Source organism: Eublepharis macularius, chromosome 4 (assembly GCF_028583425.1).
Source record: "Eublepharis macularius isolate TG4126 chromosome 4, MPM_Emac_v1.0, whole genome shotgun sequence".
In the NCBI taxonomy this organism is placed as follows: Eukaryota; Metazoa; Chordata; class Lepidosauria; order Squamata; family Eublepharidae; genus Eublepharis; species Eublepharis macularius.
This window is the reverse complement of record NC_072793.1, coordinates 53,614,509-53,686,597: the sequence shown is the minus strand read 5'-3', so window position 1 is coordinate 53,686,597 and position 72,089 is coordinate 53,614,509.

The following is a 72,089-nucleotide window of genomic DNA, read 5'->3' as shown; positions in this document are numbered from 1 at the left end:
TGGGGTTATGGGTGTGGGGCAGGTGGGGGTGGATTTGGGTCTGTGAGGGGCTAATGTGGGGATTTGGGTCTGTGTGTGGCAGCTGGGGGGGAATTGGGTTTGTGTGGGGCTGTAAGGGGTGGACTTTAGGGGCTGAGAGGACCTAATTGGGGAGGCCATGAAATGGCCCCCCCAAGTGGGAGCAGTCTGAGCCTTGGTGGGGGGTGGGAGGAAGGGTGGGAGAAGGGCCCCAGAGGGTTGGGGGGCATTTTGCATGCAAAATGCCACCCCTGGCAAGACAAGCCTCCCCCAGCTGTCAGTGGTAGAGATGAGAGCACCTACTTGGGGAGGCCATGAAATGCCCCCCCCCCCAAGTGGGAGCAGTCTGAGCCTTGGTGGGGGTGGGAGGAGGGGTGGGAGAAGGGCCCCTGAGGGTTGGGGGGCATTTTGCATGCAAAATGCCACCCCTGGCAAGACAAGCCTCCCCCAGTTGTCAGTGGTAGAGATGAGAGCAGAGCACCTACTTGGGGAGGCCATGAAATGCCCCCCCCCAAGTGGGAGCAGGCTGAGCCTTGGTGGGGGGTGGGAGGAAGGGTGGGCCCCTGAGGGTAAGGGGGCATTTTGCATGCAAAATGCCACCCCTGGCAAAGGAAGCCTGCTTCTTCATTTTTCCCCATAGGAAATAATGAAGAAGATGAGCAGCAGCAAGCTAACAATATGCTGCTCCTTCGCTTTCTTATGGGAGGATAGGGGGACCTGCTTTGGGGGGCCATAACATGGCCACCCAAAGTCCAATCGGTCTGAAACTTGGGGGGTTTGTAGAGAGGGGTTAGAGGAAGGTCCCCACCAATTCTGGGCTGATTCGGTGGGAAAATGCCTCCCCCAGACGTCCGGGAAGACGCCGGAGGCATTTTCCCATTGAAAAAGCCTAAAGCCGAAAGCTGAAAGTAAGCCGAAAGCCGAAAGCCGAAACGGCCAGCCGTTTCGGCTTTCGGCTTATATGAAAGAGAATCCTCTTTCGGCTTTCTGCTTTCGGCTTTAGCTGAAAATTTTTGGCTTGCACACCCCTAGTTATTATATTTGGTGTGTGCATATGCACTTTTAAAATGTTGCGGTGACAACACTGAAATGCCTGACATGTCTCAGACATAATGTTTCTAACCATACCCATCTGGCCAACTTATAACCAAGGAAATTTGATTATTTCACAGCTACAGCTATGTAAGAAAAAAAGCTAAATTATCATATTTATGAAATTAAAGCCACTTGGGTAATTGCAGACTAACATAAAATGTAAAAATTTCCAAACTGTTCCCAGGAGAATTTACAGAAGATTTCATCCAGTTTTGTAAGACATCTGTTGTGATTCAACAGCAGCAATCCATAATGTATCAATCTATCTAATTCTCAGCATGGTCTGTGGATCCTAAAATCCAAAGACTGGAGCCAAGAACAGGCAAGACAAATCGTTCTACAAAAATGAAAAAATACTCAGGTTTGAAAAAAAAAACCTAAAATATTAAAAATGCATTGGGGAATTAACCTCCCACCAATAACAGAAGCAGCACCTATAGCTTTAAGAAAAGAATTCTGCCTTAGAGATTTTGTAGGGGTTGCTAGGCACCTACAAGAGTAGACCCAGCCTTCAAGCTTGGTTCCTGCCAGTAAAAGGCAAGGGAAATGGGCAAGGCCCTTTCCAGGCATGTTTTGGGCTTTGAAGGAAGACTTATTGGTACCAGGCCAACTTGATACTACTGTTACCAGGGACCCCTTACCCAGATGTGTGCTGTCTGCTCTAACTCTATCTTGGATAAACTCATTTTGGCAGCCATTTTAAGAGCTAGCAATGCCATACTTTGGAGAAGATGAGGCCAAGACTCTCCTCAGGCTATGCTAATGAGTTGCCAAAACTTTGGGTGGGAGACTGATTCACTGATGGGACATCTGGATGCCTACCCATCACTGCAGGGTCTTGCACCTCTAGAACTATCAATTCAATCTCATCTTCCTGAGTACAAAATCTAATTACTATCAAGCAACCAGCTTGGCCTTGACTGAATGTTTTGGAAGCAAGAGTGGTTGACAAGGAACAATCTTGTCAATAGCTTTGAGGAGCTTCGTGTTATATCACAATGGAGAAATGCCCAAGATGTTTATATCATATAACTTCTATTTCACTTCAAACTACAAATCATTAGTCTTTTTTAAGGAGAGGGGTAGGAAACAAATGAAAAAGTAAAAGTGTAAAAATAGTTTTAATATAATATCTAGGCAGGATCCCAACTACCCTGTTAGTATTCCATTGGTTCATGGGATTGTCAGTTCTTTCCTTAGCAACTGCTCTTGATTACTAAAAAACTCCTTTCTTTCAGAGTTGCACCTGATGAGATGCAAAGGGTTGCTGATGAGATGCAAAGGAAATATTGGACTCTCTCACATGCACTTAACAGAATTGCTTTCCACTCATACATGGCTAGAAACAGGTGTGAGTTGGATCATGGCCAATTTTGTTTGGACTATGTGGGTGAATGTGATATTTGGTAGCATGATTTTATACATGACATTTAAGTCAAGATGGTTGGTATAGGTTATGGCTAGGATCAAGGTTGGATTGATCTTTATGCAAAGTAAATTAGAGTGCAGGATCCAGCTAAATAAAATCTTCAATACAGGGAGATTATTTTTGAAATCAAAAGTTGTTATGACTCGAGTAGTAATATCTGTTTGTGGAACAACTATTGTCAATCTGCACATGTTGCAAAATCCATTTTCTTGCAATAGAAAGTATTCTGAGGGAGAGAAGAAGAACATCCTTAATGCACAGCAAGGGAGAAAGAAACATGTCTAGTGCAGGGAATGGGTATTAGAAACATTCAAATAATTAAACCATTACCACAATACATTTAAAACTACAAAATATATTAACTGTAGAATTGGCAAATAAAATATCTGATAAGAATGCCATGTTTTATATTGAAGGCCATGAAAACATTCTTTTACCCACTATAGTAAACATAGGTCCTGGTTATGATCTTTAAAGCCCTTTGCAACCTGGAACCCACATATTTGAAGGATGTCTCCTTCCATATATCCTTTCCTGTCCTCCAACTATGGTCCTCAGGCAGCCATTTGATGGCTATTCCCCCACTTAGAGTGGCCCGTTTGGCATTGATCAGAGCCTAGGTCTTCTCCATTGTGGCTCCTCACCCTAAAGAGGTAATCCCCCCTCTCCTTGGAGATTTTCAGCTGGCTAAGGCTTTTGTGAATGGGGATGTGAATGGCATGGATCTTTTAAGGGACAAGAAGAAATAGACTTGGGGTTTGTTATTTTATTTTGGGTTTAGCTAGAAATGTTACACACTTTGAAGTATGTGGAAAGGTGGGGTATAAATATATAATAAAATGATAAAAATGTTTGTTAATATTTCTCTGTTTGGTTGTGATGTTAAGTAGTGCCTTTGTCTAGATAAGCTACCTAGAGATTAGCTTGTTCTATTTATGTATTTATGTCCCACTTTTCTGCCCAGTTAGGTCCAAAAGCAGCTTATAACGTTCTTTCCTCCTTCATCTTATTGTCACAATAACCACCTTGTTAGATATGTTAGGTTGAGAAAGGGCTATGGTAGATCCTCAACTTTGCATGAAGAACGTCCCAGGTTCGAACCCTGGCATCTACATTGAAAAAGGACCAGGCAGTAGGTGATATGAAAGACCTCTGCCTGAGCTCCTGGACAGCTGCTGCCAGTCTGAGTACACAGTACTGGCCTTTATGGACCAAGAGTTTGATTCAATCAAGCATTTTCATGTGAGTTCAGTATCATGTGAGTGCCTGTCTCAAGGAGTCTTAGAAAACTTCCATGGCATTGTAGAGGTTTGAATCTAGAATCTAGTCTGAAACCACTACACTGTGGAACCACTCCAAACTGCCATGAATTGTACCACCATTTTCCAGATGGCATTAACCTCTGCCACATGGAGGATTACTTAGGCTGCATTTTAATGTCACAATAAACCAATGTGTATAATTAGTGGAACAGACAGCATGAGTTTCTAATACCTAGACTGAAGTTTTTGGCTGCATTTCAGACAGGTATAGAGTTTAATGGACTTCCCTAAACTGGTCAAACTTCATAGACATAACATTCTTATTATAGCAAAGATAGGAGTATTACATGAATATGAGTTCAGTATCATGAGTAATAACAGAGTAATAAAATAACAATAGAAATAGCAAGTATATTGCTTACTGTTTCATTTGCATGCTCAATTTCTGTAGCAAGTTCTTTTGAAACATAGAAAGCCTCTTTGTAATTTAAACTGTGTTCTTAATGTATATAATGCCTGATATGCTAATATATGTATAGATCCACCCTTTCCATATGCAGAAGCTGTAAGCAAATTCATCAAGAGTTGAACAGAATGTAATGATATGGCCAGTTACCTCCATTGATCAGTGACTTGCCAAGCCCTATGTGATGCTAAAGCAAATGTCAATACCACGCAGCTCAATGCAAGTGCAATTTGCATAATCTCTGCAAAGGAACTCTATGCAGAAGACAACTATCCAATATTAGATGACTTAGTGCTTGACAATTATGATCTCACTATGGTTTGTTGAAAATCTGTGATTGTACATAGGAAAGTTCTTGTTTAGTTTCTCCCTAAAATCCATTTACATAGAATTCAACTGGTTTCACATTAAAAAATATCCAACTCTATCTGAAAAATTTAAAACTTCCTGGTAGGATCAGATGGAAGTAGATTTTTAGCATACATTCAGAGTTTGCACGACCTTCTAGATACTGCCTACATCAAAACTTCTATACAAATTAGTATGTTCAATTCATTTTTTCAGCCCTCTGTCAGATTCTATGGCTTTCCATGCTGGCATTGCCTCACAGGATATTAAATAATACAGTCTTCAGGCAGCCAAAAGAAGAAGCAATTGCTGTTCTTTTTCTGTTTCTCCACCACTGCTGTAATTGGAAGTTATCTGTTTATAATTGCATCTTTAGTGAGAAGTAATTAAAATTCTTATCATTAGCTTTTTCTTTTAATTAGTTTTTTCCTCTGATAAATTGTATTTTGAACAACTAGTGTCTGACTTAATAATATAGCCCAAAACTGAAAGGTAAAGCAAAAATGTTGCTAAATGCAAAGCAGGGGTCTGTTAAAAATATGGTAAGATTTTGAGACAAGAAGAAGAAAAAAGAGATATGATAGAGTGGTAAAAGATAGATTAACTTGCACCTGGTCTACTCATGAAACAGAATAAAGAGGGAATTAGATGGTGGAGCCCAGAGGTGGTAAATAAACTCTACTATGTGATGGAAACCATGTACTTATATTTTTTTTTACTTTTTTTTTTGTAAATGTGCAATGAGGTTTGTGTGTAAAAGAGAAGAGGAATAGTAAAAGAATGACATCCACACTTACCCATTCTAACACTCCAGCCTTCTACTATCTCATTCTGCTGCAAGTGTAGATAACATCTTTTTTACAGCATGTTTCATGTTGCAATAACTGAAGTTATGCTCTCCCAGAAGCATCAGACTGCCAGAGATTTATCAAATGCATGACCTTACTCAACTTTAGAATGAAAATACAAGCAGATGTCAAAGTCAGCCTGTAGAACTTGTACTTGGTAAGAAGCAAAGCCACTATACTGTACTAATCATTATTATATATGTAGGAAATGATCCAGATATATTTGATGTAATAGTTAACTCCCCCATTCAGCATCTTCAGTATTATCACAAAGAATGCTAATATGCTCTTTTTGAATCACCTGATGAAACCACTTGGGACACCAAAAGGTAGTTTATTATATTTTCAAATATTTGTTGCTCCAGATTATGGGACCACCTGCCTGCTGAGGTATGCCAAAGAATCCTTTCATTCGTAAGATGAAGATTCTTAAGATTAAGATTCATAAGAATCCTTAAATTCATTTTAATAGAACTTTCTGTTTAGTCATGATTTTTTGTTTAATATACCTATTTTAGACTACCATCATCTATTCTGAATGGTGTTATTGCATTATTTTTTATTATTATTTCCTGGTATCCAACTTGAGAATTATTCTAGTGGAAAGTAGGTTATAAATGTTCCAAATAAATTAAAATAATAATTTCTATTTCTGAATGCTTTTGTCCTGTGCTTATTGAGCTATGAGTTCTATACATCAGGTTGAACTCACCTTGAGAAGTCCTATACTCTTCTTAAGGTGTATCATGCTTTTTAATCTCTCTAATAAGTAACTATATTTCTTGCAGGTTTCACACAGAGTATCCCAGATGTAGGTTTCATGTTCATCATTCTTGTTTATACATGCATTCATTAGCCCCTCCCTGAACAAAGCAGATTGTACTTCAATGTTTTGGTCTGTTTTGCTGTTTCAAGTGATATATCCTTCTGGCCATCTGGTTAAATAAGCCACAACAGAATGGAAATGAAGCCTGGCCCAAAGCAGTGGCAGCTGAGGCCTCATACCCAGAAGGGCCAGTACTAAACGTCTGTTGTGATTCTGGCCTCATTCTGTGCTTGGCTTTTCTACTGATCTATTATGTTAAAAGAAGACTGAGATGTGACTACTGCCAAATCAGTTGCATATGCAATATGATGTGCTGTATGGAATACAGTTTAGACTGGATTCCATACTCTATTGTACATTTCTTATCTATTAAAATTGTCCTCAGAGCATAAGGAAGTAGTACAAGGAAAGGGGGGAAATCAATAACAAATCTGAATGAGCCAGTTTGCCATAAACGTTCTGCCAGTGTATCCCCATTCCTTTGATTTGGACACAAAGCCATGAATAAAAACTCCATAGAGAAATGAGGGTTGACATTAATTAACTCAGAGGGAAATAGAAGTAGAAGGCTAAACATATGAATCACCTCAATAATATTGCGAAGTGTGTGTGGGAGGAATTATGTTCTGGGATGGGTTAATGGATGGATGAAGATAGAGAATTCTTGTCTATGGGGAAAATGTGCACATAAGGGCTGCTTCCACACACGTTGGATAATCCACTTTCAATACTCTTTAGTGAATGTTTTAAACTGATTTTCCATGTGTGGAACAAAAAATCCACTTCCAAAGGATTGTGAAAGTGCATTGAAAGTACATTATTCAACGTGTGTGGAAATGGCCAAGGTGTTAGCATCAGGGGAGTGTAAGGCAGTGAATTATTTAAACAGCAACATGTGATTGCAATCATCGTTATCTTATTGGTAACTTTATTCTAGATCAAGCCATCAGTACCAAGTACTGCTAAAAAGCTGAACTCAATATAGCTATGACAAACTATTTAAAAATATCTCATGATTGAGTTAAAGGGGCTCACTGGCCTTCCGGTGGGTGACATTGTGACCAGAAGGTGAGGCTGGGGCAGAAGGCAGGCTGCATATCTACATTGGAGACAGTGAATGCTGGGGGTGGAGCAGAGAGGGGTAGAGGTGGGGCTTGGCTCACATCTAGCAGCGCTTGTGGTTCTTGCTGCCATTCTGGGATGGCAGCAGAAGCAGTCTGACCATCCCTCTGCCTCCCTACCTAGATACCTGCTGCAGTTGGAGATGCTTGCCACAACTTGGTGGTAGTCTTGAAGGATTGAGCTGGATCCATTGGGGTGAGTTGTGCTAGCTGGGTGGATAACCCCCTCTTTTCAAGGTCCCCTTATTGGATCTGGGGTAATCTGAAGGGTATGTGTCTGGGGTGGGCATTGCAGGCTTCACCTTGGGTGGCAGGGACTGCTGGGACATATCCAGATGAGTGCTACACCCCTGCTATCCCATGATGCACAACAGGTGGGCTGGGGAATGCATGCCAATGAGCAGCAAGGGGCCATGCTGTATGCTGTGCCAGTGCTCCAGTGGCTGTTATCAATAAAGTTGTGGCCTATTTTCAATCAGGAATGGTGCGTTGAGTATTCTTTGCCCAAGTTCTGGCCTCATGTATACCTTATATAGATGCAAAGATTTATGTTCACTGCTATCTAATATTTTCCTTTCCTTTGTTAACAATAAGTTCATTCAAACTGAGGTCTTGAACCAAACAGTACAATATTTATAAAATCACAGATCATATATCAATAACAAGCAGAGAATAACAAATGAAGAAAATTGTATCAACAATACATAGTTATCCCATTAATATATAACAAAGAAATGTCTCAAAGATATTTACAGTGGATAAAACTGGCAACAGCTCATGTAACTGCAGGGTTAACATCAGACAGCAAAAAGGATACTACTTAGGGCTTAGTAACAAGCTAATATTTACTCAAAATAAGAAGGATCTGAAGATTCCAAAATGTAGACCAATGTTCACAAAAGGACATAATGTAATCAGTGGTCTCAATCATGCCAGAAGCTCAGGGGCAAAGGTGGTCCAAAAATGGTAATCGTGAAAAACGTCTCATCAGTTCAGCTGTGGGCAGAACATTCAATCTACCAAGCCTGAAAGCATGGTGGTTTCCAGTAATAGTGAAATATTTTAAGTATGGGGGAGACTAACAGGGTAAGAAATTCCAAGAGCTAATGTGGAATGTACCCAATGTGTTCAAGACCGAGTACTAGATCTATCAAGTTGTATTACCCTCTTTATAATCTCTCTCAGTACTTCATTATAGTGCATATTTTGGATCATAGTGAGGGAGAGACTGAGGCACTTGAGTTTGCTTTCCTCAAGCTTTACCCTTTTATAGCTGTCTTCCTTCAAAAGATGTAAAATGCCTCCAGGGCTGGCACCAGATTTTCTGGCACCTGAGGCCAGGCGGGGGGAAGCTTCAGGATTGCTCCTGCCTCCTTGTGCGCATGCAGAGCGTGTGCACCTGGACTGTGGGGCAGTAGGCGGCTGGGCGGGAGGGCTGAGAGACTGCTGGTCCAGCCAGGCACGGTGGGTGGCTGGGGAGGCATGTGTGCATCCTCCTTGCCCTCCCACTCCGTTGCTCCATGCACTGCCCTGGATGTCTGCAGCACCTGGCCCGCGGCTGCTGCTCCCGGCTGGGGATGTGTTTTGGTGGCAGCAGCAGCGCGGGAGAGCTGGGAGGCTTCAGTAGCTGTGAGCCAGGCATGGCAGTTGGCTGGGGTGGCGCATGGGCAGCTTCCCATCCCTCCCGGTCAGCCGCCCACACGCTGCCACCACCAGCTCCGCAGAGCATGCTGCCACCCCCGCCCCTGGTGCCCCCTCCGGCGCCTCAGTGCTGGAGGTGATCACCAGGGTTGCCTCAGTGGAGGTGCTGGCCTTGAATACCTCATTGCTTTTTGAAGTCCTACCTCTGTTCTTGGTAATAACTAAGTGTCATCTGCATAAAGTAAAACAAGAACACCATGGTTAGCTAAAACTGGTGTACAGCACCTTGAATTCTGCAGATAGGAAATCACATCAAAAAGATGACAAGTAAGGGGGCTAAAGGACAACTGTGCTACAATAGGGAAAATAAGTCTTTTGTCAGTTGTAGCATTGGTCAACTTAGCCCAAAGACAGGACAAAATCAAAAACTGCTCAGAGATCCATGAATGCTACACAGAGTATGTGAAGAGTATTTCTCAGCTTAATGATATAAAATAAGACAATGATCAAGAGTAGATACCCTTCTTCTGAAACCTACCTGTTCAGGATACAAAACTGATTTTGATTCAACCCAGTGCAAAAGCTGCGAATATAGAGAGGCAGCATACATGTTTCCAAGAGTTGACAACAAACTTATTGGATGATAATTCACAGGGTCAGATTTAGCCCCCTGTTTTATATATAAGAACAATTACTGTATGCCTCCATAATGGAGGTATGATTCCGGAGTTGTTTGACTAAAAACAAGGGCCAACAGTTTTTCTAATATTTTCTTCAAAACTCCTGTATAAAAATGGAGCCCATGGCACCAAAACTGCATCTTAATCAAATTTATTTGCTTTTTTGTTTACCTTCAGAAAAACAGAACAGTTAATACTCTGTTTTCCAGTTCATTATGTGAGGAGACACAGGAAATGCTTTTGTTCTATATTTTTCTACAGTACTGGAAACCCTTGTCACCCTTACCTTGCCAGATATCCCTAAAATATCTGTCAGCTAAAGACAAAGTAATATTTACTTTGTTTTCTTGCTGATTTTTTAAAGGACAAGTGGGAGATGGAAAAGGAATTTATAACATGAAATACAATAGAACTAAAAATAAGGATATAGTAGAACTGAAAGACTGACAAGAGGCAATTTTCTGGACAAATATTATTTGGAGGGGTAGATACTTATTAACATGCAAGTTTCAAAATAAGACATTTATTAAGAGGCAGAGTTTTTTTAAAAAACTGCAAAAAAAAAGATGACAAAACATTAATCAGATTATGCTGAATATGTGCCTTTTCATCAGTAAGATCTACAGGCATTATTAAAATTAAAAGCCACATGAAAATCCAAGAGCGTCATACACTGACATTTATTTGTTGTTCCTTCCATGTTTGGTGCTAACATCTTAAAAAGCATACTTTCAACAGATGCAACATTATAATTAATGTTTTTATTAAGAGCATGCAGTACCAACAATATTTAAGGTGGTCCTGGCAGGGCAGGAAGATGAGATATAAATTTTGAAAATAAATAAATATAATAATATCAATCAAATGTTACACCAAAATATTTGTCATTGTAGTATGCCAGCCATTTATTGAAAGGGGTGAAATGGCAGACAGGAGAGAAGATATAGCCCTTTCACCATCTACTGTTCTGTACCTCCAGATAACCCCTAGAAGCTTCACAGAGTTTCAATATGTTGGGCTTTATAATCTTAAATAAAGAAAAACAGTGTTTCACTTACCGTAACTGTTGTTCATCTAGGTCTTCCGTGCAGGCACACATGGGGACTGCGCAAGCACAGGCCTGCCAATTCCGAGGCTCTTGCCTCTCAGCACACATGCGGGGCTGCTTTCCCACCGAAACGGCCCCTGAAGAGGCAGAGCACCCCTTACATACCCTCAGTCCTCTTTCGCTGCCCTACAGCAAGGTAAGTACCAAGAGATTCAGCAGGGAAGGAGGGAGGGCATGTGTGCCTGCACGGAAAACTTAGATGAACAACGGTTACGGTAAGTGAAACACTGTTTTTCATCTACAGTCTTCCTGTGCAGTCCCACATGGGAAGATTACAAAGCTTAATACCTGGGTGGAGGTGCTGCAGATGCATCACACAAAAATCGAATGCAGAACTGCTGTGCCCACTGCTGTCTCCTTTCTGTCTAGGATATACAGCACGTAGTGCTTCACAAAAGTATCCACTAAGGCCCACGTCACCACTCTGCAGATGTCGTGAAGAGGGACACCTTTAAGAAGAGCCGCTGATGACATCTGGGACCTGGTAGAATGGGCATGTACCTCCAGAGGACAAGGTAGGTTAGCAGTAGCATAACATGTCAATATAGCCTGGACTACCCATCTCGATATAGTCTGACATGTCGCCCTCCTACCCTTTTTATGTCCCGCAAAACAAATGAACAGGTTGGAGTCTAGTCTAAAAAGCTTTATCCTATCTAAATAGAAAAGGATAGCCCTATGGACATCCAGGGAATGGAGGACTTTCTCTGCCTCTGAGGTCTGAACAGGAAAGAAAACAGGTAAGGCTAGTTCCTGTGAAAGGTAAAACCTAGACACGACTTTTGGCAAAAAGTCAATTTTGGTTCTAAGAACAACCTTCTCGGGATGGAGTTTCAAATAAGGGGGCTCACAGGACAACGCCGCTAATTCCCCCACCCTCCTAGCCGAGGTGACAGCCACGAGGAAGGCAACTTTCATGGACAGATAATGTAAGGGGCATGTGGCCAGAGGTTCGAAAGGTCTAGACATTAAATGAGTTAACACCAACAGAAGGGACCACTGAGGAACAAGAGCCCACACTGGGGGAAACAGGTTATTCAACCCCTTCAAAAATAATTTTGCAGAATAATGAGAAAAAACTGACTTTCTGTCTATAGGAAGGTGAAAGGCAGAGATAGCTGCCAGGTAAACTTTAACAGAACTGTTAGCTAACCCCTTCTGCTTGACCTCCCACAAAAACTCCAGTATCTCAGAAAGGGAGGAAAGAAAAGGGTCCAAATCCCTCTGCCGACACCAAGCAGAAAATTTGTCCCACTTAAGTAAGACTGTCGAGTTGACAGATGCCGAGCATTCAGTAACATGTGAGTCACTGCTGAGGAGAAGGCATATCCTGTCTGATCAGACAAGCTGTCAAAGTCTCTCTATGCTGTGGTGAAGGACCCCTTTCCAGGATAGGAAGTCAAGAGCCACTGGGAAACCGACTGATTGACTCTGCATCTGCAAGAGGGTGTGAAACCAAGGTTGCCTCAGCCAGAACAGAGCCACCAGGATAACAGACGCCCTGTCCCTCTGGATTTTGCTGAGGACTCTAGCCAGGAGTGGGAATGGGGGAAAAGCGTAACACAGGGGTCCTGACCACCTGAGTTGAAACACAGCTCCACGAGATTTTAGGCCTACTCTTCCTCTGGAGCAATAAAGTTGAGCCTTGCGATTCTCCTCCGATGCAAAGAGGTCTAGTTCTGGGAACCCCCACTGGAGAAGACTGGGAGCAGATACTTGTCTTGGAGGGACCATTCGTGATTGTCCCTGTGGAGTCTGCTCAGTTGGTCTGCCATGGCATTCTCTACCTCCGGGATATGCACCGCTTGAAGCCATACAGAATGCTCTATGGCCCACTTCCAAAGTTTCAGCACCTCAGTGCATAGAGCAATAGACGCTGTGCCACCCTGTTTGTTTATATAAAACATCGCTGTCGTGTTGTCCGTCAGGATCTGGACGGACTTGTTCTGAACGGCATCTGAAAAAAAGATCAGTGCATATAAAACGTCCCTTAACTCGAGAAGATTAATATGCTCCTTGCGTTCTGACTCGGTCCACACACCATGCGCATAAGACCCTTCACAATGAGTCCCCCAGCCTAATAGAGAGGCATCAGCAGTGACAGACAGGTGAGTCTGCTGATGACCAAATTCTACCCCTCTGAACAGGTTATAATCATCCAACCACTACTCTAAAGAGGTCACCACCCTCCTAAGGACCGAGAGCCTCTTATTTTGGGAATCATGGCCTGGGGGGAAAGCGGAATTAAACCACAGTTGCAGCGGTCTCATAAACAGTCTTGCCAGTGGAATCACTGCAGTCGTGGAGGCCATACAACCTAGAAGAGTCTGGATAAACTGGACAGACTGGAAGCGACACCTCCTAAGTTTCTTAACGAGGGCCTTAATTTTAGATGCACGTTCAGTGGGAAGAAAACCCGCATTCCTGATCCCATCCAAAACTACCCCTATAAATTGGACGGATCGCACAGGGACCAATTTCAATTTCTTTTGATTAACGAAAAGTCCCAAATGGAAACACAGTGCTAGAATGATGGACACCTGTCTAGAAACATCTGCTGCAGAATTGCCAACAAGTAACCAATCATCTAGGTATGGAAATATGCAGCACCCCTGGAGCCTCAAATGGGCCACCACCACTGCCATGCATTTAGTAAACACTCTCGGAGTAGTGGCCAACCCAAAAGGTAAGACTCTGTACTGAAAAACCTGCTGATCATAAGCAAAACATTAATTTTTTTTTATGTTCAGGGAAGATAGAAATATGAAAGTAAGCGTCCTTCAAGTCAAGGACTGCAAACCAGGAGTGTAGAGGTAACAAGGTCAACACCATCTGTAAGGTGACCATTTTAAATTTTCGAACCCGAATTAACTTGTTCAGGCCCCTAAAGTCTAGGATAGGCCTAAGCCCTCTGTCTTTCTTCTCCACCATAAAGAGGTTGGAGTAAAACCCCAACCAAGAGGAATCACGCGAGACCTCCTCAATTGCCCCTTTCTGTAAAAGAGCAGTAAGCTCTGTCAAGATCTCCTTTTGTGGAGGTTCAGAAGGTAAAACAGGGAGTCGTAAATAAGGTAATTCCAAAAATTCTACTTTATAACCAAACTGAACTATAGAAGAAACCCAAACATCAGAACAAACGGAACACCATTCATTCCAGTATGCACTAAGCCTGGCCCCAAACGTGGGGTCAGGGCCCTGTAGTTGTCAGAATTGTTTCTGCATCTGGGGTTGGTCCTTAGCCTGTTGTTGTTGAGAGCCAGGCTTGGGACACTGGCCTTGTCTCCGTCTGGAAAATGCTGACTGTGGGCTCTGGTAGCTCCTGTGAGGTTGGTAAGCATACCCTTGATAGGGTTGGTATCGTTGTTGCTTGCTGCACTGAAAAGACTTATAATACAGTCTGGAAGAATGTTGTGGAGCTTGATAGAGGACCTCACATGAGCATGCAGTGAGACGATCAGTTCTCTTTTTAGAGAGGCACTCATCGGTTTTCTCTGAAAAGAGTGTGGCTCCCTCGAAGGGAAGGTCTTCCACCCTGTTCCTCATCTCTGTCGGGAGAGCTGTCGTACGAAGCCACATGTAATGGTGCAGAACAACTGCCGAGAGGAGTGATCTAGCAGAGGTGTCTGCCATGCATCTGCCAGCGTTAATCTGATTGCAAAATAAAGGAAACTCCACGGGGGTTATAGTCAATATTATATGCAGTACACCATGTGTAACTCACAGAAGGTAATTTAATCACTATTTAACATCAGCAAATGCATAACACATAACAAAAATTACAGTGTTCAAGGTATATTTACACCATTCAATAACACAATGTTCAGAACATTCCAGGTATCCAGAATAGACCTTCAAAATAAATACAATTTAACCAGTGTCCAGTAACGTATCTTCTTACACTCAACAAACAGTATCCTCTTTGCAGTCAATTGAGATGTGATGTCACAATGAAATAACTGCGGGGATAAATTGTCCCCACAAGTTTATTCCAACGCAAGCCGCTCGTCCTGAAAAGGAAGTAAAAGAAATAGAAAGAGACACGCCCAATCTGGGGCCAGCTGAAGCTCAGATTTTGTCAATGCCTCATCAGGAGCGTCAGTCTCCGTAGTGTTCTATTCTTAAAGCGTGCGTTTTAAACATCTGTAAACAAAAATACCTTTATATAACCAAACCTTCTCCTCACATTCAATGACTTCAATGTGGAAATTAGCTTACTCACTCATGCATGCACCTCTTAATATTCCCAATCACGGTAAATCCTTCATTCCCCACTGGTAACGTGCGGCAGCCGTGTATTCTCTGGCGCGCCCTGTGTGAATCAAGCCCAACGCTCTTAAAGACCACCCACTTAGCTCGTACCCTGAACTTTAAAGTAACCGCCGCTTCCAACAGCCAAGCATAAATTAAAGAAAGCAATTTAACACCAACTCATTATTTAACCCTTGAGGTTTCACGGTGCGCAAGCGAGTGATCCAAAATGCCTCCCTGCGCAAAAGAGCTACCTGATCTTTTTGTACTACTTCCAAAACGGCAACCCGAAGAGAGTTGCTCTCATGATCACACTCTATACAGTGCTGCACCAAAGGTGCTTCTAAGACCCTGTTCCTAATCCGTGAAAGATGTTCCAACATCCGTAACTTTATTGATCTACCTGTGCACCCTACATAAAATAATTTGCACGGACTTTCAATCAAATAAACCACCCCTGCAGTGTAGCATGAGGCAAAATGAAAAAAACCTCAATCTCTCTCCTCTAACCCCAAGTTCGTCACCTTCCACCATGAGGTTACATATGGTACACCTGCCACATTTAAAATTACCTCGAGGCAGGTGTGCCTTCTCCTGTCGTCCCTCCAGACGGGCATGAACTAAAGTATCCTTAAGGCTGGTGGTTTTCCTAAAACCACACAGTGGTCGTTGTTCACAGCCCTTAATGTCCTGAACAATGGTCCAGTGTCGGTCCACTATCTTCTTGATGGAGTTGGCAAGTGGTGTATAGTCTAATGCCCACTTGATGCTGTCCACGGTGACCCAGGTTTTACTCTGGAATAACCCTGCTCGATCTACTTTCTTGACATACTGGAACACAGCATCAAGGGTTCTTTGTGGATAATTCCTATCAAGGAAATATCTATACAAGGTCTTTCCATCTCTTAAAAAATCCTGGAGGTTAGAAGAATTCTGTTTAATACGCAGTAGCTGCCCATATGGGATGTTCTCTTTCAGATGTCTAGGATGAAAGGAATGGAAATGCAGATACGAATTACGGTCCGTAGGTTTAGTGAATGTTCTCACCTTAACCTTATTGGAGGGGTCCCTATATGTGACCACGTCCAGAAAATCAATGTGTCCCTTGGCAAATCGCCAGGTGTACTGAACCTTAGGGTCCCTGTCATTTAACCACTTACAAAATGGTTCCACTTGATCCTCTCCACAAAATAGAAAATAAAGGTCGTCAATGTACCTCCTGTAAAAGGTAATACATTCCCTAAAGGGATTTGCCTCACTCATAATAAATGTTTTTTCCCACCGTGCCATGAAAAGATTAGCAATGGACGGTGCAGCTGAGCATCCCATGGCCACACCGCTTCTTTGGAAATAAAATTGTTCCTGAAATTTAAAATAATTTTTCTCTAATACTAAATCCAACATCTGTAGTAGAAGCGGTATAGATAGGGAGCAACTGTCCATATCCCTGAGAGAATCCTCGACCACCTCTCTCGCGACCTCATGTGGAATGATTGTATATAGTGAATTCACATCCATTGTTAAAAAAACAACGTCCTGCTCTAAATGAAAACCCTCTATCTGCCTAATAAAATCCTTAGTGTCACATAGTAAAGCGTCAATCTTCCGAACTGATGGTTGCAAAATCACATCCAAAAGAATGGCCAAAGGTTCTAACACTGAACCGCAGCCTGACACGATTGGCCTGCCAGGTGGAGGAAAAACCTGTTTATGCACCTTGGGCAGTACATAAAATAACGGGATTCTGGGAGCTTTTACCTGCAATGCATGATAAAGATTATCCTCTAACTCTCCCATCTCTCGCGCCTCATCCAGCACTATTTTGATGAGGCTCTGTATAGGGTTAGTAGGGTCTGATGGAATTTTAAGATAACTCAAGGGGTCCTGTAGCTGTCTATGGACCTCATTAATATACATCTCCTTATCCAGGACCACTACACTGCCCCCCTTATCTGCTGGTTTAATAACCAAGGTAGGGTCAGTACGTAAGTTCCTTAGGGCTTGTCTTTCCTCATGATTTAAATTATGCCACACTTGAATAGGTCTACTCTCTAGTGCTGTTACATCTCTTACAACAAAAAATTCAAAAGTGTCTATCCGATGGTCAGACACAGCAGGAATGAAGGTCGATGTGCCCTTAAGACATGAAGGCACTGGAAAGGCAACACTGCTAACTGTTAATGGCGATGACGCAAAAAACAACTTCAACTTGATCTGGCGAACTAATTTGAAAATATCTACGCGAGTTTGCAAGGGTTTATACGGAGGAGTGGGAACAAAACCCAAACCCTTGTTGAGTACCGACAACTCGCCTGTGGCTCCCTCGAAGGGAAGGTCTTCCACCCTGTTCCTCATCTCTGTCAGGAGAGCTGTTGTACGAAGCCACATGTAATGGCGCAGAACAACTGCCGAGAGGAGTGATCTAGCAGAGGTGTCCGCCATGCATCTGCCAGCGTTAATCTGATTGCAAAATAAAGGAAACTCCACGGGGGTTATAGTCAATATTATATGCAGTACACCGTGTGTAACTCACGAAGTATAAAGCTTTCTACCCATGGCATGGATTTTCCTGCTGTCCTTGTCTGCAGGGGTAGACATAGATCCTTGTCTGGGCTGCGCTTGCATCTCCTCCGTCACCAACGAGGACGGAGGTGGATGGGCTGTAAGAAATGGATGAGCATCATCTTTCGTGCGGTAAAGGCTCTCCACCTTCCTGGTGGTGGCTGGAGCTGATGTGGGTCTCGCATTCAACTATTTCCAGAGGTCAATGAAGCCTTCAATCAAAGGGAAGGCAACAGAGGGTGTAGATCCCAAATAAATGTGTTGTAGGATCTTATCCGTAAATATGGACTCTGTAGACGTGACTTCCAAGTCCAGTGCCTTGGTCATGCGCTGGAGGAGCTCATTATATGCCCTGAAATCATTGGTGGGCAACGCCTCCTCCGAAGGGCCAATTTCCTTCTCAGGCGAATCAGATAAAGGGGATTCGCTATATCTAGCCCGGTTCTGATGGAAGTCGATCTCAGATGGGTGTGGTGTTCATCTTAATTCATCATAGGAGTCAGCCCGAGGAGAAGGAGATAGAGACCCTTCTGTATGGGCGATCCGAGAAGTAAGAGCCTTCTCCCTCATAATATGGAATGGCCGGGTCATCACTGACCTGGCGTTCCCTTGAATGGCTCCAATAGGAGTACGGGCTATAACAGTGTCCAGATCTGCTCCGATGGCTCTTTGCGGACTGTATCAAGCCTGATTCATAGGACGCTGATCGTGGCCTACCTGATGGAGTGGGGAGCTTATCGATCAGGATCACATCCTCCTCCTGGGTCACCCTCGAGGGGAGAGCCTTAGAAGAACAGTCGGTGAAGTCCTTCCGTCTCTTTTCTGGAGGATCAGAACCAACCGTCTCCGTCGGAACCAATGGGGGAGCCGAAATCAGGCTCTCCAATACAGCTTTATCACGCTTAGCTGAATGTTCATGCTTTTTCTTCTTCATTTCCAGCTTGGTTGCCGAGTTAGAAGTCAAAGGTGGATCCGAAGCCTTTGGATCCGAAGAAGTCACGTCCTGGGACGACGGCGGTGTTGCTTTCAGAACCAAGGGTGTCCGACTCCGAGAGGCGGCACATTCCAGAGAAGCAGGAGCGATGGACGAAGTCGAAGGAGATTGACTCCGAGCGACACTTGGAACCAAAGGAGCTGGTTCAAACGAACCCCGCGCCAACGCCATCCTTCCAGGTCTCGACTCCGTGTGTCTCTGGGACGGCTGGGAATGCAGAGTCATGGATCCTGCAGACTCAGGAGCAGGCCAAGAGAGACAGCCGGACGAGGCAGATGGTGGTGCCTTTGCTGGGGGATCCGTCACAGCCATCGCGCGCTGCCAGAGGGAGGCATGCAAACGATCCACCCTCTCTGCTCTGGCCTTGGAGGTAAAAGTGCGGCAATGTTTGCACGCTTGGGTATCGTGAGTCTCTCCAAGGCAGTACAAACAATTTGAATGGCCGTCTGACCTTGCCATTTTACGATTGCAGGTCTCATATCGCTTAAACAACGCTGTTTACGACATTGCATCTCAAAGAGAAGAGCTATAAACCTCAACCATCGGTGGTGAAAGAGAAACTGAGGGTATGTAAGGGGCTCTCCGCCTCTTCAGGGGCCATTTCACAGGGAAAGCAGCCATGCATGCACGCTGAGAGGCGAAAGCGCCCCCTATGGATATTGAGCTATGAAAATCTCCAGAATCGGCAGACCTGCGCGGTGCGCAGTTCCCATGTGGGACTGCACAGGAAGACTGTAGATGAACTAATCTTATCTGCTTTCCAGTCAAGTAAAGCTGATCTCATCAGCTCCCAGAAGTGAAGCAGGGTTGGCCTTGGTTAGTAGTTGGATGGGAGACCTGCAACGAAGACCAGGGTTGCAGAGACAGGCAATGGCAAACCACCTCTGATAGTCTCTCACCATGAAAACCCCACCAGGGGTTGCCATGATTCAATTCTCACTTGAGGGCACCACACACACACAAAGCTCTTGAAAATGATAGTTACTCTTTTTTAATTGTGCAGAGCTTGTATGATGTTATGGCGCCTGATTTTGTAGAAACATATAAGGGAGATCAGAATAAGCACTGATTGTCTAATGGTGGAATCCTTCCTGTGCAGTGTTGCTCCAGTTTAAGGATTGATCTTAATAGCCTTAAAGTGGAGTAAGTCTGCATACGATTGCAATTGTGTCTGTTATGAAACCACCATGTGGGTCATGTGACTGAGGCAGAAAACTTACACAGTGCAGTAGGAATTGCGGATCTCATTGCTAAGTGTAGATACTAAAATTTTGTCAACAGTGCAAGTTTATCGCTTAAAGAAGACTCTTGCCACTCATATATCATTACAGAAAACATTTTATAATTAGATAATATGGGTCAAACCAAACTAGGCTATTGGTTAACCAAGTGATTATCTTAAACATAATATTCTGGGCATGATTAGTCACTGCATTCAGTCCTTGAATACTAACCTGTCTCTAGAATGATGATCAGTGAATTATTTTTAGAAACATTTACATTTCTTAGGACCATATCATAAGTGTGCCCAATATTCTTCCCATTATTTGATTTTGCTTTGGGCTTACTTTCATGAAACATAGATGCTGATGCTCTAAAGCTACTAAAAACAGAGATAAATAATTGAAGTGCATTTGCATGCCAGTGATTACTTGTTGACTATATGGGGTCCAGTTGCTTCAGTCCCCAGACCATTTGACATTAATACAGAGATTCTATTCATTATCTGGTTTTCAAGTTAATTGGAATAAATTGGAGCTTATTCATATCAGGAAAGTATAAGAAAAAAGGTCTTTTTGAATACATGGATTTCAGCCTGAAGACCTTGGTATAGCAATAACAGATTTTGATAAAACAGTTTAGATGGATAGATGGATAGATGTGTGTATGAAAATAATTACATTTAAATAGATGGTAGTCGTAGATTTTTCATTGCTGAAAAATAGACCTATTATGGCAATATTCATTTGTATTCAACATATACAAGGGGGGGAGTACCTACCAGGACTTGTGGCATGAGCATTTCATTTTCTCCTTATAAACTATTTCCTCTTTCCTTTCCCTGAAATCTACCATAGCTCCGCCCCTTTCCAACTTCCTTCCCTACCACCCATACACCATCCAACTTACTTTAATCTACCCATCCCAAACCTTCAACTTTCCCTCCTTTCCTTCTCCTGACAGACTCTTCCTGAGAAAACTCAGCTGTGCTCAGTTGCAGTGCTTGCCACCAAGATGGGCCCAGTTGCTTTGTGGAAAACCCACAAGGACTTGTGAGAGCCATCACATTTTCCTCTCTATCCCCCTTTCCACACATTTTCCTCTTTTCCTCTTCCTGGCAGCCCCCATATCCTCACCTTTCCCTGCTTCCTTCTTTCCTTCCAACTCACCAACCCACCTACCTTTTAAATGCCCCCTGTCTTCAGGTATGTTTATTCACTTCATTTATGCCTCACCTTTCTCCATATTAGGAAACACCATATATAGTATAGGGTACACCACACCTTTTTCCATAATAGGATCCCAAAGCATTGTTCTCCTGTCCTCCATTTTATCCTCTCTGCAACAACCCCGAGGTAAATTAGGCTGAGACTAGCTGAAAGTAGAGATTGGCACAAACAGCAATACAAACAAACAAAAAAGCATGAACAGCCCAATCTGCTGTTTGCAAACAAGCTGTTCATGAGGCCCCATTCTAAATGAACACGTGGTTGTTGCAAGCCTCGTTCATTGCTGTTCGTCAAGCCAGACAGTCTGGCACCTGCAATCAATTCCCTTGGCAACTTAGGCAGGGATTGTCTGAACTCCGTCTGAACTCCTGCTGTTGCCCTGGAAACCCCAATCTAAGCCCAATTTAGCTTGATAGGCAGGTCTTCCTTTCAAGTGTGGAGCTCCAAATTTGTTACAAGGGACTAAAGAGCAGGGGGGAGGGGGGCTCCCAGCTCTGGCTTAATTTGCAGACAGTGCAGAGGGATAGAGTTGCTGTTGCCATTTTGATAGAGTGCATTGGAGCTTGAATTATCTTTGTGTGTGGTGGGATAGGGATCTATCCCTTCAAGTTCCAGGGCTGCAGCCAGGCTCTAGGCCAAGCTATTATTTATTATTGGTACCTTTCCTGGTGCCTGCTCAGGTCAGGTTTCTGGGAGTGGTGCAGTAGGGATCTTGACTTGGATGATGGCTGGAGGAGAGCCTGCTGGCTCCCACAAACAGCCAACCACGAACATGTTCATGAACAGGGCCATGTTTGTGGTTCTTCATGAGTCCCTGTTCATGGATGGCAACGAACAACGAACATCATGTTTGGGTTTTTTTTTTTCTGTTCATGCCCATCTCTACCTGAAAGTCACCTACAAGTTTCCATGGTATAGTAGGGATTTAAACCTGGTCTCACAGGTCCATATTTTCCCCTCCCCCATTATTTATTTATTTATTTATTTATTTATTTATATTATTGTTATATATAGTCCACCTTTCTCACTGAGACACAAGGTGGATAACATAGTGTAAGCCCATATGGTCAAAAGCAAGAATATTCACAAAACAAATACAATTAGGTATGAATGGAAGAAATTTCAAAATAAGCATATAATTCAAGTACAGGAACAGAGATGAAACACTGCTGAAACAAAACATAAATAATTTTATGTAATGTGTTTAAGAAGTGGAAACTACCCAGTAAGATCATTTCTTCATCCACAGACAGTACTTAGAACTGTTTCCTGATCTTTACCAAAGCATGTCTCTGAACGATTTCCTATACAGTCCTATTGCCTCAAAGCCCCTATAGCTTCTCACCTTTTCACATTCCTTTTCCCCTTCTCAACCATCAATCAGCCTTCCTTTATCTGCCCCCGTATCTCCAGCTTTTCCTCCTTCCCTCCCTCCCTCCCTCCCTCCCTCTACCAATGAAAACCAAGATGTGCAAAGCTGGCTGAGCTGGGCCCAATTGTGAGGTGGGGTATCTGCAAGGACTAATGCAGTATCTTACTTTCGCTTCAGAGTGCTCTCCAGCTTGGGTGCCAGCCCGCTGCTGCCTTGCCACCGCTGTCCTGCTACTACTTTGCCAATTTCTCACCATAGTATCTATACCTGCTGACACCTGCCTTTTGGGCTACATTGTTGTGTGTGTGTGTGTGTGTGTGTAGTGCATTTGAAGAAAAACCCAGTGAATCAATGGTTTAGAGGAAGGGGGACTAATAGTCAATATGTTTTTTGGTTCAGCACAAAAGCAGCTGTCCTAGATCCTTGTTTCTCTGACCCTCTCTAATGACAAAAAGATGCATTTCAACTTGACTCCTTCTCCAAGCATTCTTCAGGGTCTCAAAATCAAAAAGAGTCCAGTAGCACCTTTAAGACTAACCAATTTTATTATAGCATAAGCTTTCGAGAATCAAGTTCTCTTCGTCAGATGCATGGTACAGAAACTGGTCAAATATAGAAGAGGAGGGGGGAGGAGGGGAGGAGAGAGAAGATGCAATTAGGGGGGGAGAGGGAGGATGCAACCAAAACATTCCTTTGCTAGTAAATGTAAACATCTCCTTTTGGTGGGGGGATCAGTTGGCTTCAATGGAGTTTGCCATGTTAGTCTGTAGCAGCAATACAGTTTGACTATCCAATTCCAATGCAGTATAAGCCTTCGATAACCACAGCTCTCCCCGTCAGATGCATCTGACAAAGAGAACTGTGGTCCCCGAAAGCCCGCGCCATGTGCCACTGGGCTCCCCCAGACCCCACCTCTGTAAAGGAAATCTGTTACCTGTGATAATGTGATAACCATTCATAGTCCCTATTCAGTCCCAGCTTGACAGAGTCAAATTTGCATATGAATTCCAATTCAGCAGCCTCCCGTTGGATTTTGTTTTTGAAAGGTTTCTGTTGAACTACAGCGACCTTTAAGTCTTTGATGGAATGTCCTGGTAGATTGAAGTGTTCTCCCCCCTCCCCTCCCCTCCCCCCCCCTCCTCTTCTATATTTGACCAGTTTCTGTACCATGCATCTGACGAAGAGAACTTGATTCTTGAAAGCTTATGCTACAATAAAATTGGTTAGTCTTAAAGGTGCTACTGGACTCTTTTTGATTTTGCTACCACAGACTACCACGGCTAACTCCTCTGCATCTTCAGGGTCTGTAATCAAGATCAGTTTTGCCCATCATGGTGCCTCAGGGTTTCCCATCATGGTACCCATCAGTACTTCTTCTGGTGCCTACGAAGATTTACAGAAACTGGGTGGAGCCATTGTAAGGCAGGAGTTGTTACTGGCTGCTCTCATTCAAATGAAAGTGTTTTCCATGCCATTCAAAGAACAGGAGAACTGGTAAATTTGGTAACCACCCAGATTTTCATTAGTCTTTGGCTTCATTGCCCCTTGTTCCACCTCCCCACCCTGCAGGCTTTCCATCATTTTTTAAAATTCCCCAATCTCTCTCCTACTCAGGCTTTCCTTTCTTTTTATTTTCTCTTTTCCCTCCCTCACCCCTTTTGATTTCCTTCATTTCTTTTTATTTCAGTTTTGTGATTCTTTGGCAGAATGAGAATGAAAATATTGAGTTTGGAGATGCCTCTTGCAACAGCTATTTTGAGTTTGGTGCAACTTCCTGTGGCAGCCATTTTAGGGTGTTGTTCACTACCTCCTCTCAAAATCTTTAAAATGCCTTTGGGCTCATATAGGTTGCTGACCCTGAGTAAGATATAAAGAGGATATTATCATTTTAAATTGCTTTAAGATTATGCAGTGTTTTTCTTTTATAGCTATTAGATGGTTGGAAGCTTTTGTAGACCAATATAGTTGCCCACCAGTACAGATATTATCCTTGAACATCACAGCTTCCTAACAAGGCATTCCAACCATTGATCAAGTTCTATTCATTCCTGTAGTTATTTAAATAATAGTGATTTGGTTCTCCTGGGTTTTCTGTAAATCAAAGGCTGAACACGCATTATCTCAGACCATTCCTTCATCTCAGATTTCTTAGTCAAACGAACAGCCTCCTAGGTCCACACTCTTGGCAATTTCAGGTGCAGTGTCTCAAATGCTTCCTTGTTAATTCCATTGACTTTTGATTGATTTTTTTCCCTTACACTTCTTATTCAAGAGCCCTTTCCCTTTAGATCCTGCTTAGCTGAACTTTGTAACCTCCACGATGGTAAAATTTTGGTAACCAGCAGACCTTTTCACCTGATTCAAATCTGTTTCCTCCTTTTCACTCTGTCAGGCTAAGAAGTTCTCATATCCTTCATACAACTATTAACACTGCTAGTCTTAATCTATGTATGTCTTCCTATTCATATTAAAGTGTGATCTGTGACCATAACCTCTCTAGGCAATTAGTGTGTGTGTTTGTATGTAATTAGATATATTTGCAGTAAAAATATTTTATTTATGTGCTGCATAACAAATGAGACTCAAGTGCTGTTAAATTCTAAAGAGTGCAAATAAATTGCCTGATAGACTTTAAAAAAAAAATCTTTAGCACTTACAGGACTTTTTCAGAGAATCGAAGAATCATTGGAACAGACCTACAAGTTGTTTGACAAGTAAAAGGAGTTCTTTTTAAAAAAAACTTTTTAAAGTTGCAAAACCTCCTTCTGCAGAATGCTGTTGAGGCTAGTCAATCTTAATTAATTCATTGCATTGAATGTAACAGTGAAATTTATGAAAGGAACATTATTTCCCCTCTATGCTAGAGGCAGGCACAGACTAGGAAAAAAAACCACAGACCACAAACTTTTCACAGACCCGCCCCTGTTCGCGGACCGGCTCATCAGTCCATGGTCTGTCACTTCCAGGGGCCCTACGATGCCCCTTTTCTCACTCAGAGTTGGCAACTCACAGGGAGTTTTCAGTAGACTCCTCCAGCCACTCTTCAAGTCTTGTGAAGATTAGATTTTGGATGTCTGAGTTATAGACACCCAAAGCAGCTGCCCCCAGGAAAATTCCATTAGATATAATGGGAGCTGCAAATGCCAATTGACTTGCATTGGCTCCATTGAGATACACTGCAGCACCAAAAAGTTGCAATGGAAAAGTGGAATGGAGTTAGAGAATCTTTCTCTGAGAACGGAAAGTGCTCTGCAGTGGCACTGTTCTCTGTTATTTCTGCACAAGCTTAGATGTATTGCTCTGCTCTGGGCCTAGGGTTGCCAGCCTCCAGGTGGTGGGTAGAGATCTCCCTGATCTCCAGGCCACAGACACGAATTCATCTGGAGAAAATGGCTGCTTTGGAGGGAGAGATATATGGCACTATACCCTGTTGAGGTTCCTCCCCTCCCCAAACCCTGCCTTCTTCAAGCTCCACCCCCAAATTCTCCAGGAATTTCCCAAGCTGGAGCTGGCAATCTTATCTGGTGCTGAAATGAAGGCCCCCTCAGTGGAATGACAGTCCCTGGGAGCAGCTAAACTGCTCTGGGGCTGGAATGACAGCCACCAGAGTAGAATGACAGTCTCTAGGAACAGATCAAAGGGAGTGGGTAAAAGTCATATCCAGATGAGTTTAATCGGATTGTCATGAATTCATATGATTTTTATGTTGAAAAAAAAAGGCCATCATATTATAATTCATGTTCTACTCTACAGATAGCATTGAAACAAACACTCACTGATCAGTGGCACCACCACGATGCAAAAACATGCTTCAAAAAGCACAGATCCTCATGGATCCTCTCGATTTTTACATGGGGCCACCCAAAATCCACCACACAATCTCATATCATGTTTATTGCCACAAATTGCACCCCAAAAACCATGCACTCGCCACTTCACTGCACCACCACAGCACAAAAACATGCTTCAAAACCATGGTCTAGTGGCAAGGAATTCCCAAAGGCAGGGGGGTTCAGATTCTCCTGGAGTGAACCTAGCTATGTACAATGAGTCCCTCTGCTGGAAAGCAGCCAGAGGGTGGCAGGCACTGGTGGACTAGGGGACTGGGGTAGTCCAGAGCCCTGGCCCACCCAGGCACCTTCCCAGACAGGACAAGAGCTCTAAATAATAATGATACTGTTAATAAGTATAATATATAAAAGTATTCTGTGAGTCCTCACAGGTTTAGCCCCTGAACCTGGCTGTGGAACAGAAGCAGCCAGAATCTCAAGTAAAACTTCAAATACCTCCCTCTGTGACTGAAAACTCCACCCTGCAGCTTCTCCTTGTCTTACTGCCTGCTGGAAACTGAAACCACTTGCCTGAGAGGTGAAGGGGAGTTTATTTCTTCTGTTCTCATACAGAGGAACTGGAGCTCTCAGTTTGACAGCCAGAGAAGGTCTGTGGACATCCCCTCCATTACCTAGGGAACTGATTGTTTGCCAACAGGCAGTCTGGATTCATGGACCACTGGACCACCCAACAAGTCATCATGTCCATGAAAAACATGTGTCCCACGACCCACCTGTTCATGAATGCTGAACTGGGCCAGGCCGTGTCAAATTTTTGTTCGTTTTTTGGTCTGTGCCCGCTTCTACTCTGTACCATTAGCTAAAAGGACCAAGAAAGGTGGGGGAGAGGGAGAACATCATAAAATGCTTGTGCAAAATTGTCAGAGTTTTGAAACTCTCTAAAGGTGGGTCAGGTAAGCTCAGAAATCACACTTTCCCTCTTTACTAGTACTAGAATGTCCTTCTATTTCCTCAGAATTCTCTGGAATCTTTCAACCAAAATATACAAGATACTGTGGGGAGGGGTTGAGAGAAAACATTTTAAACTACAATCTACCTGCTAATTTTTTCTGTTCATAAAATTAATATGAGTTAAAATGAATACATTTTGCAACTAAGCACATCACACTTATATTTAGGGGTTGTTGGGGTTTTTTTTTGGTTTTTCTACTTGTCTTAAAATGCACACACATATACCCTCTATTACTTAGATCTCCCTTGGCCAACATTTCTGGATGTGGTTCCAAAGCAGTACAAGAGAGTTCCATTTTAAAAAACAGCCCAAAAGTTCTGTACTCAGTAAATGATTGAATGCCATATAAATAAGTATTTAATTTATTATTCACTCACTTTCTTGATTTATTTGTGGAAAATCAGGACAAAAGCCTATTATTGATCAGCTCCTGATTTCGAGTTTCTATCTACCAATTCCTTTTATCACCCTATAAGTGATTTACTTATCTAATCTGGCAAATAAGAATAAAAAATATACTTTTTTTTTTACACTAGCCAGCACTAACAGGAGTGGTAATCCTTGGACTGGGGTGACCTGATTTCAGACACTGATAAGAATGGTAGCGAGCAACTTGCCATTCAAGCACACTGCAAATCTAAGCAAAGTTAAACATTTCTTAATCCACTGAAGTTAATGGATTTAGAAGGGTGTAATTCTGTGCAGGATTGTACCATTACTCTTCCTCTGATCAAGTTGGATTGATTAAATTAACGCTGAGTGCATTGCGCTGATATCTGTAATAGTTCCGTTGCTATTTACAGTGAGCACTGACCAACTCTTTGACTGCCTTCTCTAACCGTTGATATGGCCCTCTCTCACAACTGTTCCCAGATGGTGGTGGCAGTTCACCAACACTCCCATTGTCTCCTCTTGCTTCCTTCTGGTACTGGTGCTTGATATCTTTGTGTACAGAGCCATGAGAGCAAATGCATCTCTAAACAAAAACATAGAAAGCAAAAAACAGAGAGTGGAACAGGCAAGGTTGATGCCTTTCATCACTGAGAAGGTTAAGCCAATTGAGGGTGGAATGTAGAGAGTGGAGTGCTAGTATATTTTAATTGGACATTATATCAGGTACTGAATACATTGTTATTCATGCAAGTCCTTGGGATATACAAGGCTAGGAATCTGAATAGATTTTTAAGCCAGTGGTAGTATAAAGTGTAAAACTGATTTCCAAACAAATAATTGTACGTAAACTATATGGAAAAAGTAAACACACGTACACACACACATGCGCATGTGTGATGTGTTTACATTCAAGAGTTCTCCTATCCTTGAGCATGAAGTGCATTCTGCAAATTATTTTCTAAAGAGTTCATATACAGCTCCAGATAAGAAGTATTTAGTTTCTGTATCTGAGCAGCTCTTGCCAGCTTTTGCACAATTCCTGTAAACAGTGGCTTTGCTGCCCTCTTTGTAGACAATGGGACTAAAATAAGTCACATGTATCTAGAGAGGCTGAGGCCACAGTATAAAAATGGGATCATAGGGGATTCTGACTTACAGTTGGAAATGTTCCCTGTAAGTAGAATGAAAACACAATATAAAAAGTTGTTGGAGCTTCAATAACAAAAGCAACTGAACCAGATACAATGGGCAAGCACTGTGGGCAGTACTTTAACCTTTTTCACCCCATATTATCATGTTAACCTTGAACTGACATTTTCTTTTAGCTTTCTATGGAAATAGAAAGCTAAAAACAAAACCATCATAAAAGGGTATAAAGGAAATGAGGTTTCATTGCTTTGAATGAAATTATATTCTACCATAAAACAGTATGCAGGAAAGTACTGAGGAAGAAAAAATATATTTTTGTAGTTTTATAGTTTAAAAACGTTTCCAAAGGAAGGCTCAAAAAGTAAGGACTAGACATGGGCACGAACCGCATTACGAACCAAATAACCCCATGAACCGCCCATTCTCCCAGTCGCGATCCGGCGGTTCATGAGCGTCCATGGCCAATGAACCAGCGTTCGTTAGAGGTGCAGTTCGGTGCATTCTTCCATGGTTCATAAAGCCAGACAGTCAGGCACCATCAATCAATTCCCTTGGAAACGGAGCTAGGGGAATGCCTGAACTCCATCTGCACTCCTTCTATTGCCCTGGAAACCTGAATGGAAGCCCAGCTTACCTTAATTGGCAGGTCTTCCTACCAACCACGGAGCTGCAAAGTGGTTACAATCTGGGAGAAGACACCCAGGGGAGGGAGGGGGAGGGGGTGTTCTGTAGCCATGAGCACTCCAATCTCATACCTGCAAAGCCTGATAGGCAGCTCTGACGGCCAACCACAAACCTCCTGCATTGCTCAATGGGACCTCAGCTTATAAAAAGCACTGGGATCCCAGGCAGGGTTTCACTTACAGCGAGCAGTGGAGTGTGACAGAGCTGTTGCTTGCTACTTGCTAGCCTTTGGGGAGAGAGACAGAGTTTAATTGAGCTTGGATTTTGTACACTGAACCAACGGCAACCAGTAGTTCTAATTGTATCAAGTGGGAGTTCCCTGGGGGCCTTGGATTGCAGAGGGTATAACTCCCAAGATCCCTATTGCAATCTTGACCAAACTTGAGTAATGGCTGGAGGAGAGCTTGTTAAACACTCCCTGGAGATATAGGCTCTCCAAGTCCGACAGGGGCTGTTCTGACGCCCACAAACCTCGAACTGGTTCGGCAATGGGAAAAGTTCGCTGCGGTTTGCTGGTTCGGGTTCATCATCGGCACTGAACCACGAACCATAGGTTTGTTAATTTTTTTTGGTTCGTGCCCATGTCTAGTAAGGACACAATTTAGCTATAAAATTCCAAAGATATTATCTTATCAAGGAATAAAATAAAGTACAAATCAGATTAGTGCTATAATGCCACTTTCTTGTTCAAAAGTTTATAAAAAGTGTTTCTTTGTTTTGCCCTAATGATAGACATATGAATTCCCTTCACCCCACCCCCAGGCTTGCCTTGTTATTGTAGCATATGATTTTGCTTACATGTTTGTCTGTTCACTTTTGTTTATCTTTATTCATTGCTGAAATGCACGTAAGTCCATAAATTGTGGAGGCCAAAGAGCACAAACTGATCCCGGAGCCTGCTTCCTACCTCCCCCATGACAACAACTCAAATATTCATTCATTCATTCTCATTCTCTTTCTCTCTCTCACACACACACACACATACACACACACACACTTCCTCATTCACATTAAATAGAACAAAATACCTCAAAACATACCAAGCTTTCCCCAAAGTATGTGGTAGCAACCCCCATCACCCGGGAAATATTTACGAATCTGCTTGGATGGGGAGGGTGGAAGTTAAAGAATCACTAGAATGAACTGAAGCTACATCCAGACAAGACAGATATGATAACATTTAGAGAGGGATATTATTTCTTCAGAGAGTAATTATTCAGAAAGGGGCATTCACATCCCCTCTGCAAGAACAGTTTCATGGCACAGCACAGGAATTCTCCAGGATCCAGCTTTGTTCCTGGATTTACAAGTAGTGGCAACATCCATGAATACCTTTTTAAAAGGTAAATATCTTAAGTCAATTGTGATGTGGTGCATCGCTAGCCTGCCAGGCCATCCTAGCCCACCAGACCATCCAAGGACTCATGCTCAGATGGCTGAGGGTGCTTGCTATCCCTGTCTATACTGTAACAATTGGCACTATTCTTGCCCAAACTAGTTACGGCCTAACCAATCAAAAGGCCATACCTAATTAGAGAATACCAACACTACACAAAAAGTGTGGTTCAGGTGAAAAAGGTTTCTTTCACAGACAATTTGAAAGAGGTCGCATTCCTACACTTCCACATTGTCTACAAGGCGTGTGGGTGGGCCAACTTGCAGCAAAAGCCTATTGCAGACAGAGAAGCAGAGCACAAACACTTCAGCAGAACCCTTCTGATTGGCTTCTCAACAGAAGGCAGCACAATGAGAGCCAACAGTCTTTTGTCTTATTTAAAATTGTAACTGGCACAAAGCATTACCTCAGCCCTAAAGGCTGCAAACTAATTTCTAGCGGTTTCTATATGATGTCCAACCATTTGTTTCACTTTTCTGAGCTATTCTCCTTGGCCTTGGTCATTAGGGAGTTTCCTTTTACTTACTGTTTAGAGATTTGTTGGGATTTCTTTTTCTTCTGGGATGAAGTAATCAAAACATAAGAGGAGATTCACATTCAATACTCTAAAAACTAGAGCTATTATGTTCAAGATTCACCCTCTTTCTAAAGGAAAAGCTAGAACAATGGCCAAGAATTATAGGCAGATATATATGTGGATCATTGGACTAGGCGACATATTGTTTATCTATCTGTCCCTTTAGCGATATATTGTAATTAGCAACAGAAATTATTAAAAATATTTTAATACAAGGTCTAGAGGAGAGCACAATTGTATGTATTTTTTAAAGTAAATGTTCTAATGTTAAAAGACTCACAGTTAATTAGAAAAGGCAGCTGTTTAGAGATAGATATATCTCTATTTACATAGTTGATCTGTAACTTGATGGGTTGTTAAAATGGTAGCCTATAAATGCTTGATAAACTACATTTGCTTCATGCCTTTGCCAATGGCCGTTACAGCTGGGTGCTGTTGTTCGCTGCCCTGGAAGGAGAAAGGGGCACCCTCCTCCTTCCCGGGCATAAGTTTAAGAGGGCAGAGCTTGACACATGAGAGTGTGCTCCACCCATTGGTGTCCCATTCACTGCCTTGTGCTCGGCCCACCCTCTGCACCCTGTAGACTGAGGCAAAGCCCACAAGTGTCTTTCTCTTGCAGGTACATCGTGACCCATCTGAGAGATGACCGACCAAGCATGTCTGCTTCCTCCCCCACCCCGTAATCCTCTGTGAGTGATATTCGGATCCAGCCCAGGAAGCAGTATCTCACAGCAGTCTGCATCTCAGCCTTGCCCCTGGGAGTGAGAAGGAGGGCTGCACAAAATGCCCTGGCTCCCTTTCCAGCCAAGGGACATTGGCACTTTTTCCAGTTTAATAAAACGAATTGAAAAACAACAAACTTCTGTTTGCATGCCTGACTGAAATTGTCATTAGCCTCTCCCTCAACACCCTGTCACACATTTCCACTGTCACATTTTCACTCACACATCACCACAAATGTATCAAGCAGACCCCATTCAGCCCCCCCGCCCCCCCGTGTAACATCAGGCAGAGGGGTGGGAATTGAACTGTGGCCCATGAATGTCTGCGGGGAGGGGGGAGGCACTGAGGACTTTCATTCTCTGATAGGCTGAGCAGTTGGCATCTGATAAGCCAGGAAGGTGGGGTGCAGATGCTGCCAGGGGGGGGGGTTGTGTTTGTGGAAGCAGGGATGGGCTTGTCATGGGGAGGGTCTGTCAGTTCACTCTGGGGGGGGCATCTCCCCAGTACTGGGACATGGCTATCAAGGTCCGGCCACCGCTCTCGCTTTGTAGAGATGCAGTGATGTGTTCACAATGCACAGCAGCAAGTCTAAGTGCACCTCATTCCCCTTGTTTCCAAATGGCCTCCCAGCCTCCCACGTGGTTCCCAATGGGTGTTCCTGTCACTCATTGCTGGCCCCACCTCCCCCCACCTGCTTCTCCGGAACCTGGGGACTAATTAGGGTTGCCAGTCTCCAGGTGGTAACTGGAGATCTCCCAAAATTACAACTGCTCCCCTGGCAACATCAGGCAGAGGGGTGGGAATTGAACTGTGGCCCATGAATGTCTGCGGGGAGGGGGGAGGCACTGAGGACTTTCATTCTCTGATAGGCTGAGCAGTTGGCATCTGATAAGCCAGGAAGATGGGGTGCAGATGCTGCCGGGGGGGGGTTGTGTTTGTGGAAGCAGGGATGGGCTTGTCATGGGGAGGGTCTGTCAGTTCACTCTGGGGGGGGCATCTCCCCAGTACTGGGACATGGCTATCAAGGTCCGGCCACCGCTCTCGCTTTGTAGAGATGCAGTGATGTGTTCACAATGCACAGCAGCAAGTCTAAGTGCACCTCATTCCCCTTGTTTCCAAATGGCCTCCCAGCCTCCCACGTGGTTCCCAATGGGTGTTCCTGTCACTCATTGCTGGCCCCACCTCCCTCCACCTGCTTCTCCGGAACCTGGGGACTAATTAGGGTTGCCAGTCTCCAGGTGGTAACTGGAGATCTCCCAAAATTACAACTGCTCCCCTGGCAACAGAGATCAGCTCCCTACTGTCTGGCCCTACTTTTCAGTGGCGGAAAAAACCCTTTTTCTTTTGGTGGTGGCAGTGGCAGCGGGTATGTGCAGGTGCACCAAGCTGCAGCCACCGGCCTGGCCCTCATCGGAAATGGGGGCTGCATGGGTGAGGGGGGGTGTTCGATCTGGACCTTCACTGTCATTTCTGCCCCCCCCCTCTCTGGCAGGGATGCCTGCCTTCTGATGGGAGCCTATTGGTGGCGGCGGGGATTGTAGCCTCCCCATTGGCTGTGCTGCTGCTTTTCCCTCACCTGGATGTGAGGGGAGGGGTGTGGCCATTGGCTGGTGTGAGTGGGGTTGTCAAGGGAACGGTGGGCGAGACCTCCCAGGGGCCGCTGCATTTCACCTTGCCACCCTCGGGCGCCAGTGGGACTATCCTGCAAAAGTCAATAGGGTGCCATTCAGCGCTGCCCCATTTACACAGGTGCACGCGTGACGGCACTGCCTGGGGAGTTAGGATTGCTCTGTTAGTCAAAGTTTGTTCATTATATATCTACATATCAATGATTTTAAAAAAAATGTTCATGAGAGTTTTATATGCCTGAGAAAGAGCCTCCAAACTCACTTCCAATATGACTTAATTTAGAGTTGTTATGGAAGCAGGGTGGAGAGAGTCTTTTCCCAAAATGTTCTCTTTTAAATACACCAATTGAATCCTCTTACTCTCTTTTCCTCTTTCAAAAGAGGTATTCTCTTTGATTTCTCATTCACTTACCTTTGAGGGTTTGTGTGTGTGTGTGTGTTTTGCTGTGGGATAGTGTTGTTTCTGTTTATACCACAAGATAATGCTCCATACACCCTGGCAGACCCTGGGTCAGTGATACACACTCAGTCTGATCGACTTCACAGAGTTGTTGGGAGCATAAAATGGAGGAAAAGAAATCAATATAAAATGCTGGGAGGAAAGGCAGCAGTGAGAAGGAGGGTAGAAAATATTCTATTGTTTACATAACTGGGGTAGTGATGGTTAATAACGTCCCTGATCTGTTAGAGAAAGTGTGGTGTAGTGATTAGAGTACATGAGTTGTTTAATTGATCTTCTTTTTCATGAAAATGGAATTGATTTGAAACTGACTCAAATTTCTAAAAACAGGAATGGAAACAGATTGCTGGATTTCAGGGAGAAATACAGCAAAGCAAAGTAAGAGACTTAACATCCCTAGTTTTAGGTAACTTGGTGATGATGTAAGGTTGTATAGAATCCCATTGAGCAGTTTCAAGGGAGCTCTGACTCTCAAAAGCTCTTACCCTGAAATCTAGTTGGACTTTATGGTGCTACTGGACTTGAATCTTGCTCTTGTACTACAGACCAATGTGGTTATCCACTTGAAACTGAAATTTTCTGATGAGCCTTTTTGCTAGTAGCTTATCAACCTACCAGGAAGAATTTTATCTTAATTTCTATGAATGAGGTTGCTGTTAAAGTTACAATGGCAGGGATATTTACAAAGCTGTAGCTCAAAAGAGCATACGCAGAAGAGTATACATAGAGATGTAGGTATGTAATCCAGTGGCTGTTGATTTATGAAAGAACCTAGCCAAGCTGGAATCAGCAAAGCAAAACTATCACAGCTGAAAAGAATGGAGCACTTTAAATAATTCTTTAAAACCGAGATTATCTGGCTGAAGAGGATCAAATTTTATTATTATAATAACAAAACTCTATGAAGCCAGAAGATGGTTGTGAGCTCTGTTCTTTGAAATCTGCTTATTTCTATTCATATTTTCTTTTCCTCAACCAATTCATGAACTACTTTTCAAATTTCACATGGTTCTGTTTGAATTAGGGAGGAAATAACTATTCATTGAAATAAAAAGATAGGGAGGCATCAAGAAGACAAAGGAGGAAACCCCATATAGTTTTGCATTAACACATATTTCCAGGGATGACTAAGGGGTGTATGCGTGAAAGGTGGGAACAAAACCATACCTTTTGTTCCATCAGGTATTTCTGTCCTTCTTGGGATTTAAAACAATTTGAGGTGTAAATTATTTAATTTAGCCTTTGCCAAAATGGAAGATTACTGATTTTAGAGGTTCTTGCATTAGTAATAGAAGTTTCTGCACTCGAACGGAATCTGAAACAAGTTACCTGGCAGGTAAGTTTGCACTGCAAGAGTTTCTGACAGCTTGTCAAAGTCCCACTTTTCTCACATTCAATCAACTTCTCTATTCTAAAGAAAAGCACACAAAATAATATGTCAAAATGACAACTACGGAAATCCAACACAGTAACAAAAACCAGCCAGTTCTCAGACCTGCTACCTTAGGAGAAGGAGACCACTCTAAACTTGAGTAAATGACACCTGCTAAGGAGTATAATTTCTCTGGTCAAGAAGTGGCATAATTAGAGACCAATTAAGACTTGAGGTCTTGCTATTAACTGTTGGTGTCTAATAGCAACCAAAGCTCTGGAAAGAGGAAAGGAACAATGTCTGAAAGAGTTGTGCACCTTGCGATTTATTGCTAACGATTCTCCACAATTAATTTGCCATCACATTGACTGCAATTAATTTGAAAGCAAACTCAGCAGAGACAATGCTGTAATTACAAGGATTTTAGACCAGTAAGTTGGGTCAACATCGCCATAATTATCAAAGGAGATAAAAAAACAAATGGAATTGTTTATTTGCTTAAAGCTCTAATGTCATCATTATCCATTCTACCAGAGCTCTGGAGCAGCCAATGAAAAAGCTGGCAATTCTAACGTCACTTATGGTTGCCAAGTTGCATTGTAGAAATGTTTCATTTCTCTTTAAACATTTCAATGCAGCAATGGCTTTAGCTGTGGCACTTCCCCTCAATGCTCTCTTGTCTTCCTTTCCTATCTGACGTAGTCAAGCAGGATTCAATTTTACCTCACAATAGGAAGAGAGAAAAGATAGGTGGAATGGGGCAGGAGGAATATGGCTGTATAGAACCCCACGATCTTGTAATGTTTAACTAATGCTTAAAATATATAATTCCAGAATGCAACCTGGTCACCAGTTGTTAGTGGACTCCACTCCCTTTCACCTAACTACAAATGTACATGTGTTCCCCTGTTACTGGAATCTTATGTGGTGGTGGCAGAGATGTACTGAAAAATAAGATGGAAATTTAAAAATAGTTGTATCAGGCTACAAGAAAGAGAATATTGTACTGAGTATTATCTCTCAAGGATGCAATGCATGCTGACCATTTTCCAATACATTGGCTTGATGGTATAACAACAACAACATTCAACTCATATACTGCCCTTCAGGACAACTTAACACCCGGTCAGAGCGGTTTAGAAAGTATGTTAATATTATCCCTACAACAAACACCCTGTGAGGTGGGTGGGGCTGAGAGAGCTCCTAGAAGCCATGACTAACCCAAGGTCACCCAGCTGGCTTCAAGTGGAGGAGTGGAGAATCAAACCAGGTTTGTCCAGATTAGAGTCCCATACTCTTAACCACTACACCAAACTGGTAAGAGAAGCCAAGCTCCTCAGGCAAGCACCTTAAGAAATTACTTACTTCTTGTTATTAATACAGCACTGCTTTCTGGGCACTAGTCCAGAAAAAATCTGATCCATTTTTGAATCCTCCTTAGGACACTTCAGTACACGTCCAACTAATTAAATAGATTTAAACAACGTAGATGGACTGGAAAGCCAGTGTGATGTCAGATTAGGACTAGGGAGATTTAGGGCTGAACTAGACATAAAAGCGTGCCTGAATCTGGCCCAGGTACATAGCTGCCATTTTAAAACTTAATACGCTTAATTTAAAAATGCCACAAGGGTCCAACTGGCCTGCAGCATGGTGGGACGAGGCACTCTTCCCTCTGCCCATACCTCAGTACTTGAAAAGGCACATGGAAAGCTGGAGAAAAGCACCTCATTTTATTATGTTGTGGGTCCAATCACAGCTATGCAGGAAATAAAGGCCTCTCAAGTTACTCATGTTTTCTTTTTATCTCTTTGTATTCCCTGATGTTTAAAAATTAAGAAACGTACAACAAATTAATCTTAACTATGGCAGTAGTATGACTGGAAAAGTAGCTTAGACAACTCTTGCCAATTTAGCCCTACCCCTACTGCAGTTATTTTAATGTCTGGAGCAACAAGGAAAATCAAATAGATGTCAATATAAATAAAGTGCTAATAAAGTGTCCTAATTCAACTAACATTAAATAAGTAAAATATGTACTGTTTAAACCAGTTAAATTCCTTATAATTTTGGCCACCATAAAGAGATGTTCTATGAATCAGAGGTGATATTGTGGGTATTAACAGAGATCACAGTTTTTCAGATACCCCATGTGGCTTTTGTTAAAGGATTGCAAAGTAGCTCTATGTTATGGAAAAACCTGGCGAAGGATGGGTTGAATAAATATTTTTCGTAAATACTCAGTGAAGTCTATTTTCATGTCTTATAAAGGCCAAAACTTGTCTTAATTGACAATGCCCATATTATAGTCTTAGACCAGGTATGCTCAGTGCTCCAAAAGGAACTTTTAAAACTGTCAAGTTCCCCCCCCCTTCATTGTTTTAAAATTAGATTTAGGCTATATGCTTAATATTGCATTTTAATGAGTTTATTCTACAGCTCTTAATATTCCAGTTTATTCATTTATACATTCAACTTATTTGTGACATACTCTGTATGAAACTATTCAGTTTTTGTTTGTTTTGTCTGGGAAACTAATAATTTAAGTATTTGCAAGACATCTTATTTACAATGCACACTGCCACACCCAGAAATGATTTTCTCTACAATTTCAATGACTACCATACAGTCCCCCAATGAAGGGGGGAGGGGGCTTAGTTGAAAAGGTGAAGATGAATTTAAATACCGTTTTCCTGGGGCTTGATATTATATTCTCTAGTGTTATTAATGTTAGATAAACCCCAAAGGACTAGTAAAACTTTCTTAGTTCTTTGATATAGTTCAAGGATTTCGGATATTTTTTTCACAAAAGTTACAAATGAACCAAGTTTAGAAACTTTGGCCTAGGTTTGTCATCTATTGATGTTTGAAAAATTTCACAAATTTGCTGTTCTAGTACAAGACTTGTTTTCATTCTTCATGAAGCAATTACAGGTAGAAAGCACTTGCAAGATGCTGTTTTGTACTTGTACCAACCTATCCATTTTATACTTCTCATTCTCTGAGATCAATTCAATCTGCATCCAGCTTCTATACATATCATAATTACCTATTTTATGATAAAGGAATATAATGTTCCAGAAAGCAGCTTGACTGTAACCAGGTAACACTGTTGGTTAGTCTCAGTCAATATATGTCAGGTTGCTATTAGAGTACAGCTTGCTTGGAAGGATCCATCATGGCATTAGTTGTAGGTTGAGATGCACATTTAGAGATTAATGAGGAGTGCTGAGAACTTGGGAGCAAATATACTCATGAGTAGAGATGGGCACGAACAGCAATACGAACAAAAAAAGGCCACAAACAGCCCAATCTGCTGTTCGTGAATAAGCTGTTCGTGAGGTCCCATTCGAAACGAACAGGTGGTCGTTGCAAGCCTTGTTCGTTGCTGTTCGTCGCTGTTTGTCAAGCCAGACAGTCTGGCACCTGAAATCAATTCCCTTGGCAACTTAGGCAGGGATTGTCTGAACTCTGTCTGAACTCCTGCTGTTGCCCTGGAAACCCCAATCTAAACCCAATTTAGCTTGATAGGCAGGTCTTCCTTTCAAGTGTGGAGCTCCAAATTTGTTACAAGGGACTAAAGAGCAGGGGGGAGGGGGCCTCCCAGCTCTGACTTGTGGAGTGGAGAGACAGTTGCTGTTGGCATTTTGATAGAGACTGTGCATTGGAGCTTGAATTTTCTTTGCGTGTGGTGGGATAGGGATCTACCCCTTCAGGTTCCAGGGCTGCTGCCAGGCTCTAGGCCAAGCTATTATTTATTATTGGTACCTTTCCTGGTGCCTGCTCAGGTCAGGTTTCTGGGAGTGGTGCAGTAGGGATCTTGACTTGGATGATGGCTAGAGGAGAGCCTGCTGGCTCCTACAAACAGCCAACCATGAACATGTTTGTGAACAGGGCCATGTTCTTGGTTGTTCGTGAGTCCATGTTCGTGGATGGCAACAAACAACAAACATCATGATCATTTTTTTCTGTTTGTGCCCATCTCAACTCATGAGCAAACATGTTCACTTGCCATGCTGTACCATTAGTGAATCAACCCTCAGATCAACTTTTCTTGACCTTACTGTTTACTGCCTGACTTGGTGGAAACAACACAAGATGACTGGACATGTGTTAAGTCTCACAAGGTTCCCTGGGTAGTATAGTCTTACGAAGAACAGCCTGAGGCTTTTTGCAAGAGAGAAAGAATCCCTCCCATTGCTCTTCCCTGGTGGAGAATTGCATCAAGTGGCTGTTCTTTGTGAAGATAACTCTTCTTCCGTTTTAATTTTTAACATTTTATATTCCATCAACATTATCTCTTTATAGGTTAGACATTGTTGTTCATTATAAACCGTTCTCGGATCTATTACTTCATATGGTACTACCCATGAGGGAATACCACCTTCCATATAATTCTTATATTTCTTCCAGATTGTGAAAAGGCTTTTTCTAATGTAGTGATGCAAAAACATAGAGTCCGCTTTAACTCTATCGTACCACAAATAGGCATGCCATCCAAACAGTTTTTTATATCCTTCCAAAGCCAGCAGTTTACGGTCTTTTAACGTTATCCAATCTTTTAACCGAACCAAACAGATTGCTTCGTAATATAATCTTAAATTTGGCAATTGCAGGCCGCCTCTTTCTTTCGAATCTTGTAACACCTTCATTTTCACACGAGGTTTCTTGCCTGCCCACACAAAGTCCAAAATTTTCTTTGCTATTTATCAAATTGCTTGTAATCCCAAATGATTGGAATTGTTTGCAACAAAAACATCACACGTGGTAGCACATTCATCTTCACTGCTGCTATTCTTCCCAACCATGACAAATGTAATTTATTCCATTTTATCAGATCTCTTTCTATTTGTATCCACAATTTCTCATAATTATTTTTAAATAAATCTATATTTTTTGCAGTCAGCTCAATTCCTAAATACTTCACTTTGTTAGCTACTTCACAATGTGTAATCTCCATCAATTCTTGCTGTTTTTGCTTTGTCATATTTAGGGGTGTGCAAGCCAAAAGTTTTCAGCTAAAGCCGAAAGCAGAAAGCCAAAAGAGGATTCTCTTTCGTATAAGCCGAAAGCCGAAACGGCCAGCCTTACTTTCGGCTTACTTTCAGCTTTCGGCTTTCGGCTTTTTCAATGGGAAAATGCCTCCGGCGTCTTCCCGGACGTCTGGGGGAGGCATTTTCCCACCGAATCAGCCCAAAATTGGTGGGGACCTTCCTCTAACCCCTCTCTACAAACCCCCTAAGGTTCAGACCGATTGTTATGGCCCCCCAAAGCAGGTCCCCCTATCCTCCCATAAGAAAGCGAAGGAGCAGCATATTGTTAGCATGCTGCTGCTCATCTTCTTCATTATTTCCTATGGGGAAAAATGAAGAAGCAGGCTTCCTTTGCCAGGGGTGGCATTTTGCATGCAAAATGCCCCCTTACCCTCAGGGGCCCTTCTCCCACCCTTCCTCCCACCCCCCACCAAGGCTCAGCCTGCTCCCACTTGGGGGGGGGCTTTTCATGGCCTCCCCAAGTAGGTGCTCTGCTCTCATCTCTACCACTGACAGCTGGGGGAGGCTTGTCTTGCCAGGGGTGGCATTTTGCATGCAAAATGCCCCCCAACCCTCTGGGGCCCTTCTCCCACCCTTCCTCCCACCCCCCACCAAGGCTCAGACTGCTCCCACTTGGGGGGGCCATTTCATGGCCTCCCCAAGTAAGTCCTCTCAGCCCCTAAAGTCCACCCCTTACAGCCCCACACAAACCCAATTCCCCCCCCGCTGCCACACACAGACCCAAATCCCCACATTAGCCCCTCACAGACCCAAATCCACCCCCACCTGCCCCACACCCATAACCCCAGGAACAGGCTGGCAAAGGCCAGCCCTCTCCCTTTGTTCCCTATGCTGGGGGAACTTCTAAACTCTCTTTCCCTGGGCAATTCTGCACAGCCCAGGGGTGCCACAATGGTGGGCACACTTCTGAGTGCCAGCTGGTCCCTGTGAAAGAGCACCTGAACCACAGACACCCTCCCTCAAATTCCCCCACCACCTACAGAGGCATGATAGGGCATGATAGCAATGTACTACAAAAAATAATACAACCCACTTCACCGTTTTTGACAGCAATTGTGTTTGTGTGATTCTCTGATGTGAAGTGAGTTGTGTTATTTTTGTGTAGTACACTGCTTTCCTGCTCTGTTGTGCCTTCCTACTGTGTGACCTAAAGCAGTTACAGAAATAAAGTGCTTTTGACAGCAATTTTTTGGGGTGATTCTTTAATGTGAAGTGAGTTGTGTTATTTTTGTGTAAGATACTGCTTCCATGCCCTTTGGTGTTCCCCCCCTGCTGTGTAACCTAAAGCTGTTCAAGAAATAAAGTGTTTTTGACAGGAATTGTGCTTTTGTGATTCTCTGATGTTAAGTGAGTTGTGTTATTTTTGTGTAAGAAAGTGCTGCCATGCCCTTTGGTGTTCCCCCCTGCTGTGTAACCTGAAGCTGTTCAAGAAATAAAGTGTTTTTGACAGGAATTGTGCTTTGTGATTCTCTGATGTTAAGTGAGTTGTGTTATTTTTCTGTGTGGGGGACTGCTGGTGTAATGTGTCATAATGCTTTGCCTACTTGTACTTTGGAAGGGAGAAAATAATTTTTTAAAAACTTTATTTTGTGTTGTTCTTGTTTTATTCTTTGTTGTGCAGTTGGTTCCCATCATAGGGAACAATGGGGCTGGCTGGCCAGCCATCTCTGTAGGTGGTGGGGGAATTTGAGGGAGGGTGTCTGTGGTTCAGGTGCTCTTTCACAGGGACCAGCTGGCACTCAGAAGTGTGCCCACCATTGTGGCACCCCTGGGCTGTGCAGAATTGCCCAGGGAAAGAGAGTTTAGAAGTTCCCCCAGCATAGGGAACAAAGGGAGAGGGCTGGCCTTTGCCAGCCTGTTCCTGGGGTTATGGGTGTGGGGCAGGTGGGGGTGGATTTGGGTCTGTGAGGGGCTAATGTGGGGATTTGGGTCTGTGTGTGGCAGCTGGGGGGGAATTGGGTTTGTGTGGGGCTGTAAGGGGTGGACTTTAGGGGCTGAGAGGACCTACTTGGGGAGGCCATGAAATGGCCCCCCCAAGTGGGAGCAGTCTGAGCCTTGGTGGGGGGTGGGAGGAAGGGTGGGAGAAGGGTCCCAGAGGGCTGGGGGGCATTTTGCATGCAAAATGCCACCCCTGGCAAGACAAGCCTCCCCCAGCTGTCAGTGGTAGAGATGAGAGCACCTACTTGGGGAGGCCATGAAATGGCCCCCCCAAGTGGGAGCAGTCTGAGCCTTGGTGGGGGGTGGGAGAAGGGCCCCAGAGGGTTGGGGGGCATTTTGCATGCAAAATGCCACCCCTGGCAAGACAAGCCTCCCCCAGCTGTCAGTGGTAGAGATGAGAGCAGAGCACCTACTTGGGGAGGCCATGAAATGGCCCCCCCAAGTGGGAGCAGGCTGAGCCTTGGTGGGGGGTGGGAGGAGGGGTGGGAGAAGGGCCTCTGAGGTTGAGGGGGCATTTTGCATGCAAAATGCCACCCCTGGCAAAGGAAGCCTGCTTCTTCATTTTTCCCCATAGGAAATAATGAAGAAGATGAGCAGCAGCATGCTAACAATATGCTGCTCCTTCGCTTTCTTATGGGAGGATAGGGGGACCTGCTTTGGGGGGCCATAACATGGCCCCCCAAAGTCCAATCGGTCTGAACCTTGGGGGGTTTGTAGAGAGGGGTTAGAGGAAGGTCCCCACCAATTTTGGGCTGATTCGGTGGGAAAATGCCTCCCCCAGACGTCCTGGAAGACGCCAGAGGCATTTTCCCATTGAAAAAGCCTAAAGCCGAAATGTTTCGGCTTTTTTTCTTTCGGCTAGCCGAAACGTTTCGGCTTAGCCTGAAACGTTTCGGCTAACCTGAAAGAAGCCGAAACACTTTTGTTTCGGCTTTCTTTCTGCTTTCAGAAAGCCGAAATGCACATCCCTAGTCATATTCTTACACAATATCTTCGACTTCTTTTTATTCACATAAAATCCAGCCAAATCTCCAAATTCCTTTATTTTGTCCAGTATTTTTGGCATATTGTATATTGGATCCTCCACTATTAACATTACATCATCCGCAAATGCTCTGACTTTGTAGGAAAATTCCTTTATTTTTATGCCTCGAATTGTTTCGTCCTCTTGTATTTGAATCAACAACATTTCCAAAATCAGAATAAACAACAATGGAGACAATGGGCAACCCTGTCTCGTACCTTTAGTTATTTTCAGTTTTTTAGTCAAATCGTCATTGACTACAATCGCTGCACACTGGTCTTTATAGATTCCTTTAACTGCTTGTATGCACTTATCTCCCATTTGCAACTTTTCCATAGTGGCAAACATAAAATCCCAGTTCAGATTGTCAAATGCTTTTTCAGCATCCACGAAAAAGAAACCAACTTCCTTGTCACAATGCTTGTCATAATACTCAATGGCATTTATCACTGTCCTTAAGTTATCCTAAATTTGTCTGTTAGGTAAAAATCCAGCCTGTTCCTCTGCAATAAATTCCAACAGCCATCCCTTTAGTCTCTCTGCCAAAATTTTCGCAAATATCTTGTAGTCATTATTCAATAACGTAATTTTTAACATTGGTCAAATCTTGTCCATCTTTCGGGATCAACGATATATTGGCTTCGTTCCATGAATCAGGGATCTTTTGGCCCTGCAAAATTCCACTCATTACCTCTCTCAGGAAAGGTACCAATTCCTTAACCATCGTTTTGTAGAACTTAGCCGTTATTCCATCCGGACCCGGTGCTTTCCCTAATTTAGTTGATTGTATGGCTTCTTTTATTTCCTCTTCTGTCACTTCCCTGTTTAGCTTTTCTTTCCATTCCTCTGAAATTATTGGAAGCTTTATTTTCTCCAGGTATTCTACTATTGAGTCTCTCTTCACCTCTTTTCTTTGGTACAATTTTGCATAAAATTTTAAAAAGGCTTTACTGATAGCTGATTGGTCCACCCATGTTTTATCGTCTTCTCGAATCATAGTTATAGTTCTCTTCTCCTTTCTCTTCTTTAATTGCCACGCTAAATATTGCCCAGGTTTATTTGCACCTTCAAACAACTTCTGATTCATTTTTTTCAAATTCCACTCCAATTCTTTATTATTCATTGCCATCAACTGTTCCTGTAGAATTTTTATGTCTTGATAAATTTTCTTCTTCCCTGGTCTTCTCTTAAGTTGTATCTCTTTGGCTTTAATTTTCTCCATAATTTCATGTCTCTTTTCTTCCTTTCTCCTTCTATCCCTTGCATTCAAGTCCATTAATATTCCTCTTATCACCGCTTTATAGGTGTCCCATACCTTGTAGGTTGGTACATCCTTATTCATATTATATTGTATAAAAAATTTGGTCTTTCTCCGTAGCAACGCAATATTTTCTTCTGTCTGCAGCAACTCCTCATTTATCCTCCATCCTCTTCTTTTAGTATTTTTCCCGAATCTCCACATAATCGGATTATGATCTGAGCCTACCCTAGGTATTATCTCCACATCTTTAGTCCATACCGCCAGTTCTTTGGAGGCCCAGATCATGTCAATTCTTGATAATGTAAAATGTCTTGCTGAATAAAATGTATATTGTCTATTTTTAGGGTTTTGTCTCCTCCATATATCTTCCAGACTTTCTTGTTCCTTAATCACAAAAAAAGATTTTGGCAAAAGTCCTCTCTTTTTCTGTGCACTTTTAGATTTCTTGTCTTCTTCCAAATTTGTAACTCCATTGAAGTCACCTGCCAAAATTATTTGATCATAAGTCAATTCATCTAATTGTTCCTGTAAGTCCTTGAAAATTTGGTAAGACTTTTGGTAAGTCTTTTTCATTGTCCCTGATAAACCTTTCCATCTCCTGGCCAGATCTGATGATTTTCCTTACACCACCAAATTCGAAAGCCAGTCCTTCAGGTATTTCCCATCTGTATCTGATTTTCATGTCTTTTAACATCTGGACCAGCTCTCTATACTTCTTCCTTTCCAACAACACCGATCTGGGCAGTTCTTTCATGATTCTTACCACTTTCCCATCAACCTCTAATGGGTCCTGAAATTGTTTACTCACAATTGACTCTCTTGTCTTTCTAGTTGTAAATTGCACAGTCATATATCTTGGTAACTTCCTTTGAGCTGCAAATTTTGAGTTAATTCTGTATGCCACGTCCAGAAGCCCTGCAATCTCCTCTTCTTCTTTTCCCAGGTATGCCGCCAAAATTTCTGTAATCTGCTCTTGGGCTGTTTTTTCCCAAACTTCCGGGATTCCACTGGTGGTGGGCGACATGTTCACATGTTGCAGGGTTTTATTAACTTGGCAGAGGAACTGGGAGTCCCGCTGGCCCACGAGAAGACAGAGGGTCCTTCCACAGTCCTTACCTTCCTGGGTATTGAGCTGGATACAGTGCAGCAAACCTCATGGTTGCCAGGTGAAAAGTTGGATGATCTCCAGGCCCGACTGACTTCTTTTCAAGCAAAACGGAATGTTACTTTAGTTGCTAGAAATGGCAGTTGGTAGCATGGGAATCTTCTGAATTAGCCTGCTTCTCATGATTTTTCACAGTTTTTACAAGGTTAAGGCAGTGAGGGAGCACCTGAAGATGAGAGAGAATATATTTAGCCAATGAAAATCCGTGCTAAACCAGAAGAGAGACAGATTTTAATGAAGAAGGATCATCAATGTTCTTTTTGTTTTGGTAAAAAGACCTTTTGTCTCTGTTACCTCCTGTGTTGTACAAGTTCTTAGATGCTCTCAGATGGGATGGGGCATCTACCCTTGTCCCCTGTACAACGTCCTCCACGCCTTACATAAATACATATATTAAAAGTACATGGATAATATATATAGATGTACACAGGTCAAACTGAATTAAAAGAACTTATATACACTATTTGAAATTCCTAGGTTTATTTTTCAATTTATTTGTAAACTAAATGTTAATTTTCAAGGCATTAGAAACTCTATACCTGTGCACAGTCAATTTTTTTTTATCTCAAGAAAAAGCAAATTACATTTGGAAGGAAGTATGTTAAGGGGATGTATGTGTGAAGACTTGGAATTAAGGTTTGCTTAGAAGGTCATGCTTGTATGTACATGAACCCTTATGGGTTTAACTTTTCCAGTTTCATTTTTACAGATCATACTTATTTTTACTCGCAGTTTTTTGGGGAAAAGAAAATCTCTAAAGTAAACCAAATTAAATGGATTGACTGGTTTTTTTACCCTACTGAAGTGCTGAGTTACATCATTTGAAACTTTACAACAAACTCAGCTATGTACAATCTGCACCTCATAACAGACATATAGTCTGTTAACCTTAGAAAATTTCACACCAAGGAACTTAAAAGTGTTCAGCCACCATAGAATTTAATTTACACCTCAAAAATGGGAGCAAGATACACATCTATAAAAAACAGACCTTTCTGTACAGAAAGAAGATTGAGTGACCCTTATGATTTGTGAAGAAAAGAAATTCCTTTCTTTTACTCTCTTTCATATATGTAAGATATTTGACGCAATACTGACTAGGCTTCCTATTTTATTGCAATGAAGTTTACTTTGGATCCCATTAGAATTAGACCCATTCTAATGTGTAAACCCTTTATGATCTTTTCCAGTGGGAATGCAAGTGATCCATTCTAACAGATGCCTGCTTGGCAATCTATGATCTGATGCTTCTGGTGCCATTAACAAGCCCATCACATTTGAAAGAGAAATGTTTACTAATAGCTAGATTGTACTATACATTTTAAGAAAGTGATTTCTCTTATAAAATGGGTTTTTGTTGTTGGTTGATCCAGTGCTACGGAAAATGAGCTTTGGTGTCTGACAATGAGGTCATCATCAACTTGTATCCTAAAGAAAATGCTTCAGTTAAGGATCAGGCCCCAGGCCTGCTTTCAGGCACAGACACGTGAACACATGCTCACACTCACTTTATTTTATGGAGAAATGTCCATCACATGTATGATGCTACATTTTCTCTTCAAGGTTTAGAAGTGAAGTTCAGATCATTTTGGGGGAGTGGGAAATTATTTCTTTATACACAAGGTTTAGTGCAAATGCAAAAAGAGACAGAGAAACAACCTAATTTTTTAAAAGTCTCAAAAATATACAGTATTATGGTACAAAACGGAACAGAGAGTAGGAGGGAACACTTTGAAACTTGCTTTTAAAAGCTATCAGAAGCAAATGCCATACAATACGGATCAGAATAAGGGTGAATGTACAGCACAATTGACATGCCACACACTCTGAAAACCAGGTATTAGAAGTACAGTAAATTTTGTCATGCTGCTGCATTTCACTTCCAATGCACAAACCATATTAGAAGACAGAGCAGAGTGTAAAAAAGAGATAATAGCAGCAGGCTCTGCAAGATGCATATCAGCTCCATAATGTGCACCCTGTGATGCCTAGCTCCTGCATTCCTTATCAATGAATGGATTATGGGGGATAGGGTTTCCTGATTTGGAAAGAACAGGCAATGCTCAAATGAAGCAAGCTTGGAGTAGAGCTTAAAAATAATACTGTGTTGAAGGATATAGACCCTCTATGCTTAAGTAGATTCTGAGGAAATAGTTAATCCAAAGGCAACACCCTGTTTTTTGTCAGCATCACTATAAAAGCAGTCATGTTGAAGGCACAGACACACCATTCTTTCTGGGTAAATCTTAGGGTTTCCAGGCTCCTGCCCTCAAACTCTGGGAGCTTCTGGGGGCAGAGCATGGGAAAGGAAATAATCAGCTTCAGGACATCACTTCTATGTTCAACCAGGAAGTGAGGTCACTCTAGAAATCCTTCAAACTCTGTGGTAAAAGCTTAAGAGTTTGGGAGAATTTCTAAAGCATTGTGACATTGCATCACCAATCAGCCTCACTTCCTCTCCCATTTTCTACCTACTGCTCATTCAAGCAGTTGTGAGAGGCAGGAGGTGGTCTCCCATTATTCCTATTAAGCTGTCCATCGAAGTAAACCTACATCAGTATCCTCTATTTTTCTAAGTTTCTATGGGTCTCACTTTTCACTCTGTCTTTACTAGCATGGTTCCATTTTGAGACTGCATTCTTTCATCATTTCTTTTCCTGTTGTAGGACTTGAGTTGTCCAGAACGGGAAATCATAGTGGTGATAAAAAAGGGCCTGATAAATCAAGTATTACACAGAATCATAGAATCAGAAAGTGGGAAGGGACCTCCAGGGTCATCTAGTCCAACCCCCTGCACAATGCAGGAAATTCACAACTATTGCATCATGTATAACAGAACAAGTAGATTATAAACAATGATGCATACATCAAATTGTGAGTCTTTTAAAAATATTGTTCAGTACCATCTAACTATTTAAGTGTGTTAAATAAAGGTGATATTTAAACAACTAATGTTGTTATCAAGAGATTATTTCAGAAAGGCATTCATGTTCATTAAGGCCAGTGAAGTTATTGTTCAAGCTCTATCAGAAATCTGCTCAAGCAGAGGGCATGAGTGCTAGGGCTGATGATTAGCTACTCAATGAGGAAGGTAGTTTGAAGGCCTTCATAAAGGAATTCTCCTCTTCTCACAGGCGTTTGCTGCTTGCTGCTGACCAAATCTCTTTCCTGTGAAATATCATGGGATTAGCTGGTCACTTTGGGGACAATCAAGAGTCTGAGGGATCCCTAGGATTGGCTTTCTAGAGGATTAAATTGCCTGTGTAATCTTGCTTCTTGGAGGTGCAATATGTAGACCTGGTCCTTGGATTTGTTCGGTCATCAAAACTAGAGATGGCAGAAATAAGGTGAGTTGTTCAATATAAATAGGGCAAATTGGCTAGCACCATGAGGTATTACATATTGAAGGCCATTCTTGTAACAGTCATTGTATGGGTGAGAAGGAATATCCTTGATTCTTACCATCATCAACCAAGCCATTTGCTTTCTGTGTAGTCTGTTGGGAGAGCAGGATGAGGTCTGGCCACTCTCAGTACTGTTCTCAGCATGGCAAGGTTAAACAGGACCAGAAAAATTGCCAGTTTGGAGCCAGAGTAGAGTTGCGCAAATGACGGTAGCCACTAGGCTTCCTAGTGCATCCAGCCCCTAAATATGTTAATAAACTTATGATGTATCTCAACCATTTAAATAAACTAGTTAAATCCAAGTATAGTGGTCTCTTATCATTATTTGGGGGAGGCGTGGTGAACAATTCATGTTTAGGATTATAAATTTAGAGAGAACAGTGCCCGTTCAGTTCCCATCTGTTTATATGTTAAAAAGGAATAGGAAAATGAAACTGCAATTATATAGAAAGTATCTTGGCTTGCTAAAACATCACATGTTTAGTTAAAAACAGACATTTTTTGTAAAAAAGACATACTAACCATTTTAAAAAGTATAGCTGTACCCCATACTTCTGTTAGCATTAAGGAAGCAGTATAAAATCAAGGTGGGTTCTAAAAGGCTACACTTTCCAATTTTAGAATTTTAACATGAGATTAGTTGTGGGTAAAAGCAGACAGGAACTGGTAAGTAAGATTTCCCACCTGTTGTCTGTCTTCGCTAAATCATAGTGCTATCCAGCTGCTTTTTAGACATTCGGCTGAAATGTTTGGTCTTCCATTGATGACTAATTTGACCCTCATCTAAGCAAAACAAAGATGAGGAAAAATCTGTATATAAGTGTGTATAAGATGCAGAGAAGTTAGCCGTGTTAGTCTGTGGTAGCAAAATCAAAAAGAGTCCAGTAGCACCTTTAAGACTAACCAATTTTATTTTAGCATAAGCTTTCAAGAATCAAGTTCTCTTCTTCAGATGCCTGATACAGAGACTGGTCAAACACAGAAGAGCAGAGGGAAGAGGCAATTAGGGGGGGAGGGGGAGGGAGCAATCAAAACATTCCTTTGCTAGTATATGTAAACATCTCCTTTTGGTGTGTGTATCAGTTGGCTTCAAAGGAGTTTGCCCTGTTAGTTTGTAGAAGCCAAACAGCTAGACCATCCAATTCCAATGCAGTATGGGCCTTCGATAACCACAGCTCTCCCTGCCAGATGCATCTGACAAAGAGATACACACACCAAAAGGAGATGTTTACATATACTAGCAAAGGAATGTTTTGATTGCTCCCTCCCCCTCCCCCCCTAATTGCCTCTTCCCTCTGCTCTTCTGTGTTTGACCAGTCTCTGTATCAGGCATCTGAAGAAGAGAACTTGATTCTCGAAAGCTTATGCTAAAATAAAATTGGTTAGTCTTAAAGGTGCTACTGGACTCTTTTTGATTTTGCTACCACAGACTAACACGGCTAACTTCTCTGCATCTATGACCATGGAAAGCACCACTTTCAGCCGAATGGAGAGGAAATCCATCAACCTCATGAAGAAACTGGCACAAATACAAACAGACATCATGTTCCTTTCTAAATGCAAGAAACTGGACATTCTACCCAAAGGACTGTGTGTGAAGAACCCATTGAAATCCACTTACCACACAGACTACAGTGAGAAACTATGTAACACGTTATCCAGAAAACTCTTAATTCACCTCATTGGACTGATGTACAGCAAGCAACAATGGATCAAACAAGAGATCTCTGAACTAGACTCTTCCATTAAAAACAACCCCTCTACACAGACCAGGAACTGGCAGATGTTTACCAAAACCAGAGGAAGTATTTATTGCACACTATTTACTGAACTACAGAAAAAAAAGGAGAAGAAATTCTCAAAAATCCTGCATGCAACAGAGAACAAGAACACTCTGGATCCACCCAGCAACATCATCAATCTATCCAGTCATAAACTGACCCCGGCAGAGGAATCTGTCCTCTCACGTGGTCTATCTTTTTGCCCAGCCAGACCCACACAAACCATACAACTTTGTGGAGACCTGGAGGCCTATTTCAGACGCCTAAGACTGAAAGAATTCTTCAACTACTCTGCTGAACAAAATGAGGAACAAAGCACTGAACAGACACCATCACAGCAACCATCACTCTCCCAACCCAGCAATACACAATCATCGTTACAAAACTCCAGAAAAAAGAATTCCACATGGACACCCCCTGAGGGCCGGAACTCTTCATTGGACTTTTACATTGAATGCTTCCGTCGACGCACCCAGGCTGAAATAATTGACAAACAACAACACCTAAAGCAGAACCTCAGCCATGCAGAAAGAGATGCCATAAACAGCCTCCAAAACAATTCTGGCATCATAATCAAGGAAGCAGACAAAGGTGGAGCAGTGGTCATCATGGACAAACAGAATTATATACAGGAAGCAGAAAGACAACTCTCCAACACAACATTCTATAAAATACTACCTGCTGATCCTACGGAGCAATATAAAAGAGAACTCAATAAAATATTGAAGACTCTTCCCGTGGACATACAAGAATGCATCCATACGGACACACCCCAGGAACCACGGCCAGGAAAATTCTACCTACTACCCAAAATCCATAAACTGGGTAACCCAGGACGCCCCATCGTCTCAGGAAGAGACACTATCACGGTAGGAGTCTCAGGATACATGGACTCTATCCTCAGGCCCTATGCCACCAGCACACCCAGCTATTTACGGGACACCACTGACTTCCTCAGGAAAATACAGTCCATTGACAACCTACCTGATGACACCATCCTAGCAACCATGGATGTGGAGGCTTTATACACCAATATCCCACATGCGGATGGACTGCAAGCCATACGGAATATTATCCTGGACAAAACCACAGCACACCTCGCCACTGAACTTTGTCACTTCGTACTCACTCACAATTACTTCGAATTTGGTGACAACTTATATCTACAGATTAATGGCACAGCCATGGGCACACGCATGGCACCACAATATGCTAACATATTCATGGCGGACTTGGAACAACGCTTCCTCAGCTCCCATCCACTGGAACCACTACTATACTTAAGATTCCTGGATGACATCTTCATCATTTGGACCCATGGGAAGGAAGCTCTTGAGAGATTTCATCAAGACTTCAATAACTTTCACCCTACTATCAACCTAAGCCTGGACCACTCTACACAACAGGTACACTTCCTGGACACCACTGTACAACTACATAATGGACGAATAAATACCACTTTATACCGGAAACCAACAGACCGATACTCATATCTACATGCCTCCAGCTACCACCCTAAACATACCACTCGGTCTATTGTCTACAGCCAAGCCTTACGTTACAACCGTATCTGCTCCAATGCTCTCGACCGAGACTCACACTTAAGAGATTTACAACAAGCATTTTTGGGACTACAGTACCCACCAAATGAAGTGAAGAAACAAATCAACAGGGCCAGACTAGTACCCAGAAACAGCCTACTCCAGGACAAACCTAAAGGAACTAACAACAGAACACCACTGGTTGTCACCTATAGCTCCCAGCTCAAACCCATCCAACGTATCATCAGTGAGCTACAACCCATCCTGGAAAATGATACCTCTCTCTCAGAAGCCCTGGGTGGAAGACCTTTCCTTGCCTACAGACAGCCCCCCAACCTTAAACGACTTCTCACTCACAACCATGAATCAGCCAGCAGAGTCACCAGCACAGGTACCAGGCCCTGCAACAGACCCAGATGCCAGCTCTGCCCCTATATCTACCCAGGGAATACAATTACAGGACCCAATGGCATCAACTACACTGTCTCTGGCTCTTACAGCTGCTCATCCTCCAATCTGATATATGCCCTCATGTGCCAACAATGTCCTTCTGCTCTGTACATTGGACAAACCAGCCAACCTCTACGCAAAAGAATAAATGGACACAAATCTGACATTAGAAATGGAAACGTCCAGAAACCAGTGGGAGAACACTTCAACCTACCAGGACATTCCATCAAAGACTTAAAGGTCGCTGTAGTTCAACAGAAACCTTTCAAAAACAAAATCCAACGGGAGGCTGCTGAACTGGAATTCATATGCAAATTTGACTCTGTCAAGCTGGGACTGAATAGGGACTATGAATGGTTATCACATTACCACAGGTAACAGATTTCCTTTACAGAGGTGGGGTCTGGGGGAGCTCAGTGGTACCTGGCGTGGGCTTTCGGGAACCACAGATCTCTTTGTCAGATGCATCTGGCAGGGAGAGCTGTGGTTATCGAAGGCCCATACTGCATTGGAATTGGATGGTCTAGCTGTTTGGCTTCTACAAACTAACAGGGCAAACTCCTTTGAAGCCAACTGATACACACACCAAAAGGAGATGTTTACATATACTAGCAAAGGAATGTTTTGATTGCTCCCTCCCCCTCCCCCCCTAATTGCCTCTTCCCTCTGCTCTTCTGTGTTTGACCAGTCTCTGTATCAGGCATCTGAAGAAGAGAACTTGATTCTCGAAAGCTTATGCTAAAATAAAATTGGTTAGTCTTAAAGGTGCTACTGGACTCTTTTTGATTAAGTGTGTATAAGGAAGAGTATATAAGAAGACCAAGTGAAACCTTAAAAAAGGGAGGGTACAAAAGGTTGGAGAAAAAAATCTAACAAAAAGAGATGACAAATATCTGAAAGACTTCATTATGACAAAGTTAAAGAAATGTCAAGTCTTTGAGAATGAGAGTTGTTCTCTTCGTTCCTACAAAAATGTTAAAGGAAAAGAAAAGCCTACATGCTATTTTAACAATATCGGACAGAGGGTATTAAAGACCAAAATGTTTGAGGTGCCTCTACAGGAAGCATGTTGATCAGCATTTGAATCTCTTGTGAACAGATTGCTACAGCTTTGACAGTAATAATAGCAGATGGGGTTAATTAAGAGGATGTCAGCTTTTTCAGTCCCACTAACATCATTTTTTTCTCTAAACACAGCATACCAGTTCTAATAAAACACAAGAAATAAGGGTCCATAGAAGTAGTTTATGGAAATATAGGTGTCAGATGCTTAGTATTAATTAATTGTTCTTCCCCAGGGATGTATGCCATATTTATGATTAGTATGCTCTCCTGTTTTTAATCATTAATAAAAAGAGCATCGTGTGAAAAAAAAAAGTTGGGTATTCTCATGTAATTTTTCTCTGCTTTTTGGTGGCAAGTGAAATAAATAAGCTTCCCCCCCCCCCCAGATGAGTAAATTGCTGTTACTGTAACAAAATATGAATGCCGGGATGACAGAAGCATACTGAGCACAGCATATAATCTGGGATCCTAAGGTGCCGTCCCACTGGTGCTGTAGAAGCTGCTTTAACAGAACTACTTGCTTTCCTGCTGAGGAGGAGTGTCTCCCCCCCACAATTTCCTTCTACTGCTGCAGACTTCCTGACAGTCCCCTAAACTGTTCCTGGGCTTCACTAACCTAAAGAAGCAAAATTTCAGGAGGTGGGTGCATAAAAGGCTGCTGTATGAGAGAGACAATGAGACAGAACTGGAAACTGCTTCTGTATTGTACCATTTGTTAACCTCCCCCATCCCAGGAATAATCTGCATTTTCTCTTGTGCTGGACCACTGACTTCAGGAGAGGGATCTATTCTTATTATTCTGTCAATTAACCTATAAATTTAATCTGGGTTCACAGTTGGGAGGGCAGTAATTGTTTCATTGTTTTCTGGTTAAAAAATTTCTGCTTGAAAGCTTGTTAGGAATCCATCTCATAATTCAGGCTTTGTTGCTCTGGGTCCAGTCTGAGGGCCAAACTACACATTATGCTTTGGAGTGAGTTGTGTCCAGTCTACAGAGCTGCAGCGAGGAGTAGCGTTTTAAAGACCTGATTCAGGTAGAGACCACAGTGTGAGAGGAGGGGCTCAGACCTTCCCCTGTGCCATTTTCCCCATCCAAAATGGTCCTCAAAAGGATCGTTTGTTCCATTTCGGAGCTGCATGTGGATAAAATACTGCATGAGGAACTCCTAAGATGGGAAAATAGTCTCCAGATGCCATTTTGCCTTTAGAAAGCAGCACTAGAGGAAGTCAGACTACCCTCCTGATTCCCAGGCCATATCAGTGACTTGTGGACCTTTATGATGCCATTTTCTGCAGCTGCTATGTGGCTGCACAGAAAGTACACCAATCTGACATGTTACACAACATAATGAGTAGATGTGCCCAGAAAGGGACAATATAGACACACTTGACTGGGGGCAGGGAGGGGACAACTTTGTTGATTACAGATTCCTCAGGTCTTGGGGCAGCATAGACTGTGGATAAGGGGTGCAGCTATCAGCTTGACTGCTTCCAGCGAACCCCACCAACCCACCTGTTGGGGGAAACCAAGGAAAGAGCGCTAGTTTTAGGACCAGAAATGGTAGTTTATGCTCTGTCCAGTTGGGGGCATGGTCAACATGCCATCCCTAAAGGTGGCTATCATTTACCTCACCTCCAGAGATCTCTAAGGTGATTCCCCTTTAAGGATCATTCAGGGATCCCACCTCTGCACACTTGGTACTATGTTCCTCAGTCAATCCCGAACCACCACCAGCCAATTGTAACAGTTATACTCATTCAATAGGTTGATCACACATTTGCAATGGGGAAGACCAAGACCCCAAGAGCTGTTAGTAAATCAGGGCCAATGGTCAAACTCCATCCTATCCTGTAAACCAGAAGTTCCAATCAGAAACAGCAATGACGACTAGCACCACTGATATTAAAAGATGGGGTTGAAGGGTTAATGTTGCAGAAAGAAAACTCCAAATACTCAGCCTGCCTGCAGTCCTCTCCAAATTGGAGCAACCAGGTCAGCTAGCCCACACTGTACAGCTAGCCAAAGAGGACAGTGCCTCAGAAAGCAGTATGAGAGTCATCTGGCCAAAGGTGGGCACAATTGCCCTGCATCTTCCTACTTTCCTCCCTTTTTCACCAATGCACAATGAGTACTCTTGCCTAGACATGGGCACGAACAGCATTACGAACGGAAAAAAACCCCACAAACAGCCCATTCATCTGTTCGTGAACAAGCCGTTTGTGAGGCCCCATTCTAAACGAACAAGTGGTCATTGCAAGCCTCGTTCGTTGCCTTTGTCAGCTGTTCGTCAAGACAGACAGTCTGGCACCTGCAATCAATTCCCTTGGCAACAGGAGGCAGGGACTGAACTCTGTCTGAACTCCTTCTGGCTTTTCTTCTGGCTTTAACCCTTCAAAGTACTTCCAGCAGAGAGTCCTGTTTTTGCCACTGTGAAGAGAAAATGACAGCAAAGGGGGGATCCATGTATCATGCCTTTCCCAAATTTGCAGGGTATTGGTGCAATCTCTCTGAAACTTGGGGGGTCTTCGGAGGACAGTGAGGACTATGTCCAATACCCTATGTCCTTCCCAATGTCCAATACCCACCAAATTTGCAGGGGACATAGTCCTCATTGTCTTCCAAAGACCCCCCAAGTTTCAGAGAGATTGCACCTCAGGAAAGGCATGATGCATGGGTCTCCCCTTTGTTGTCATTTTCTCTTCACAGTGGCAAAAATGGGACTCTCTGCTGGAAGCTACTTTGAGGGGTTAAAAATTGACCTTCCCAACATCCAATACTCACCAATTTTGCAGGGTATTGGACATTGGGAAGGTTAGTTTGTGGGGTGTTTAAAGGGCCCTGCCCCTTGCATGTGGCAGGAAAGGGCCCTTTAAACTATTAGCTGGCCGGTGGCAAGGGGGATCTTTAAAGGGCCACGAACAACGAACAACGAACATGTTTGTGAACAGTGTCATGTTCGTTATTGTTCGTTGTTTGTGGATGGCAACGAACAACGAACAGTTTGTTTTGGTTTTTTCCCCCGTTCGTGCCCATGTCAACTCTTGCCTAAGGCTGAGAGCTGAATTTTGGCTGTGAAGTAGTGGTTGGAGTGTGGGGCTTGGACGGGAAAGATCAGAGTCCTGATACTCATTCACTGGGTGTATTTGAGAGTTATTTGCTTTCACCCTTATCTATTTTTTTTAAAGAAATATTTGGGCTGCATGAGACTGTATATGTGAAAAGATACCCATATAGTGTATCTTTCAGTAAGAAATACTGAAAGATAATCTGCCAGCCATTAACAGATGAATGAACAGTCTGTCAAAAATAGGCTTTCTGTATGAAACGGGCAAACAGACCATAAGTCAAACCAGCAAGTATTTGAGCGATCTTAATAATAATGAAAAGGTAAGAGTATAATGAATATGCTTATGATATATAACTGATGTAATTAACATATTTTTGTCATGGGGATGTCACTGTATTTTCAGTATAACAGTGGAGTTTCTTTAATCCTCTGCTCCCTTTCTCTCCGATATACCTGCTGTTTCTTGGATCTAAATAGGAAATATTCAAGAGCTCTAAGGGAGAACATGTTAGGCTATCGGATTAGTGGACAAGTGCATGGTTCCCTATCCATCTACATTCACGCTTTCTGAAACTACCACAATTTCTTGCTTAGCATCCTAAGGTCTGTTCAAAACATTCGGTATATCTCATGCCAGTGCAAACTTGTGCAGGCAAGAACATGTAGTAAAAGGAAGACAAGAAAATTTGAAAGAGGCACATTTGCTTTTCTTGGGATTCTACTATAGCTTTTGCAGCATAAGCCAGTGCTTGTGCTGTAACAGCTCCAGCAGGGGTTAGGATCAGGCTGTAAGTGTTATTCCTTTTTGTCTACGAAAATCACATATTTGAGAAAGTGCCATTAAAACCCTTCACAAATTCTCAATCTCTTTTAGCATTTCCTACCTCCTGAAAATAGGAAAGAGATAAAATGTCTCACTGTTTTTTGCCCTTCAAGAATGAGTGCAAAACCACAGAGGATTAAAATGAGCACTGGCACATGCACGCACACACACACACACACCAACCTTTTCCTAGCCAAGTCCTCTTGCTCTGATGTGCAGATGTGAATGTGTAACAACATGTAGTCTGCCTCACACAGAAGAAAGAGGGTTTTTTTTTAAAAAAAATAAGATATTGCATGACAGGCCGTTTGTTATTTTCGTGATGTTCCCAACTTGTCAACCTTATTATTTCTGTCACATTCCTGTAATAATTATACTACTTGACACATTATATTAATCAATATGTATACACAGGCTGCTTCACAACTCCACACTGAAAATAATTGTATCATACCTAACAGTAACTGACATAGCTGTCTCTATACCTGTGTGGCCTTCTTCCTTTTGATATTGCATGCTTGACAGTCACCACAGATTTCTATTATTTTAGGGTACAAGTGAAATAAAGAAATATTATTTACATTTAAAAAGGAATATGTAGTGGTACACTTAAATACCCAACATTTTGTCCCTGAATCCACAATTCATCATACCTCTCCTAACTTGATGGGTAAAAGGGATTTCTAAAATGAAATAATTACTCAGAAAATGTATTGTGCATACAGACTTGGTTCCGATATGGTGACTATAAAATCTGTTGGTATCTGTGAGATCTGTCTGCCTTTGCAAAATTGTCAAGGTCTTTAAGTTTTGCCTCCACATGGAAAATAGTGATAGCACCGCAATTCACATATTGCAATGTGGATATATGGATTTGCTCAGTATTTATATCTGTCCCTTAAAATAGTTTTCTGCTTAAAATTCAAATTAGCACAGAAAAAATTCAGATTTATGTGCTGATTTTTTACCTGAGTGTTCTTTAGCCTTCCAAGCATTTTTAAAAAGGCACCTGCCTACTTGGCATGTTCATTAACTGTTGAAGCTGAGAAATGTACAGAGTCCTGTGAGTCATGACTTGGACAAGCAGTGAAGGTGGGAATTTCATCTACTCAGCAATGATACATACACAAGATCTCTAAAAACATAAACGTAGCATGTCCACTGTGTTAAAAGTAAATACGCTTCATAAACAACAAACAAACCAATAATTTTGAAAATTAACAGAGTACCAAAATAATTTAAAAGCGCTCGATCAGTGTTCCATCACACAGTTCCATCACTCAACCTTTTTGAGCCTGTAGGCATCTTTGGAATTCTGGAACAGGGAAGTGGGTGCAATGACATAACAGGAGCAATAGGAGGTGCAGCCAACCACAAAATGGCTGCCATAGGAGACAAAACCAACCACAAAATGTCAGGGATGGAGGTTCTGCATAACTGTCATAGTAACTCGTCAACATTTCAGGCAGAAACAGGATGGCTTTTTAATGAACATGCACTTTAAAAATATTTGCTTGCATTCATAAAGCTTACCTTCAGTCATGCAGTAAAGAACTTTATTATGTGGTAGCAGCTGCTGCTGAATAATTTTTTTAAAACCTGAACAGACAATCAGATCTCTAATGACCAAAGAGAATCCCTGCTGGGCAGTAGTCCCATCTAGCTCACCAAGAAAAACCTGCATAGCTCACCAAGAAAAACCTGGCAGGCACCAGGAAAGGTGTTGACAGGCATAATGGCATCCATAGGTGCCACACTGGGGATGCCTGATCTAGATGATGCTTTGCCCTCCCTCCCTCCCCTTCCCAAGAGGTATTGGAAAAATAGGTGTTTGCAGAAAAAAAGATTTTATTTATAAAACGCAATAAAACACTAAGTTCCCCTATGATGTAAGCCCTACTTACTCCCCCATTGTGAGGCATATTTTCCCTCCAAAACTGTCAAGCTTGTTTGCTGTGGCTGAGCAGCCTCTGGTAGTGTGTCTCTGGGTGTAATTTAGAGGTCTTTTTGTCCCACACTTTAAGCATATGCATTTATGGCTTATTTCCCAGCTCAAGTAGGAGAGAAGCAAGAGCCCATGTCTTCTTCAAATGAAATGGCCACTAGAGGCACTGAGTAAAGTTCAAAAAGGAAACAGCTGGTTTATTAAACAAGCAGGTTTGGTTTATAGATAAGCAGGGAAAGAAAAGCTGAGGTAAACCTTGATTGTAGAACAGAATAGTTCACAAGCATTGGGCACAATAATCTTCTTAAAGCTTAGTTTCAGTAGTCACAGATCTTAAAAGTGAGAGTTTGGTAGTTTCAGACTTCGGCTACTTTAACAAGATTTCTTCATAGATTTCACTTTACACCTTAGGTGTTCTGACTTCAGTACAGTACTCTTTACTCTTTACATCAGACCCAGGGTCCTCCTCAGAGCCCCCCTCCCTTTTAAACAATGGGCAGCAATCATTCTTTTCCAAAAGTCATAACTCTGATCACTTGGCTGAAGGAGAGTCTCCTTTGACTACCCACTTCCTTCGTTAACAACACACTCCCAGTTCTATCTTTTCTGTGTAAATCTGTGTTGGCTTCCACACTTAAGTACTTTTAAAAATTTCATGAACTTAAAGCTGTCCCAGTTAGGCCAATCTTTTCCTTTTTCCTCATGCAGAGGGTTACTAGTCTGACCGCCTTGTCAGACTCCAAAATTCAACTCCCTCTAACAATTCTGTCAGCACCAATTGTTACCTTTTCACTACCCAATCACAGAGAGAGGGAGCAGCCTGTTAATCATTCTCCCTTCAGGCTGTTTTTTTAACCCTTTCCCTTCCACTCTCTAAGTGCTGCAATTAGTACCTTTCATTTAAGAGTCCATTCTGTCACACGGAATTTGACCTGTTGGGAAGTTTAACCATCACAAGTGGAAAAGTGGGATAGAAAACTGTGGTGTATTTCAACAGGGCTCCATTACAGTTCCCCATAGCTTAGGATACTGTAGTTCTTTATTTGCTGACTTAGCCAGAATAAGAGACAGACACAGGCTTGGAGAAAAATGGCCGTTTATTAATATAACAACAATATAAACTGCATAACTACAGCAAGGGCCAACTATGCGGTACAGGCCAAGCCACAGGGTCACACCTGACCACCGCCTTGGCCTGTCTGGGCGAGCCCCAAAGCCCCGGGTGTAGGCCATCCATTGAATAGCTGCAACCCGGCCAGCCAGGCTAATGGATCCCCGCACCAAGCTCCTAACGCCCCAGCCGTACAGCATGAGGGAAGGACTTGTACCTGGGGATCCCTGCAGGCATCTGCCTGTGCTGTGGTAGCCATCACAACCATACCGCACTGATGGCAGACCCTGTTCCCCCACATCTGGGGGAAATGTCAGTGGGTGCTCACCGGCCTGCTCCCTATTCCCCAAAATCTCCTGCCAGGGGAACCTAAACGGCACCACCCAGGCCAAAACCTTCAACCACGGCCAGCAGTGCAAGGTAGGCGAAAAAAACCCCGAACCAACAGCCAATCAGGAAACAGGGGCAAAAAATTCCTACCTGGCTCTGAAACAGCAGCCGGCTAATCCTGCACTATGACAGGGTGAGGTGGGTGGGCTGAGCAAAAGGCAGCACTGAGGGGCTGGAAAAGCGGAGCAGCCTTCTAAGGCACAAGCTCTGCCCCCCAGCCCAAATGCCCGTATGCCCGGGAAGGGGTCTGTCTCCTCCCCGGGGAAGCCAGCAAAACATGGCACCTGGCTTATGCAGCGTTGCTGCAGCCAAGTGTGCCAAATTATCATACAGGAGAAGAGTTAGCTGTAAAAAAAACTCGTAACCCAGACATTCCTGTAGACAACCTAGTTGCATGAGTGCTGGATTACTAATACTTCTGGAGATTTAGTTTGAGTAGCCATAATGTTTACTCCTGAGCTGACCCACAAAGCCTATTTATGTTTTCAGTATTTTAAGACTGACTAAATGTGACTCACTAACAAATAAAAGCCACCCCCCCTAGCTATGCCAGTTTTCTTCAGACTAATGACTGTAATGAGGCCATGCATACTTCCCATTACTGCACTTTAGCCTCATATTTGATTTGTTTATCCATGCAAGGCCATTTCTGAATCGGATGATGCAGTGGGATGAGAGAAACCCTTAGCAAAATCAGGGGCTCTTGACTCACCCCTGTTACATTGCTGGATAAATGACCATGTAAAAACAACTGAGTCATTGCCTTAAGACAGAGCTCCAGTATACAGAGTTGGGTGGAGTGCAAACTAATTATTGTCAGCATAAATAGATGTTATTTTTTGCTCCTGACCGGCATACATAAAATGGGCTATTATACATAGGATTTTCATCTTCAGTGACCAAAGCAAAGACATAGAAGTCATCTGAAAAGCAGAATTAATATTTTCTGGTATTTACACAGATTGTGCAAAGGAAGATATGGTCTCCCATCAGATATCAGGAAATAAAGTTGTGCTCCTGTGTGACTTGATTCGTTTGAGCATTCCATTGGTTTAATTTTAGAGGGGCAAAAAGATCAAGATTTCATATCTTCCTAGTTTAATTTGTGAAGAGGAGCTAAACATAATCCTGTGTACACAATAGTAATATAACCACAATAGTAATGTTCCTGTATCAAATGATTATGTAGATTTTGTAGCCTTTATGAATCAGGTAGGATCATCACAGTATATTGTTGGAAAACCAACAAAGAACCTATAGGTACTTGAAAGACTTAAATCATATTGTAGCATGAGAGTTGTGGGCTAGAGCTAGCTTAACTTTATATCATGTATCTGATGAAGTGGCCTGTGGCCTATGAAAGGTCATGTCGCGATAATTTTTACAAGCAGCCCAAATGAAGTTGATCAGATTATATTTACTTTCATGATTATAGGAAATTCATCTTTTAAGTAACCATACATTACTATCAGGGATGTCTGAACTTAGAGTTATCACCCTTCAGGTGAGGCCTGGAGATATCCCAGAATTACAACTGATCTCCAGACTATAAAGATCAGTTCCCCTGGAGAAAATGGCAGTGTTGTAGGGTAGACTCTATGGTATTATACTCCACTGAAGTCCCCCTTCCTAACTCCCCTCCCCAGGCTCCACTTCCAAATTCTCAAGGAATTTCCCAACCTGGAGATGGCAACCCTACCTGAATGCCTGTTGGTTCTGTTCACAGTTTGTAAGCAAGGAACCAACCACTTGACACACTCATGAGGAACCTCACTCTGTTTGTCAGGTCTTTCCTTACACGCAACTTGGACTTTAATGTGCCATGCTGCACATAAGGTGTGGCTGCTGCCTGTCAAACCAGGTCAGGCTATTTGGCAGCTTAAGGTTGCCAGCCTCCAGGTGGTAGCTGGAGATCCCCCAGAATTATAACTGATCTCCAGGCCATAGAGGTCGGTTGCCCTGGTGAAAATGGCTGCTTTGGAGTGTGGACTGTATAACATTATACCTTGTTGAGTTCCCTTCCCTCCCCATCCCCTGCTTTGTCCAGGCTTCACTCCCAAAATCTCCAGGAATTTTCCAACCTGGACCTGGCAACCCTATGGCAGCCCCACATGCTTCCCTTCTCTCATAGAGTTGCCCCCAGTGGCAGAGCTCAGCAGGTACTTCCTACTTCTGCTATAGACTGCCTACTGCTGCAGTTTGGCAGGCCATCCCATGCCTCCTTCCTTGATGGACCTGCCACTGCCATCCCAGGCCTCCCACCTCACCCTTGGACTGGGTGCTGCCGCCGCCGCTGCCGCTGCCGCCGCCGCCGGTGAGCAGCAGGCACACCCACACCTTCCCCTCTCCCCTAGGCCTGGTGCTATAAGAGCTTAATAGGCCATCTGTTACTCCTTCTTCCGCCATGGACCTGTACTGCTTCAGTCTGACTTCTGCTGAAAGCCATCTGACACACCATACTTACATAGCATACTTGCTTACCACATCTACTTCCTGTAAGGTTTGTGGCATACCTAATACCTATAGCTGGCTCATCACTACCATTTTACAGCAATTAGCTACAATGGCTAGATTGCCAGGGGGAGGGAAAGAGGGAAAGCTAAATGATCATAATGATGATGATCATAATGATGATAACATTCAATTTATATACCGTCCTTCAGGACAACTTAAACACCCACTCAGAGCGGTTTACAAAGTATGTTATTATTATCCATTGTTATCCCCACAACAACAAACACCCTGTGAAGTGGGTGGGGCTGAGAGAGCTCTGGAAGATCTGTGACTGACCCAAAGTCACCCAGCTGGCTTCAAGCAGCAGAGTGGGGAATCAAACCTGGTTCTCCAGATTAAAGTCCCACACTCTTAACCACTATATGAAACTGGCTCATAGAGAGGGCTTTCAGGGAAATAAAAGATGAAATAGCAGGGGAGGGGGAAATCCTATTGGGTCCCCCCCTTTGTAAATCATATTTATGCTTAGATATATGTAAGCAATAGTTCATTTGCTCAATTCTGGACTCATTATGACATAAGCTTAAAACATTTTATCCTAGTTTATCACAAAGTGCCTAAATAACATATTTCAAAATATATGGTGTTAAACAACTTCTCTTATCTGCAGCCAAAATGATCAGCCAACGAACACATTTTACTTCCTTTAAGAACCTGAGGATGTCTAAAGGCTATTGAATACATTGGTAATTTTCACAGCAGAGTGAATCAAAATTGTATAGCAAAGGTGTTTCTACAGCTAACACACTGAGAATTTTGACAATGTTCAATGACTCTCACACTTCTGCTGCCACTTCCATGGTGTCATTGTGAAGCACAGTGAGGGTGCAATAAAGGAGCCTGGTAGGATCCTTGTTTGAATTTCAACCACTTATTAAATCACCAAGATATAAATCTGTTTGTATCATTTGTGTGATTGACATGGAGACTACCTTTTTTGATATTTTCCTACTAATGCAAACACTTATGGAAGAAAAAAGTTATCAAGCGTTTCAAAGGACTGCCAATTAGAGGTGAATTAGCAAGACTTGTTCCTTTGTGGAGAACAAATCTCAGGATTCTGAGATGCCAGCATCAGCAGCTAGAAAACAAGTATTTAATCAAGGAAGCATGTATAAAATATAAATTAGATTGTCCCAATGACATAGAGGCAAGACTGATAACAAAGGACTATCTTGCACTGGAAGGTACACAATGAACTCAACTGTGTCACTCACATGCAGCACATTGTGGGAGGTTGTTGTCTATAATCCAAACTTATTTGGGTTCTTGTTAGGGTTGTCAGCTCCAGGTTCGGAAATTCCTGGAGATTCTGGGGGTGAAGCCTGGAGAGGGTGGGATTTGGAGAGGGGAGGGACTTCAGCAGGGTATAATGCCATAGAGTCTACATTCCAAAACAGTCATTTGCTCTAAGGGAACTGATCTCTGCAGCCTGGAGATCAGTTGTAATTCCAGGAGATCTCCAGCCACCACCTGGAAGCTAGCCACCCTAGGTCTTGTTGTGGCCCCAGATAGTCATGCAATCCTATGTTCCTGTGGTTTGATATAATTTGTCAGTCAAAGGTTGCTGGGGCCAGAGGCTGCATTTTCATCCGCAGAAGGAGAAAGCAGCATCACCCACCTTCTCAGACATCTCAGCCTCTGCCTTGGAGTGGAGCCAAGTGCCTTATAAGGCGGCACTGCCTCTCAGAGCCAAGCCACAAGTGACGCCTTACACAGGTTGGACACTTGTCAGCTTCCCTCAAGTTTTGATGGGAAATGTAGGCGTCCTGGTTTTACAGCTTGGCTCTCCATTACAGCTGCAAGACCAGGATGCCTACATTTCCCATCAAAACTTGAGGGAAGCTGACAAGTGTCCAACCTGTGTCAGGCGTCACTTGTAGCTTGGCTCTCAGGCATTCAGTCAGCTCGTTGTGTTCAGCCCACCCAACTAGCCTGTAGCAGTGCAGGTTTAGCTGTTTGCTGGTTGTCAGGGCTAGGTTGGAATTTTTTCTCCTCTCCCTAATTGGTGGACGGAGAGAGGTGTTTTTTTTGCCTACCACGCACTGTGAGCATGGGTTGTGATAATTGGTTATGATGAAGCTGAAAAGATTTTTGCCACTGACAGGATAGAGTTGGAAAAAGGGAGCAGGCCGGTGAGCACCCTTGGCACATCCCCATTGGTGAGGAATTTGGATTTGTCAGGATCTGATAGTATGCTTCATGGCTACCACCTGTGAGGGCAGACTGCCGGCTGGGCCCCCCTGTACAAGCCCTTCCCACAGGCTTCATGCTGGTAGGTTTGGAGCTTTAAAGGGGGAACCATGTGCCTGGCCAGCCAGGTCCCAGCCATGCACATGGATGGCTCAGAGTGGGGCAGTGGGGCTCACCCAGACAGGTCAAGGTGGAGGTCCTGGGGTGACCCCAGGGTTTGACCTGTACCACTAGTTAGACCCTTGCTGTATTTACAGTGAATGTTGTATTTTTAAATAAAAGTGTTCCTTTAGCATCCAAGCCTTGTGCCTGCCTCTTTATTCCGACTGCAGGGGGAGGTGGGGCAATTTCCCTTCATCATGCAGAGCCTATCAACAGATTGTACCAAAACAATTACAGCAAGATTAGGCAGGAATGCTTTACTACCAATTTAATCCTTAAAAGGATTACACCAGTTTAAACCCCTTAATTTCAATGGGCTTACACTGAAGTAACTCTTCTTAAGATTGTACTGTAAATCTTAATTGAATCATTGACTTTAAAACCCAAGTCCTAATAGTTCTTGCTGTGCACAAGGATGCATGTCCCTGTCGGGTTAATCTAGCCACAATTTTTTGCCTTTCTTGCATGCTCCAAAACAGCTCTTCCACTAGGTAGCACAAAAAACCTCTTCCCTCTGAAGCACACATGGACCCCCTCCCCCAAATTCTTCTTCTTTCACTTTAAATAAAGAGGAAAGCCCCATGAGTGCATCAGTTGCAGGCATTTGATTTTGCAATTTTTCCCAGTTCAGGCTCTACTTAGTGTTCTGCTCCTCCTGTATTCTGCCTGTCCATAGAGAATTGCTCTAATTACTTTTCAGAGAGACATATGTGCCTTTTGCTCCTACTATAACTTTCCATTTATTCCATTTGTTTATAAATGTTTTTTGTATAGAGCTAAACTACAGGCATATGCAATTATGTACTCTAAAACACTGTGCATTTTGTGTGTCCACGCAATCTGCAGTTTCAGTAAGTAATTTTTGTGCATCTGTTACCCAAATGTCTGTTCATATCTATCCTCCTGCCCTGAAAGATGACCCTCTGAGCACATCTAGAATGCAGACTGGCACAAGGTGTCAAGAAGCTTAAATGACTAGTCTGTTTCTTGGCCTATTCAAACTTGGTTCAGGCTTTTTGGCCTACTTAGAAACAAAGAAAGCCTTTTCCTCTGAGGGCCAAGCTACACATGACGAATGACACTTGAACGGCAAGTGGATTGAGTGGAGGGCAAGTGAACAGGGAGAAATACACTTGCTGTTCAAGTGTCATTCGTCACTTGTAGCTTGGCCCTCAGAAAGTGCAGTCAAGATGACATTTCATCTCATAGATAAGAGATGGAACTAGCCATAGCTGCGTATCATAAAAACTTTAGAGAAAGAACAGAGAAGGGAGTTTTCATACCCACATTCCATCTTCTTAACAAATAGCACTTGGGAGCAGAATGATTTGCTCCTGCTTGTGCAGACATGCTGATTTCAGGGCATGTCATCACACATTGAACCCTTCACTTATTGGTCAAGCTGGTCAGGCCACACTGTGGCCAGTAGCTTTAAAGCCAGAACCTTCACTCTAGTTACCTCTTTGCTCCTTCTTGGATGCTATTTTGGCTGGCAATGGTTGTGGATGGAAACCTATACCATTTTACTTCTCTTCTCTGGACTTTGAACTCTGAGGTTTTGCCTGGACTACTGTGCTTTGCTGAAAGGTAACATCTGGGTTAGAACTGTCAACCTTTACATTGTTATTAGGCTAGTTATTTAGCTTGCATTGTTTTTGTCTCCTGTTTTGCACGTTTCTATAATTGTATTTTCTTGTACTTCTTTTAATAAATTTGAGTTTCAGTGCTTCAGTCTGAATCCAGCAGCTTGGCCCATTTGCCATAACTACCCAAGTAATTATTTTGTTGAACTCAGTCTGCAGAGTGTCCTACGTTGCAGGGCTGACATCTCTTTGCTTAACACCTGGTAGTACTTGAGATTTGCCAGTGAACACCTTGGTGCATCCCCATTTGGGGCAGAATCGGGGTCTATCAGGCTTGCTCGTATTTTTTGTCGGCTGCCAGTTGAGCAGGCAGACTGCCACGTGGCTCCCCTGTACAAGTAAGGCCCTCATGTTTTATGGCTGGGGTGTTATAGGCATGGAGGGGAACCATTTGGCTGGTAGGCTGGGTCCCAGTCATGCACATGCAGGGCTCGCACTTGAGACAGCAGGGCTCGCACAGACAGTTCAAGGCAGAGGTCCAGGGGTAACCCCAGGGCTTGACTTGTACCACTAAGGCCCTTGCCATGTTAGAGTTTATGTTGTGCTTTTCACAGAAACCCACTTCCCTGGGCATATAATTAAAATAAGAACATTCTATTTGAATTGAGACTTACTATTTGAATGTCTCTGTGCTTTTTGTGCTTCTATAGTATACTTCAAAAAAATTGTTTATCTTTAAGGGGCTACTGGACTCAAAACTTGCTGTTCTGTGCCTTCAGTGTCTGTTCCTTGAAATCATTAATCTGCTTACCCTCTGTTTACTGATGTGATTTGTGCCATACCCCTTAAGACTGAATCGGTGAGTGCTATATCATCCTCTCTGGAATAGTGGCTAATGGTAGAAATGTGATGGCAGAATAGTAGCAACTTCATTTTTTAAAATAGAGTCTGTGACAATCAAATTAGATGCTGTTCTTTGTTCTTCTCGCCGCTCCCACCACCCCGTTCTGCACCAACAAATTTACCAAGCCTACAAGCTTCAAAACAGAACCATCTTAAAAGACATGCTACATGCACGGCGAATGTCATGGGATCACACCTCCATCTCAAAGCCTCTGCCTGAACTACATTAAAGCAAGATTTATTTAGGTAGTGTAAAAATGCTATTATCTTTTAGAGACCTTTACCTTTAAAATGATAAGTGTGACAATACTGGCGATGCATTTCTGAGAATTTATGACACAATTTGGTAGAATAGAGAAACCCCCCTCCTTGGAATGAGGCATATGGGATTATGTTTCATTTTTAAATTTTGTTTCTTACATTGTGGTTCATCAAATTGTTTCATAGTTATTCCTCTGATTAATGGTATGCCAGAGTTTCTAATCCTGATATCAACATGTGGCTCGTTTGGTGGCTGGAGAATGAAAGAGCCAGGCAGGCAACCTGCAGTATTGATTTGTATCCATCTTCTTTGAGGTCCGATAAATATTTCCCAAATGTACTTTTGCTGTTGCAACCAAACTAAATATTACAGTCCTTTTTTCTATCATCCATTAATTACGTTACATCTGAGACTAGCCTGCTTCTTAAAGAGCAACTGTACAGTTGGAGGCTATGATTTAAGCTGTCAGTCAGCCTGAATTATAGGTTGGATATTTAAGTATTCCCACTATTGTGCTTCCTTCCTCACAAAGACAGATAATATCTTTTAAATGTTATTGAACGTTCCCAGGTTTCTTGAGTCTGGGTTGGAAGATCAAGGAGATTTAGAACTGTTATAAGAGAAAATTCACTTATGTGATCCTGTCCTCATACAAAGAAAAACAAAAAAGAATTGTAGTCGTAAGAGGGAGCAAAGAGTAGAGGAAAAGCACCTTTCAAAGCATGCCTTTATAAACAGCAGTGTCAGATCACTCATTACACTTTTTTGACAAGTGAGATTTAATCAAGGCTGCGCTACAGAAACTGCACAGTCTCTCTTCAAAGGCAGCCACAGCAAGAAGAGATTATACTGACGCCCCCCCCCCCCACACACACACACCATGTTTGCAGCATTCTTGTGTGGATTCAGGGCATGAACTGTTAAGCTGAATGGGAGGGAGGGAGTGACTGTTGGCTTTTCAAATAAAATGCTATCATAAAGGATGAAATAAAGGCCTGCATTTGGTAGCCAAGAAGATAACTTGATTTCAAGAGTAATGAAATGGTGCTGTACTTTTGCATTGGAAAACATATAAATGTGTGAGATATAACAAACACAGCTCCTCTTTGCCCTTAAGAAGCAAGATCTGGATTATTGTGGAACCATCAAATCCAGCTGGAGTAGTAGTAGCAAGGACCCCTCAAATCCAGTTTCATTCCAAAAGACAAGTGCACGCATGTAGTTCAGTTTGGGATTGTGAACTGGCCAGAAATGTCTGGGTGCACTTCTGGAAGTAATTTTTGTCTAAACATTTGCCCTTTCCTTAGTTGCCTCTTATTTTAACACAAGTGGGGCCTCTGATATTTGCCTTCTCTTACTTTGTACTCGCCTGCATTTCAAAAGCATTTTTAGACCTTATTAAAGGGAAAGGGTGTTGATGTGCTCTATCCCCCTTTTCCACTTTGATTTTTTTCCCTTTAAAAGCTTTTCTTTCCAATGTCAAAACTGCTTCTTACACTTATCTGGGGATTTTGTGGGGCCTCTTCCCATATGGGTCTGTCCAAGAAAAAAATGGATTTGCATGTGGAATGTGTGTGTGTTTGTGTGTGTGTGTGCACTTTCTGAATCACTGTCCAATAGTGCTGTAATTGGCTACTATTTTCTGTCAGGGGCTTGTCGCATATTCTGGATATTATGGCTCATTTTCTTTCCATTAGACACAGGGTTACATAAAGCATTTACACAAACAGTACCAGCACTTAGGGATAGTCACTGTAAATGGACGAGTTATTTGCTGAAAGCAATTTTCTGGATGTATAAAGCATTTTTTTTCTTCCATTTGTGTATTTACGATGAAATTGACTTATGACCCTCTGTTGCCACTGAAAGTGTTGTGCTTGTTCAGAACCACAATACTTTTCCTTCTGTGAACTTCACACAAACAAATTTGCTTCCAAAACACTTTAATAAAGCTTTACTTCAGTCTCCTGCAGTCACCACTACATTCCTAGTTCACAACATAGTGCAGTCTATGCTTATTACATAACCTATTATAGTAAAGATTTTTTATATGAATGTTTATAATTATGGATCGGTACTTAGTATAGAAATTCCAATATATTTAATTATTTCTACTTCAGATACAGAATGTTAATGCGTCATTTGTTTTTTATGACCAGATTTTTAAAAATGACATCATACTTAGTCAATGACTTTAAGGTCATTTCAACTATTTTCATATATATCCTGCACTTGTTTTATTTGGGTAAAAATCACAACAAAAGCCTACTATTAATCAGTTCTCAATTTTCAGTTTCTATCCTCCATTTACTTCCATCACCCTATGAATGATTTACAAAATTTGTCTTGCAAATAAGAATATAAATGTGTCAACTTATAAAATTATTACATTATCGCACAGGAACTGGGGGTCATAATGTTGGCGTTGAGATAAAATGATTTAAGAAGCTGATAAGAATGGTAGAAAATAAGTTATCAATCAATGGGATTAGCATACAACAAAGTTGCACTCTCCTAAGTCCGTTCAAGCTAAATTCTGCTTATGATTGCACTGTTGGTATCCTAAGTTCAGAAGGTAACAGGTCCATAGAAAAGAAAACACATTATTTATGTCCATAGATGCAGAGGAGTTAGCCGTGTTAGTCTGTAGTAGCAAAATCAAAAAGAGTCCAGTAGCACCTTTAAGACTAACCAACTTTATTGTAGCGTAAGCTTTTGAGAATCACAGTTCTCTTCATCAGATGCAAGTGAAAGGCTTCTGAGCATGATGTTAAAATGAACAGACAGAGCCTACCACCA